This window comes from Phaseolus vulgaris, chromosome 7, assembly GCF_051622355.1.
Source record: "Phaseolus vulgaris cultivar YP4 chromosome 7, ASM5162235v1, whole genome shotgun sequence".
NCBI classification, from domain to species: domain Eukaryota; kingdom Viridiplantae; phylum Streptophyta; class Magnoliopsida; order Fabales; family Fabaceae; genus Phaseolus; species Phaseolus vulgaris.
The window spans coordinates 49,199,975-49,272,063 of NC_143504.1; the positions used below are offsets into that span (position 1 = coordinate 49,199,975).

Here is a 72,089-nt window from a genome sequence, read left to right on the forward strand (position 1 = left end):
CGGTTTTATGGGATTGAGTTAGGCTTAAAGTCCACTTCTTAATAACATAGTGTCTATACTCCTTGAATAGTTAAAAAAAACATTATTTGTTTAATACGTTAAATACAACCGAACAAGTCTATGTGATTGAAAAGAAAGCCTGAGGTTTAATTTGTACCTACAACTTAATCTAATTATATGTACATTCATTACTTGGATTGGTTTGGGTTCATTATTATAGCACAAATTAAATCAAACAAATTGCTCATTGTAATTATTTTTGAAAACAATAGTTTCACAACAATACTTTAACCAAATAATTCAAATTTTGACACAATTAGTACGTAGGACATGGAGAAATTTTTAATATTGAATCACCTCATTCTTAAACAAGTCAATGTGTTTCCTTTTCAGTAATATAAAAATGTAATTAATTATTTATAATTTACTTGTTATTTTTTTTATTTAAAACTCAAAATATTTTATTTAAAAAAAATAGAATAATTACAATTTAAACATAAAAATATTATTGCACGAGTCTCATTGTTCTCCAAATTTCAGAACATGATTTGCTTTATTGTTGAAGGTGATGTTCCTGCTGCACCAGTTGCTCCGCGTGCTGCCAATAGAAGAGATGAAAATCCTGAAATCAGAAGCAGAGTGGTAGGTGCTTCATGCTTTTGATTAAACTTGGATCTTAGACTTTTCTATTTTTCAATTTTTCAAGTTTGACTAATATATTGAAACTATACTTTAAAGCATTCTTATATTTGGAATGCTTATATTTTCATAATAAGAAGGTCCACTGAAATAACAAATCTAAATAAGGCAAGGATATTCCTATTTCATTAATTTAGAAGATTATGCATTTTTTTTCCACTGGCCTATAATATATCTTAAAACATATTTAAGATCTACATTCTTATTATATTATTTTACGTTGAATATTGATCCTTATTATAGAGTGAATATTTAGACTACAACTAATAATTATTCATACAGTTAACTATTACTTTGCTGTATTGTTAGAATTAATTCAGTTGTTTATTATAGTTTTTTGCGCAGAAAAATATTTCTGAGATTTTGGGAAAAGGTGAAGACATTAATGTAACTCGAAAAGCACCACCACCAAGGTATTTACCTCAATATTTCAGGAAGTACTTAATATATTAAAATATTAGTTTCAAGCTTTTTATTTCTTGATTACTGTATATTAATATTATTGTATATATTTTTTTTTATTAAAACTTGAAGAAGAGTTAAGCATTTTGTTCTCTTAAAGTAAAGAGACTCTGGGCCATTCGCTTGGCCCAACATTTTATTATTTGCAGCACGTTTTTCTTTACATACACTGCCATGTTCTTTTTTAAAAGCCTAAGCTCATTTGGTGGCTATTTGCCAGCATGTTTTTATATCTGCACCATATCAATTCCAACATGCATCCAACCTGGTATTGAAATGACAAAAAGACCCTTCAAAAATGACAAAAATAACCTTAAAAAAGAAGAGTGTAAATAAAAATTGCTTATGGATCCTTTTATCCAAAAATATTTTGGATTCAAATATCTGAAACACATTTTTGAATTCCCGAAATATTTATCCGAAATGCATGTTTAATTTTATGTTCTAGATTTTTTTATCCAGAATGTATTTTTTTATTATTTTTACTATTCCAGATTTAAAAATCTGGAATAAGGATAATTTTGGAAATTTGAAAAATGATAGGGTGCATGTTATAATTGATATGGTGCAGGAAAAAAATTGCCTTTTATTATTAGTCACTGCCCTTTCTATGATTTCACCATTTGTTTTAAAAATATTCTGGACCCATATGTTCGGCCCGATGTTCCTGCTATTTGTCACCCGTTTTCTATATACACAATAACAAACTAATTTTTGTAAAATAAAGAATAGAATTTGTGGCACAAGATTTTTATGCTTGTATGATTGTACACATTACCTTATACTCAATATCTTTTTTCGATAAATTAAAAATATATTTTCTCTTAAATAAAATTCACGCAAACATTTTACACTATTTTGCTAGTTACTCACATTTTTTTATACTCTTATAAACATGAACTATAAAAAAAAAACCTTCAAAAAAATAAAAATATCAACACAAACAAATAGTTGAAAGAAGGTCAATCACTGTGAGATTTAAATAAAAAGTTCAAAAGAATTTTCTTTGTTTTTTACATAGTTTTTTTAGTAAAAATAAATGTTTTAAAAAGTTCACATTCATTGTGCACATTTAATAAAAGGTATTGTTTTAGGACAAATGTTGTAAGGTGCTACCATATTCTCTACATGTAACCGACTTCCAAAATCTAAATCTAATTTTGTAGATTCTGTTTTTTAAAGGGTTTTTTCATGATTTTTCTTGATAAACTATGGTGACAACACAATAGAGTTGAAATTATAATTGTGATGATAATATCTTGAACTTACAAGTTTAAAGATGTACGAAAATCACATTAACTAACACAAGTAATACCTTCAATTACAACCTCCATAACTTTTTTTTGTTAGAAATGCAGAGAAATAACAACCTTTACTTACACCTTTATAGTAGTCAATATGACACCTACACCATGGTTAATTATCGACGAACATATTTGTTGGTAATTATTGAAGGTGGACTATATCTAGAAGTATAATTATGTGAGTGTTGGCGTATAGATATATCGATATATACATAACAAATATAATCAAATGTATATCAAATTACATAATAATCATGAACCTAAAATATCAAACATGTTAATGAAGAACTAATATTTTAAACTAAATTTAAAATGTAGGAAATACATATTATCCTGAAATAAAAATGAAATGAGTTTTAAGAAGAAAGTTTAAGCTAAAACTTATAACTTAAGAAAAAAGTGTGCAAATCATTAAAATTTTACATCTTATTTTCAATAATGTGCATAATTAGGAGATGATTGTCGTTGTTTTGGATTTTCCCCCTCCTAATCATTGTGTAGCTGAAGGTTTTGTTATTGTTGTTGATGATGAAAGTGTTTATGTTGTTAGAGGGTTTGTGAATTTTGTTGGTCTTGGTTGGACTATTGTTGTTTTAGAAGAAACTAAGGACAGAGTAATTTCACAACTAGTGATTAAAGGGTTTGAAACTAGTGAGACAATCACTCACTTGCCTTCTCATTTGTTAAACTTATTGCCTAAAGCTAGGTAAGGTCCTCATAATTGCAATAAGAATAAGATTGTTGTTGCTTAAGGCTATCATTTTTGTATGTATAATTTGCAACAAGTTTTCTGGTCCCATAAACTCTTATTTTCCTTTTTCCACCAACCCACCTCGACCCAACACTGAATCTTGATGATCTCGTTTTTGTGTAGGATCAAGAGTGTTAACCTTTTTTTGATTCATCAACACATGATACAACCTCATATCTAACTTGTGAAAGTATAGTCTCAAATTCTTTTTTTAGTAAAAAATAAAGAGTTATTAGCATGTGGTATATATATATATATATATATATATATATATATATATATATATATATAAAAGTTTGAGAGTAATAATCTTAATACTAAAAGAGGCCTATATGTGTTCCCAGATCTTTCATCTACAAAATGGTCCGCAGATATAGGTTTTTTGGAAAACCTTATCAACAAACAGACCGTCCAAGCTCCTGTGCCTGTAAAAAAATTTATAGTTATAAATTTTAACATAAAACTTAGTAAAATATAAAGATATAAACAATTAAGGTGTATACTATAAGAATGACATGTTCGTGTGTGCTAACAACATATTCCAAACATGCTCTCCAATGAGATTTCTTTTCCAATTGTAGCATCTATAAACATATAAGTAGTCATAAAGATACTTTAGTGTTAATTTTTTTTTTAATTTTTTTTTTCATGATCTGGTCTCCACTAAACTTTCATCTGTGGCAACCAGTAAATCAAATGTCCAGAATGTACCTATAAAATTGTCTGATGAACTTTAAGCGTATCAACAATATGTTGCTTTAAATAAACCTAACTAGTCAACATTTTATTTTCACGTATGTATATTCTTTTAAAAGATTTCTAACCTCTACATAACCACCAATTCCCAAATATATAAAAAAAAAATAAAAAGTTACAACCATTATAATAATACAACACTAAAAATTGACTGCAAGCCAAAATTTAACTCCAATTTTCTGGAAAGTGAGTAAAAATTATTTCAAAATCTCACGAGTTATTATCAAATTTTTTGAAGGAAGATATAAAGAAATTTGACAATATTTATGAATATTTAGATTTGTGGATCTAAAAATTGCTTCATTACATGCTAGCTACAATATATAACACACCACTCATTTATCCTTAATCCATCATTCAGTGGTATTAATATGTAAGTTATATCAAACCAATTTGGTTGTTAAAACCAACTGAAAAGAAAAAAAAAAGATAAAATATATAGATGAATTGGTAGTGAACTTAATTACTAGTACACACAAGTCAAGGTATACCAAACTAGTAGACACAATAAATATACTGCCAAATATCGATGTGCTACGAAATAAACAAAGTAAATTAGTACTTTTTACTTGAACTAATCGTGCACTGATAAAGAAAAACTTGAACTAATCTGCAACCACATAAATTGAAGGAGTGAAGCAAAATAAATAAAAAAATTAAAGACATCCAATTTAAACTACAAATTATATGTGTTTGTTACATACACTAATAAAAAAAATCTAATTTAGAAGGAATTTAAAAAAAACTCCAGTAGTCAATTATTAGCAACTATAACACGTGCATTCCAATCACCCGATTTTTAGTACCTTGTTCTTGACAAGGTTTTTATTAGTTTTTAACTTGAAAATTTTCAAAATGATTTACTTATAGGTTTATAGGTTTATGATCCAACAAGGATATATTAGAAGGTATAGTTTACTTTATTTCTCATAATCTTCTTAGTTGAAATCATATCTTTTATCCCAAATTCACTATTATGTAGTAATTTCAACCTTCTAACTTCAATCATGTTTCATTAATCAACCTGTTATTAGCATACAACAATAAATAGATTAACATCTGCCAAATATCGATTTTAAAAACTAAAAATATTATTGATTTTTAAATTAGTTTTTATTATTAATAAATAATTTCTGAATTGGTATCTAACCTACCAAGATTTTAACTACCAATTATTTAGATTTTAAATTTGGTAACAAAAATCTTAATAATTAATTAGATACCAATTTAGAGACTAATTTAAATTAAAAATCTTAATAATAAAAACTAATTTAGAAATCAATTTTTTTTAATATTTAAAATAGTATCTAATTTAGTTAATGTAACAACTAATTATTTTTTTTTTCTAAAATTAGTTTTTATTTAATGATTTTTTTTAGTGTGTTGTTTTTTAGTTGTAAGTGTTAGAGCAGATTTATCTCAATGTTTTTTTTATAAAGATTTAGAAATTCCTTAAATGTTAAAATTAATTTAATTTATTTTTGTTGATTAAAAAAATTGTGTGAAATTGATTTTTTTTTTTATTCAAGGTGATCCTTCTTCAGATAGGGTTGGACCAGACACTACCTCAAACAATTCTGGAGAAGCTGAAGTTGCTCCACTAGATGAGAGAAAGACAAAAGTATGTGATTGAATGCTTCTAATTAAAATTGAGCATTACAATATATTTTCATTACTTTGATGTTTTATATTTTCATTTTCAAATTTGGTTTATTGTATTACTTGCATGCAACAACCTTATATTTGTGTATTCTGTTTTCCAAAATAAGGAACAAGTCAATGAAAATACTGAGCTTAAGCAAAGAGAGGCCACTCCAAGTAACAAACCTGGACAATTCATAGGTCTCAATGTCTGCAAGGAATTTAATGGAAAGAAAACTCTGGGAATTTAATGAAAAAAAAGTTGTATAAGGTATGAGTTTTCTAATTTAGACAACTGAAAAATTATATTCTCAGTTGCACAGATTAATCTGTAAATTTATATTATATTTGTTAATTTATCTGCATGTAATTTTCCTAAAGATAAAAAAAATTTGTTTACAAGTCTAAATAGTTGCTCCTATGCCAAGATAGTCAATTATAAAATTTTAAAAAATAATGACATGAATTACATTTTTACAATTAATTAAATTGTTCACTAACAATTATTTGGGTGTAGATTGTGTATGACAATCTAAAGACAGGATATACAAAGTAATATTTGAGGTTCGACAACGAGGACAACAAAGGTATAACAATGGATAATATAGCTATCAAGTTCCTGAATTAACATGTATATCTTTTAAAAAATATTATTTTGATAATTACACACTAAAAATCATCAATTTATAACAGTAGATTATTATAATATAATTTTAAAATTATTTTATTTTAACAACAATTTATTTCTGTCTCTAATTGTAATCTGGTAGAACTTATATCTTCCTATATTTCTTTTAGAGTAGCTGATCTATTTTTCCTTAATTCATATATTGTGCTTTCAAAGGTTCGAAGATTAGAGTCCAACAAGAAAGAGAAGGTGGTCCTATGTTGTCTCCAAGGCTTCAAATAGCAGCAACAAATATTGTTGATGACACTAAATAAAGGATCATGATTTGCTTTTTAGTTATGATAGCTAAACTTATAACTTTTTTTACTATTATTATATTTGGACACTCCAACAATATAAACCCTAATATATATTTATCATTTTTCCTTTTCTTTATCACACCATTTTATTGTTTGCTGGTATTTTGGATATCATTTTTCTAACTTTAAACTCAAAATTAATTTGTTAACGTGACCAAATTTAAAGTTTCAGCCATAAGATTTAATTTAATTATAGTTTTATGTCACATGTATTTAGGTTTTTAACTGTGATTGAGTGTGTACACTAGTGAAAAGTAGTTAGTTTAGCGAAACCTTCTATTGTCCTTTGCTATGTTCTTATGAAATTGTATGTTTGATTTTTTTTTTCTACAAATAATAAAAAAAAAATTATGAATGAAATTCACATCCAATTTCGTCGAGATTTCATCTTTACAAAAAATATGTTTACTCCAATATTTTTTGATCCATCATTCACAAATGATCCATTAACATGTTTATGTGTTGCTACCCATACTTTTTCTCTATTAACTTTTCCACCAAGTTGTTACTCCTATAAAATTTAACAAATACACAGCAACCATGATATATGATATAATAAAAAGGATTGAAGAATCAAGTTATCATATCATATTTTATTTCTTCCATGAAATGTTTTTGGATCCATTAATGTGAGGAACTATTTGTTTCTCTTTATTATCCTGATTTTTTTGGCAATTTTGTAAGTATAAATATAATAAAAATATTAAATATAAGTAAAACAACACTTAAAAAAATAAAAATGTTAGTTTTTATTATGTTTGTTCTTAAATTTAAACCGTAGTCAACAAAAGAAGTTTATTGGTCTTCATTCATTCCTTTTAGACACATTACAATAATTTCATCTCTATTACGTTTTTCATTGTCTCTTTGTTTTCATGGTGGTTGCTTATACTCAATCTATTTTGTGTTAAGTGATTTGAAGAATATTTTACATGATCATCATATTCAACTTCAAACTTAACCTTAAAAAATCATTACACAATTAAATTTAATGACAATTGCAATATAATATGAATTAAAACATTCAAAAAAATACATAAACCAATTAGTTGAATGATTTTCTCAAGCTTTTTTTTTTAAAAAAAAGAGGTGTAACATGATTTTTTTTTAAGTATTTATTATTTGTAATTTTTGATAATCTTTCCTAAAACTTTGATAGGTGCTAAAAAAATGCATTATCATTTATTGCAACACGGCCTAAAAATCTATTCATCCATGCTCCACTAATAAAACAACGAATTTATCTTAGTTATGAGCTTGAAATAATTGTCAGTGGCAGTGGAAAATGGAGTGGAGAAGGGAGTTGTTTGAATGGAAAGTGGATGAGGTGAACAATCTAATGCACCTTATTGATGACAAAGCAATAGTAAAAGTAGCTGGAGGCTATTGGCTCTGGAAGCCCGATGAAAAACTTGAATACACTCAGCGTATAAGACACTAAAGACGGAGGAAGAAGGGGAATTGAGGTCTTTATATGAGTTTTTTTGGAGTATTAAAGCACTGCCCTCTAAGATGACGACTGCTTGGCGTTCTGGCAGACAAACTCCCAACAAGGGATAATCTGGAAAAGAAAGGGATAGATCTTGATAATAACACCTGCGTTATGTGTGGGGAAGAAGAGGAGACATGCAACCATGTCTTCTTTTAAGTGTAAAGTTGCATGGAGGGTTTGGTGTGTGTGAAACGTGTGGATAGGGGTGAGTACGACGTCTCATTGGGATGCTAGAGTCAATTTTGGGTCATTTAAGTTAGGATGGGCAACACCAAAGATAAACAGGATGAGAGGTTGTATGTGGATAGCGGTGGTAGGGGAAATATGAGAAAAAAGAATCAAGTTATCTTTAAGAATGACAAATTATATTGTGTCAAGATTTTCACGTTGGCACAACACAAGGCGTGAACATCAATATCTAGTCAAGAATATTCAGTTGCTATTACATACCCTCAATGGTGTATGGACCATAAGGAATGCTTGAGATCTATGAGTAAGTGGAGGAGAAAGGGAATGTGAGATAGATGACAAAAAGAAAGTGTGAGGTTATGAGATACTGTTTCAGGAAGACTGCAATTTTTCGGATAATGTTTATTTATAATGGTTGTTCGCTTAACAGGAGCAAGAGTGGTATTTAGTGAAGGAACCAATTAAGTATATGGTCTAATAAACTGTTTGGGTTGGTATTTTGTGTTAAGTGATTTGAAGAATAATTGCTTATACTCATTCTATTTTTTGTTAAGTGATTTGAAGAATATTTTACATATCATCATATTCAACTTCAAACTTGACCTTCAAAAATCATTACACAAATAAATTTAGTGACAATTACAATATAATATGAATTAAAACATTAAAAAAAATACATAAACCAATTAGTTGAATGATTTACTTAAGTATTTATTTTTTAAAAAGAGGTGTAACATGATTTTTTTTTAAGTATTTATTATTCGTAATATTTGATAATCTTTCCTTCAACTTTGATAGGTGCTAAAAATATGCATTAAGATTTATTGCAACACGGCCTAAAAACCTATTCATCCATGCTCCACTAATAAAACAACTCAAGGCTTGATATCTAGTCAAGAATATTCCGTTGTTCTTACATACCTTCAATGGTGTATAGACCCTAAGGAATGCTTAAGATCTATGAGTAAGTAGAGGAGAAAGGGAATGTGAAATAGATGACAAAAAGAATGTGTGAGGTTATGATATACTATTTCAGGTAGGCTGCAATTTTTCGGATAATGTTTATTTATAATGGTTGCTCGCTAAACAGGAGCAAGAGTGGTATTTAGTGAAGGAACCAATTAAGTATATGGTCTAATAAACTGTTTGGGTTGGTATTTGTGTTAAGTGATTTGAAGAATAATTGCTTATACTCATTCTATTTTGTGTTAAGTGATTTGAAGAATATTTTACATGATCATCATATTCAACTTCAAACTTAACCTTCAAAAATCATTACACAATTAAATTTAATGACAATTGCAATATAATATGAATTAAAACATTAAAAAAAATACATAAACCAATTAGTTGAATGATTTTCTTAAGTATTTTTTTTTTAAAAAAAAGAGGTGTAATATGATTTTTTTTAATTATTTATTATTTGTAATCTTTGATAATCTTTCCTTCAACTTTTATAGGTGCTAAAAAATGCATTAACATTTATTGCAACACGTCCGAAAAACCTATTCATTCATGCTCCACTAATAAAACAACTCAATGCGTGATATCTAGTCAAGAATATTCAGTTGCTATTACATATCCTAAATGGTGTATGGACCCTAAGGAATGGTTGAGATCTCTGAGTAAGTAGAGGAGAAAGGGAATGTGAAATAGATGACAAAAAGACTGTGTGAGGTTATGAGATACTGTTTCAGGTATACTGCAAATTTTTGGGTAATGTTTATTTATAATGGTTGTTCACTTAACGGGAGCAAGAGTGGTATGTAATGAAGGAACCAATTAAGTATATGGTCTAATAAAATGTTTGGGTTGGTATTTTGTGTTAAGTGATTTGAAGAATAATTGCTTATACTCGTTCTATTTTGTGTTAAGTGATTTGAAGAATATTTTACATGATCATCATATTCAACTTCCAACTTAACCTTCAAAAATCATTACACAATTAAATTTAATAACAATTGTAATATAATATGAATTAAAACATTAAAAAAAATACATAAACCAATTAGTTGAATGATTTTCTTAATTTTTTTTTTTTAAAAAAAAGAGGTGTAACATGATTTTTTTAATTATTTATTATTTGTAATCTTTGATAATCTTTCCTTCAACTTTGATAGGTGCTAAAAAATGCATTAACATTTATTGCAACACGGCCTAAAAACCTATTCATCCATGCTCCACTAATAAAACAACTCAAGGCTTGATATCTAGTCAAGAATATTCAGTTGCTATTACATACCCTCAATGGTGTATAGACCCTAAGGAATGCTTGAGATCTATGAGTAAGTAGAGGAGAAAGAGAATGTGAAATAGATGACAAAAAAACTGTGTGAAGTTATGAGATAATATTTCAGGTAGGCTGCTATTTTTTGGGTAATGTTTATTTATAATGGTTGTTCGCTTAACAAGAGCAAGAGTGGTATTTAGTGAATGAACCAATTAAGTATATGGTCTAATAAAACTGTTTGGGTTGGCATTTTGTGTTAAGTGATTTAAAGAATAATTACTTATACTCATTCTATTTTGTTTTAAGTGATTTGAATAATATTTTACATGATCATCATATTTAACTTCAAACTTAACCTTCAAAAATCCCCGGTTTCGTCCGAGCCGGGGCAACCAGATGGATGTCCTTTTTGCTGATAAAAAAAAAAAAACCTTCAAAAATCATTACACAATTAAATTTAATGAAAATTGCAATATAATATGAATTAAAACATTAAAAAAAATACATAAACCAATTAGTTGAATGATTTTCTTAAGTATTTTTTTTTTCAGTTATTTATTATTTGTAATCTTTGATAATCTTTCCTTCAACTTTGATAGGTGCTCAAAAATGAATTAACATTTATTGCAACACGTCCTAAAAACCTATTCATCCATACTCCACTATAAAACAAATTCAAGGCTTGATATCTAGTCAAGAATATTCAGTTGCTATTACATACCCTCAATGGTGTATAGACCCTAAGGAATGCTTGAGATCTATGAGTAAGTAGACGAGAAAAGGAATGTGAAATAGATGACAAAAAGACTGTGTGAGGTTATGAGATACTGTTGTTTCAGGTAGGCTGCTATTTTTTGGGTAATGTTTATTTGTAATGGTTGATCGCTTACCAGGAGCAAGAGTGGTATTTAATGAATGAACCAATTAAGTATATGGTCTAATAAACTGTTTGGGTTCGTATTTTGTGTTAAGTGATTTGAAGAATAATTGCTTATACTCATTCTATTTTGTGTTAAGTGATTTGAAGAATATTTTACATGATCATCATATTCAACTTCCAACTTAACCTTCAAAAATCATTACACAATTAAATTTAATGACAATTGTAATATAATATGAATTAAAACAGTAAAAGAAATACATAAACCAATTAGTTGAATGATTTTCTTAAGTATTTTTTTTTTAAAAAAAAAGGTGTAACATAATTTTTTTAATTATTTATTATTTGTAATCTTTGATAATCTTTCCTTCAACTTTGATAGGTGCTAAAAAATGCATTAACATTTATTGCAACACGGCCTAAAAACCTATTCATCCATACTCCACTATAAAACAAATTCAAGGCTTGATATCTAGTCAAGAATATTCAGTTGCTATTACATACCCTCAATGGTGTATAGACCCTAAGGAATGCTTGAGATCTATGAGTAAGTAGACGAGAAAAGGAATGTGAAATAGATGACAAAAAGACGGTGTGAGGTTATGAGATACTGTTGTTTCAGGTAGGCTGCTATTTTTTGGGTAATGTTTATTTGTAATGGTTGATCGCTTACCAGGAGCAAGAGTGGTATTTAATGAATGAACCAATTAAGTATATGGTCTAATAAAACTGCTTGGGTTGGCATTTTTGTGTTAAGTGATTTGAAGAATAATTGCTTATACTCATTCTATTTTGTGTTATGTGATTTGAAGAATATTTTACATGATCATCATATTTAACTTCAAACTTAACCTTCAAAAATCCCCGGCCCCGTCCGAGCCCGGGCAACCCGATGGATGTCATTTTTTCTGATAAAAAAAAAAAACCTTCAAAAATCATTACACAATTAAATTTAATGAAAATTGCAATATAATATGAATTAAAACATTAAAAAAAATACATAAACCAATTAGTTGAATTATTTTCTTATGTATTTTTTTTTTAAAAAAAAAGAGGTGTAACATGATTTTTTTAATTATTTATTATTTGTAATCTTTGATAATCTTTCCTTCAACTTTGATAGGTACTAAAAAATGCATTAACATTATTGCAACACGTCCTAAAAACCTATTCATTCATGCTCCACTAATAAAACAACTCAATGCGTGATATCTAGTCAAGAATATTCTGTTGTTATTACATATCCTAAATGGTGTATGGACCCTAAAGAATGGTTGAGATCTCTGAGTAAGTAGAGGAGAAAGGGAATGTGAAATAGATGACAAAATAACTGTGTGAGGAACCAATTAAGTATATGGTCTAATAAACTGTTTGGGTTGGTATTTTGTGTTAAGTGATTTGAAGAATAATTGCTTATACTCATTCTATTTTGTGTTAAGTGATTTGAAGAATATTTTACATGATCATCATATTCAACTTCCAACTTAACCTTCAAAAATCATTACACAATTAAATTTAATGACAATTGTAATATAATATGAATTAAAACATTAAAAGAAATACATAAACCAATTAGTTGAATGATTTTCTTAAGTATTTTTTTTTTTAAAAAAAAGGTGTAACATAATTTTTTTAATTATTTATTATTTGTAATCTTTGATAATCTTTCCTTCAACTTTGATAGGTGCTAAAAAATGCATTAACATTTATTGCAACACGGCCTAAAAACCTATTCATCCATACTCCACTATAAAACAAATTCAAGGCTTGATATCTAGTCAAGAATATTCAGTTGCTATTACATACCCTCAATGGTGTATAGACCCTAAGGAATGCTTGAGATCTATGAGTAAGTAGACGAGAAAATGAATGTGAAATAGATGACAAAACGACGGTGTGAGGTTATGAGATACTGTTGTTTCAGGTAGGCTGCTATTTTTTGGGTAATGTTTATTTGTAATGGTTGATCGCTTACCAGGAGCAAGAGTGGTATTTAATGAATGAACCAATTAAGTATATGGTCTAATAAAACTGCTTGGGTTGGCATTTTTGTGTTAAGTGATTTGAAGAATAATTGCTTATACTCATTCTATTTTGTGTTATGTGATTTGAAGAATATTTTACATGATCATCATATTTAACTTCAAACTTAACCTTCAAAAATCCCCGGCCCCGTCCGAGCCCGGGCAACCCGATGGATGTCATTTTTTCTGATAAAAAAAAAAAACCTTCAAAAATCATTACACAATTAAATTTAATGAAAATTGCAATATAATATGAATTAAAACATTAAAAAAAATACATATACCAATTAGTTGAATTATTTTCTTATGTATTTTTTTTTTTAAAAAAAAAGAGGTGTAACATGATTTTTTTAATTATTTATTATTTTTAATCTTTGATAATCTTTCCTTCAACTTTGATAGGTACTAAAAAATGCATTAACATTATTGCAACACGTCCTAAAAACCTATTCATTCATGCTCCACTAATAAAACAACTCAATGCGTGATATCTAGTCAAGAATATTCAGTTGCTATTACATATCCTAAATGGTGTATGGACCCTAAAGAATGGTTGAGATCTCTGAGTAAGTAGAGGAGAAAGGGAATGTGAAATAGATGACAAAATGACTGTGTGAGGAACCAATTAAGTATATGGTCTAATAAACTGTTTGGGTTGGTATTTTGTGTTAAGTGATTTGAAGAATAATTGTTTATACTCATTCTATTTTGTGTTAAGTGGGAATATTTTACATGATCATCATATTCAACTTCCAACTTAACCTTAAAAAATCATTACACAATTAAATTTAATGACAATTGTAATATAATATGAATTAAAACAGTAAAAAAAATACATAAACTAATTAGTTGAATGATTTTTTTAAGTATTTTTTTTTTTAAAAAGAGGTGTAACATGATTTTTTTAATTATTTATTATTTGTAATCTTTGATAATCTTTCCTTCAACTTTGATAGGTGCTAAAAAATGCATTAACATTTATTGCAACACGGCCTAAAAACCTATTCATTCATGCTCCACTAATAAAACAACTCAAGGCTTGATATCTAGTCAAGAATATTCAGTTGCTATTACATACCCTCAATGGTGTATAGACCCTAAGGAATGCTTGAGATCTATGAGTAAGTAGAGGAGAATGGGAAAGTGAAATAAATGACAAAAAGACTGTGTGAGGTTATGAGATACTGTTTCTGGTAGGCTGTTATTTTTTGGGTAATGTTTATTTATAATGGTTGTTCGCTTAACAGGAGCAAGAGTGGTATTTAGTGAATGAACCAATTAAGTATATTGTCTAATAAAACTGCTTGAGTTGACATTTTGTGTTAAGTGATTTGAAGAATAATTGCTTATACTCATTCTATTTTGTGTTAAGTGATTTGAAGAATATTTTACATGATCATCATATTTAACTTCAAACTTAACCTTCAAAAATCCCCGGCCCCTTCCGAGCCGGGGCAACCCGATGGATGTCCTTTTTGCTGATAAAAAAAAAAAACCTTCAAAAATCATTACATAATTAAATTTAATGAAAATTGCAATATAATAAAATAGAGGTGTAACATGATTTTTTTTAATTATTTATTATTTGTAATCTTTGATAATCTTTCCTTCAACTTTGATAGGTGCTAAAAAATGCATTAACATTATTGCAACACGTCCTAAAAACCTATTCATTCATGCTCCACTAATAAAACAACTCAATGCGTGATATCCAGTCAAGAATATTCAGTTGTTATTACATATCCTAAATGGTGTATGGACCCTAAGGAATGGTTGAGATCTCTGAGTAAGTAGAGGAGAAAGGGAATGTGAAATAGATGACAAAAAGACTGTGTGAGGTTATGAGATACTGTTTCAGGTATTGGGTAATGTTTATTTATAATGGTTGTTCACTTAACAGGAGCAATAGTGATATTTAATGAATGAACAAATTAAGTATATGGTCTAATAAAACTGTTTGGGTTGGCATTTTGTGTTAAGTGATTTGAAGAATAATTGCTTATACTCATTCTATTTTGTGTTAAGTGATTTGAAGAATATTTTACATGATCATCATATTTAACTTCAAACTTAACCTTCAAAAATCTCCGGCCCCGTCTGAGCCGGGGCAACCCGATGGATATCCTTTTTGCTGATAAAAAAAACCTTAAGAAATCATTACACAATTAAATTTAATGACAATTGCAATATAATATGAATTAAAACATTAAAAATAATACATAAACCAATTAGTTGAATGATTTTGTTATGTATTTTTTTTTTAAAAAAAAGAGGTGTAACATGATTTTTATTAAGTATTTATTATTTGTAATCTTTGATAATCTTTCCTTCAACTTTGATAGGGTCTAAAAAATGCATTAACATTTATTTCAACACGGCCTATAAACCTATTCATCCATGCTCCACTAATAAAACAGCTCAAGGCGTGATATCTAGTGAAGAATATTCAGTTGTTGTTACATACCCTCAATGGTGTATGGTCCCTAAGGAATGCTTGAGATCTCTGAGTAAGTAGAGGAGAAAGGGAATGTGAAATAGATGACAAAAAGACTGTGTGAGGTTATGAGATACTGTTTCAGGTAGGCTGCAATTTTTTGGATAATGTTTATTTATAATGGTTGTTCGCTTAACAGGAGCAAGAGTGATATTTAATGAAGGAACCAATTAAGTATATGGTCTAATAAACTATTTGTGTTTGTATTACTAACTTTATCTCTTTAGTGGATAATTTTTTTTTTTTGGTTTGCAGGGAGGTAAAGAGGAGCCACATGATGGAAGGAAAGTATGGATAATATTGACTCAGATGTATATTTGTATTTTATACGAATGATTAACATAAAGGAGGGTAAACTGGCTTAATAAACTATGATTATGGCTGAATGTAATAAAAAGACAACATAGATAGGAAACTATGTGACATGTATAGTAAGGACTTCATCAAAAGATGTATTTTCATTGGGATGTTGTTAGAGGGATGAACTCCTTTATGATATTTATTTTGCTGTTTAATATTGGCTTGGAGTATAGAAAACTGGTAAAGTACTTTTTAATGTAAATGGGTTAAGACACCCATAAAGTGTCTCAATTATTTAATTTATTAATTGTTGAGCAAAACAAAAATCAACGGATAAAAACATAGCGTCATTCACTATAATTCTTTTCTAACTTTTGTGACTTCATTATCTATCAAAATAAATATAAAAATTTATTGTTAATTTAAGACAAACATAAAAAAATATTGTGTGAGTAACTTATCAATGACATCAACAAGCCATGATCTTTTATCTGATACATGCCTTGATTATTCAAATTGCATCTCAATATCCAAATTGTCCTCCCCTTCACCATCAAATTGTAACATTGGTGTAGGTTCAAATGTAGTCATGGACAAATTCACTTGTAGGTTGATTATCAAATTAAAATTGAAATTCATGTGCAAAATTGGTCTTACTATAGTAGAAAGTAACATCTTCTTCAAACATCCTAGAAATTAATATAAGTCACTTAATAAATAAATATATATATATATATATGTATATATATATATATTGTCTATGCATTTGATATATAAGTACCAAAATGATATGTAAGTAAGACATCTTACTAGATTGAGATGTTGAAGGTATTGAATTAAATTCAGGTGCGTGTGGGAGTGGAGGCTTTCTATATAGGATGAGAATCCACGTGAGGTGTTACATATTAACTAGAAGAATACATATGAAAAAGAAGATATTTTTAAACATAATGCTAAATAGAAATGGAAGTATAAAAATATTGCAAGGTTGAGATGCAAATTGAGGTGTTATGCTATAGATTGTGGTGCAAATGGAAGTTGAGGTGTTATGCTAAACTATGATGCTCTTAAGAATAAACATGGAATCAATATTACTTAGGTGTTATCTTAAAGTATCATTTTCAAAATTAGTAAGGGACTAAATTTTTTTAATTCAACTTAATTGGAAAAGATGGATGAGGTGCAGATGGACATATTGTAGATGAATGTTAGATACTTTTATTTTGGAGAAGGGTTAGAACTTGGTTAAATGTGTTATTCAAGATCTCATGTTCTACTATTTTAGTCTTCCTAATGGATATTTTCTTTATCTTTAGGTATTCTTTTAATAATAACATTAATACAAGTCAAATCACAAATTCAATAAATCATAATTACCTAATATAAAACATTTATAAGTAATAAGGATGATCATTTAAACAAAAGTAATATACAAATTCTCAATTAAAAATAGGACCTTAATGATATATTCCTTTTTAAGTTTACAAATAAAGTTTTCAAATTTTGTTGTAAAAATAGTTAACATTCATTAAAAGTGACACCATTATCTTCACTCATGTCATATAAATCTTGTGGTTTTAGATGCACAAGAATGCTCCAATATTTATCTAACGCATCCACTAATAATAAATCATTTGAGCTTTTGTAGGTGGATATATTGTTTGCCATCATCATTATCACCAATGTATATCAAGCGTGTAAAGTTTACTAATGTAAATCTCATATCATTTGTCACAATCCCTCTATAAGTAGTTGTATTAATCCACATACATTTGAGCAAAGTAACAGAAAATCAACATTGTAGTTTATCTTAGTTATGTCTACCAATTTTCCGAAACAAGACACACTCCCAAATTGCATTTGATCGTCATTCATATATTTTGTGTTTTAAGTCATTCATCTCTTTCCACTGTATGCATTTAAAGTCATTAACATTGTAAGGCACCATAACGTATCATAACGTTTTGTAAAATTAATTGACCCATAGATAAGAACTTTAAAATCATTTGAGTATGGTCCATTCAGATAATTTCTTATATATAAAAAAGGAAAATATGATCAAAATAATTGCATATATTCAATATAATCAAAGCTTAACAATGGAAATTATGCATATATGACGATAAAATCATTATGTAAATTCTATATGAACCATTTTATCTATCATAGAGAATGACCGTATACAACTTCTTAACTGTCTTTGTATACTATCTCTAAATTTTCTAAATTAAATAAATAATAATTATATGGTTAGTGGTCAATTGTAGAATAATCATAATATTGTCAATTTTGACGCAATTAGTCAATACATGACAATGTGCTTGTAACTTTTCTTTTGCTTATAAAGAGAATTAAATAAAACATCAAACTAATTTTCCAACTGGTGGAAAAAAAGTGCTTACTCTGTATGAGATAATGTCTTGTTCATTATAAGATAGTGTCTTATTCATTATTAACACGTTATTCAATTAAACACAATCTTAATTTCATTTAATATATGTAGAACAAAAGGTTAAAGACTCTTCAACTATGTAACCTTCAACGGTTGACCCTTCTGGTTGTGTCTTGTTACGCACATATATAATACTTTAAAGCCTTGTTATGCACACAATATATAATACTTCAATTTTTCTAAGTATCTCAATAGGATACATCCATCCATAATGAACATGTTCTTCAAGTTTCGCGTCTTCCACCAAATGAACCATGACTGTAAAAAATGAAAGAGGAAATAACATCTTCATGTGACATAATGTGAGAACAACGTTGATCATTCATTAAAAATAATTTATCCTAAATCTTCTTAAGAGTTGTCAAGATTACATTTAGGACAAGACAACAGTACGTGTGTTCCACCCATATAAGGTTCTGAGACTATAAAAATCAGTAATGTTCCACGATATTGTTGCATGCATATTAAATACTTAATTGTTATATGAGTCAAAAGTTTTAAGTCAATTGTTCCACAACTCTTTTAATTCTTCTATTAATGGCACTAAATATACATCGGTATAATTTTCTGGTGCTTTTTATATTGGACAAACTTTAGCAGGAATTTTGTTTTGCTTTTTAGTAGTTCCATCAATAGTTTTGCTATTCTTTCTTCTCTTCTATTTAGATTCATTGATTTTTTTTTTTTACAAAATTCTCTATCTTTGTGTAACATGCAATCATTTGGGAAAGCATCAACTTTTGTGTAATGAATGTCAAACTTTTAATATTTTTTTACTTCATAAAATGAACATAAAATTTTAGCATGATCAAAGCATATGCTAACAACTTTAATATAATTGACATTGTCTTGTTAGTCATTCTACATAGACATTTGATGTGATACAATTTGAACAAGAAATAAAGTTTTAAATATTGTTACATCCTCCATACTTACTTTGTTGTCAATCATGCATAAACATTGAATCAATACGTATCTTGAATAAATTTACAATTATTATTTTATATCTAGGATAACAATAACGAATCATGGTTAAAAAACATTATAAAAAAATAAATATATTATAAAAAATAAATATAGAAAAAAATACATGTGTCTAAGTACTCCTATAATAATAAACTGAGTTTTCATTAAACTGAGTTTGACATGCAACGAAGCTAAAACTATAAATTTATGTTAAAATTAGGGAAACAACATTAAAAAGTAATAAAGTTAACATGATAGGATATGATATTTTTTTTTATTCTGAATATACTAGTAATTTTGATAATGGATTTTGTAGATTCTAAGTGTACTAATTCTTTAATAAGTTATGTGTCTTTATTCCTATATTTAAATATATTTGATAAAGATCATTGTGACAATATTAACAATTAGGAATTAATATAAGAGTGGTATTATAATTCATTTGCTATAATAACTAGATGTATTTAATATGCCATTAAGAATTTATACACTGTTACCACATCTTATTAAATCCATATACATGAGTGTGCATAAATATACATGGTATCTTCTTAAAAACATTATTGTTATTTTTAACATTTTATAAAACTAACGTCAAAATAAACATAAGTTAAACTTTATTTTTGTGAGTAAATTAAACTTGAAATAATGTTACGAATTTTGGTAGGTTTTGAGTTATTGAAAACATTGTTAGTTAAAAAAAATGGCAACTCAATCTTAACTTCGGTATTTAGCTTGAATAATATAAAAAATATTGTTTGATAAAAAATATTAGTATAACATTTTGAAGTAAAATAAATTTGGTAAATAATTTTTTGTCATTTATTATTGGTTTGAAGTAGCCTAACTTTGTTCCAAAAATTTAGTCCATTACTTTTCTAAAAACATTTATTTGTATATTGTTAAAAATATTTCAAACGTTTTTATTTCTACTAAAATATTTTAATTTTTATATTGTGAATTAAAAAATATTTTTTAAAAGGGATTTTCAATGTAAATAACATTACAACATTGATATATACTTTCAAGCAAAACATATTTTATAAAATTTTAACGCTAAATGTAGATTATTGTAATATTAATATAATTGAAAAATTAACTAATTTCTATAAAGTTTTCAAACATATTAACAGTATATTAACATAAATCATTTTATAGTATTATTTATATTCATCCACAATTAATAGTTATATATGTATCACATCTTTATGAATGCCAAATAGATTTTTTAATCATTAAATAGGAAGAAAAATATACTATGTACCTTAGTTATATTTTTTTAGTCATATTTTTTCCTAGAAAATTGACAATTTATATACAATTAATTTTAATAAATAAATATATACAATATATTAAACAGTTATTTGAAAGAACTAGAAATTAATGAAAACAATCAACCCTAATGAAAATATAATATTTAAACTATTTTTTATATTTGTATAAATTTGTATATTCATAGACTTTTTTTATTTAATAAAGAAATTAATGTTTGTATATTTACATGTGAAGAAAAAAGTTTATAATTATAGAAAAAAAACCTAATTAATTTTCAAATTTAATAAATCATTCTACAGAATAAAAAATCTATCAAATTAATAAATAATTGTGATTTTTAAGGAAGGATCCGTTGTTACTTATGGCCAAAACCTTCAATAGTTACATCTATTGAATATGCTTGAGGCGTATTTCGTATTTATATAAACTCGGTTCATTTGAAAGAAAAAAAAAATATTAAAAAGAAAGAAGCATATTATAAAAACACCAAAAATAAGCGCGCGAAGCCTACCCGCGCTTTGTTCTTATATTCCGTCTATCGCCATTCAATCCCACACTCTATCCATCCACTATGCAAGTAACCGCCGCGCTTCCACCTGTCCACGGCGGAGATGTCGCCGCCGATGGCAAGCGTGCCAAAAAGCGTGGCAGTTACAACTGTGGTCGCTGTGGCCTCCCAAAGAAAGGCCACAACTGCACCATCAAGACTCCTGTCTCGGCTTCTGTCACTCCTGCCCCTCCCGATTCCTCTCTCTCCGTGGTATCCATTCCTTCTTCTGCCTCTTCCGGCCTTCGAAATCTTCCCACGACCCTCCGTCGGGCGCTGTCTTTTGACGATCTTGATGAACGCGGTTCTGGATTCGATCGGTCCGAACTGGAAGAAAGAGCGGACGCGGATTTGTTTTCTGAAACCGATCCCGATCTGGATCTGGACGCCAATTTGTGCGGACTGCCGGGGAACCTCCTATGGGATGTGATGAAGAGGCTGCCGCCGGCAGGGCTGCTGTCCGCCGCGAGGGTGTGCCGTGGCTGGAGGGAGACCGCCAAGAGGATATGGAGAGCGGCTGAGGAGTTGAAACTTAGGGTTCCGATCAATGTTACAGTTGGGTTTGTTGCCTCGATGTTGCAGAAATGTCCTGGGATTGTGAGACTCTCCCTTAGGATGGAGAGGTAGGACTTTCATCTGCGATGTTGTTTTGATTGGCGAGTGGATATGATAAAAATTGTTCAGAGATTATTTTGGTACTTGGAAAAAGTAATAACCTAGATATATTTAAACATGGAAGCAAGTTTCTGTTGATCGAAGTCGATCTTTTTAAACTAACGTCTGAATAGAGAGATTAGTAACATGCCCTTGACTAGGGATAATGTGGACACATAAAATAAAGAGAATGGATGGATTGAATTTTGAAAATGGGATCCGGATGACAATCCCCAATTTATTAATATGCCTGATTTTTCTTTAATGAATATAACCCGTTTGTTGTTATGCTGCAGTGATTTTGATCTAACCTGTTTGTTGTTATGCTGCAGTGATTTTGATTCAACTATGTTGGCTTGCGTTGCCTTCTCGTGCCCTAATCTTGAGTATATGGAGATCTCCACGTTCGATTCTGCATCCATTCGAATCAATGGGTATCACTCGATCTTGTTTTCTTAGTTTTAAACATTTTTTTGTTTCCACGTAGAATAAGTTCTTCTGATCGTGAAATTTACACATGGTATGATCTTTATTTTATGCAAGTATATGGTGTGAAAGTTTGTTCTGATTCAATGTCTTTGTTTGCTGATCTGTTCAATCTCTTAACTGTCATTCTTTTTCATTCTAATGCTTATATGCTTCTAGACATTAACATATGCAAGTTTAACCAAATTATGCTGCCTTTTGCTCTCTAGCTTTATCTGATGTTCAATTATGAAAACACAGGGATGAACTAGGCCGGTTTGTTGCTGATAAAAAAGGCCTCAAAACCCTCAAGATGGAAGGTTGTTCTAACCTGGGGGGTTTTGTCCTCTGTTCGTATAGTCTTTCTACACTCTGGTTATCAGATTTGCACTCTCTCTCTAAGATGGTGATTATTGTCATTTCCTTTCATTTTTCTCCTGTTTTGTTTATGACACGATCACTAATTAAGTTTATGTGTTGCTGAGTTTGCATTCTGTGTGAATTCTAGTTGCTAACATGCCTGAAATTGTAGGTATTTAATTGTCCCCAATTGAGGGAGATTTCCTTGGAGTTTTCTTGCCAAGAAAATGATACTACAGATCTCACCACTATGATTGAAGGCTTGGGGAGAAGTTGCCCGAGATTGCAAAACATACATATAGCTTCAGAACGGCTTTCACATTCTGCTGTGCTTGCTCTTACAGCTGCTCTGTTGAGGTTTGTTATTTTTTTGATCTATATTTTGTTCAGTTGTAACATTGGCAATATGCCTTCATGTTGAAATTTCTCCCCTATAGATGATAGTTAGCAATCTAGAGTGCTTTTGAACTTTACATCTGTATTAGTCAGTGTTTACACTATCTGGTGGTGAATGAACCAAACATTTTACATGACCAAACAGGATCATTTCCAAATTTCTGCTGCACTCTAAAAATGATGTGCTTAAGAAAGGAAATGAAACAAATAACATGTCTACAATCTCACAAACCCACACGCATGCACACAGGACACTCACAAATTACTAGGCAACAATCAAGTTATAATTCTAATCCTGACTCTAATATGCATAACTGAATTCTGACGGGATGCAAGAATGACATTTTTATTTACTTCTATTTTTTAAGAGTTAATTATTGATTTAACGTACACTTGATTTGATGAGCTTACTGAAGTTTTGTTTCAATACAATGAAGGGGGCTGCGAATGCTTTCTCTTGTTCTTGGGTCTGAAATAACTGATGCATCTGTTGCTGCAATTTCCTCAAGCTATCCAAATCTTGAACTGCTTGATCTCAGTGGGTATGTATCCATTCTTACTGTAATCAAGTTCTATAGGAGTCTTTAAATGTAGTAAATCTATGGAAGTCAATACTGTACACAGATAATGGACAATTTAATACAACAATTTATTTCAAGAATGCATTTTTTCCTTAATTTCCTTTATCTCTTGGAAATTGTGTATAATGGAGAAAATTGTCACAGGTCTGGTGTTAGTGACAGTGGCATTAGTATGATTTGCAATGTGTTCCCTGATACTCTGACAAGACTCCTTCTTGCTCTTTGCCCCAACGTGACTTCAAGTATTTTTCTACTGCTTATTCAATTACCCCACAAAACTTTCATGCTAGCTTGAGTTTCTGCTTCCTAATCTGCTGTCGTGTGATTTAGGTGGTATTCAGTTTGCGACATTTCAGCTGCCGCTCCTTGAAATTATGGACTGTGGCATGACCATATGTGATCCTAATATGCAAAATCCAGCTGCAGACGAAGACAACTGCAAATTACAGAAGACGTCTGGCTCTAATGTACACCTTATAAACCAAAAACTAATAATCAAACACAGCCGTCTAAGGAAACTCAGTTTCTGGGGCTGCACAGGCTTAGACGTGAGTTTCATTAGACTAAAGATCTTTATGCTATATAGTCTTTCCAATTCTTCTAATCTTTGTATCTTCTTTTCAATGAATATGCAGGCCCTGTATTTAAACTGCCCACGACTTATTGATTTGAATCTGAATTCTTGTACAAATTTGCATCCAGGTAGTCATTCATGCTCTTGTTTTTCAGTAATTATCATGTGAAAATAAAATTCATCACATTAAGATTTCCTTTACAATAGTAATATTTGACTATTTTCGTTTAACTGTTTCAGGAAGACTTTTGCTCCAGTGTCCCACTTTGGAAAATGTGCATGCATCAGGTTGTCAGGATATGTTAATAGGCGCCATACAGAGTCAGGTAATTAAGTAATTCTTCAGATGATTTCTTCCATAATAGATTACTGTGTCTTAAGACGTGCATTTCATGAATTGATGTTGGATCTGAAGAACTAATGGTGCTAAAAAAGTGCAGTTTGACTAAGCATACAAAATACTTTGGACCTAATTGGATTGATATTCCATGCTTCTTCGGTTCTGATATTGAATATACTTAATTTGTATTCAGGTTCGTGATGCTTCTTTTGCTGCTATGGAAAACCATTCACCTTCTAAACGTCTACCTGATGGCTCCAAAAGGGTTCGGGTTCCACATTTACTAAGCGAGGAGGTAATGTGACATGTTCCACTGTACATATTGTCTTGGTTTGTGTGGAAAAGTTAAATGCATTGTGCATCAATAATACAAAGGATCACATGTTTCTCAAATGAATTGGTGTTTGTTTCAATCCCCCTTCAGAAAATATTTATTTATTTATTTAGAACTAGCATAGTCTTCTTAACTCGTGCTATGTTTTGCATTTTTACATGCAATGATGTTATTTATAAACTATTTTGTTTGTTTGCAGTCCCCTGAACCTGAAAAAAAACGGAGGAGGATCGAGAGACAGCATTGTAATGTGCTTCTGGGCTGATAATTGTATTCCCTTCAACTGATTCTCTAATGTATACATACATGTGCAATGCGGTATTATTTAAATTCTAGATGCATTATGCATCATTAGTTTTCAATTTTCATGTTAGCCTCTGAAGTTAGCACCTAGAACTGTCTTATCAGACAAATGTTCATGTTTATCAAATTGTTGTATGATATTTGCAAGATTGTCTCATTTTAATAAAATTAAAAACTATTTTTTAGGATGTTTTCCCAGTCATTCATTATGTACTATATGTGATGATAGCCTAGAAGTGTTAATATACACATGCTCGACTTCATCCTTTAGTCATAAATCCGGCTTTTTGCATTTTGTTACAGCTTTTTTTCCCCTAAAAGAATTATTTATTTTTTGAATAATGAGTTTAGTTTTGTATAATAATAATGTTTCGGTTTCTCATAAAATGAAACAAATCTTGGAAAAAATGAATTTTGTGATTGTAAATAACCTCCAGAAAAATAGTTAGATTATATTATATTGAAATCACATCCCCCCTCAATATCAATATAAATAATAATATAGAATTAATATTATGGCGGGGAATTTAATTATTATATGCTGTGATTTTATTTTTATTTTGAATAGCCTGTTCTCGAATTGGGTAAAAGAGAAGGCTTTGTGACTTTTGGAAACCCATTCTCAAATTTTAGGATGTAAATGTGAGATTCTGAACAAGTAGTTCCTATGAATGCTTGATTGAATTTTTACAGTCTTTGATTCACAAGGGAAGGTTGAGAATATTTTTCAAAAATTTATTGGAAGATGTTTTAAGAAATCTGAAGTTAAAAGCATGACATTCAAACAGTAAGCAAGCATTGACAAAAGAAATAAAAAAAAAAAAAGGATATATGATGTATTTCATTTTGATGCTAAAGGAAGCCAAACATGGGTAATGGGTTGAAATACTTTGACAACCAACCATCGATGGTGTGGATGATCCACTAGGTTCAAGTGCAACAGGTACACACCAATTAAGAAAAACAGGTACAATCCTTTTGACTTAACCAAAATAAATTTTAAAAATACAAACTTAAAATAAGTCTAAATTAATTTTCTATTGAAACTTGACAAAAAATAATTGTCCGTATGAACAAAACTGGCCCTCGTGTCCTTGCTTCCATGGAAAAGTTTAGTACTAGTGCTTAGCTGCTCAAAACATATGATAATGGCGAGCAGTTTCTGTTCATTATTTTCAGTCTCCACCGAATGCAGAGGAAAGGGAAAAAAATATAGCAGATTCATATAAAGTTAATTTCCTTCCATTAATAGTGAGGCAACAACTGTGGTTCACAGTAACACTGGTATTTCCTTGCAAAAGCAGACATTGCAAATAATTTTCAGGACAAATTCTCAAATAATCGATGACAATTTGCGTTTTGGTAACATATAGAAATTAGTATAAGCATATTTTCTGGCAAAGTAATTGTCAGAAGAATATATCATTGTCGTCTTAAAGAGTCATTAAGTTGGTGACAGTGACTCATTATCGTCTTAAAGAGTCATTAATTCAGTGACATTGACTCATTAGTATTACTACTGTTTAAGGTCAGAAGATCCTCTCACCCTACCCAAAAGTACCAAAAGATGTTAAATTGCATCAGGTATCTCGATACATATTTATAGGCACAGTGAAAATTAACATTCTTGTAAAAATAAATAAATTACTCCCTCGTTTATTTTATAAAACTTACATTTTTATAGTTTGTATTTATAATTTTTTTTTATTAATTTAAAATTTGAATTGAATTATTATAATTAAATCTTTTTTTGTTTGAAAGATCTAGAGATTTAGAATATCTTTAAAGCAGATGGCTTAATTCACTGTTTAAAAAAATAAATAACTTAAAAAAAAAAAGTAACTTAAAGAAAAAAACTGTATATCCTATGCTCTAAACTGATAAAAATAGTTTTAAAATTTTTCAGTGTTTTAGAGAGAAAAAAATTCCGAACCTTAATATTTATAACATGATATAGAGAAATGAACGATTATGTTTCAATCAACTGAACCAAAATAAAAGACCACTTATACGTAAAATATTAATTAATATAGAGTCTTCGTAATCAGGAAAGAAAAAAAAAATTGCTTTCATGAATGAGAAGAATTTTAGGAGAGGGGGTACGAAAATGGTGTCCTAATTCAAAAGGTAGAAAAAATCATTTTAAATTAAAGACAAATAATAATATTTTGTTACACATTTCTTCTTCAACCTATATGTTTTTATTTTTACCTTTTTAATTATTGGTTAGACATTCATAACATAACAATTTCCATATAAAAGTCTTGCCACCACATAAAATCTACAACAAAAATTAAAGACAAAAGAATTCATATGTAATTTTTAAATCCCTAAATTATTTTGTCCCCCAATATTAGTGGCAAAAAACAATTTTTGTCACTAATTTTTCTCTTTAATTCTTCAGTTTCTCTTTTTTTGCTTTAATTTTGAGTTATATTATTCATATACTATAAAATTTTAATAATATTATTTTTCTCTTGATCTAATTCTTCATACGTATATAATTTTTCTCTAATTCTTTATCTGTAATGTAAATTTCTCTTTATATTTATCCAACCAAGTACTGTTGAGTCATTACGTTAAGAAGATTGTCTTAGTAGTATTAATCATACAAAATACTCTTACAATAATTTATATAAAGAAACAAAAGTGAGATGTATAAATAGGTGATACTAAAAATGGCTTTGTCTAATTCTCTACTGATGATGAATAACTCATATATCTATATCTATATATATATATATAAATATATAAAAGAATAAGAAAGTAAACTTTTTTGAATATAGGCATGCATAAATGCTCTTTGTGCGTGCACATGATCTTGTCCCCCAATCCATGATGTTTAGGGAACATTTCAAGTACTAGCTACTCCATTCTAGACCTAAAACAAAAACTAACATCCATGCAATACATTTTAATATTATACAAAATAAAAAATTTGATTAATACAAGGAATCAATGATAGCGGAGAAGAAAAAAGGACAAATTGAAAAGTAGAAAATGAAAAATATATATAACTACAAGAGACAAGCAACTTATTAAACTTATTACGCAAGCACACAACAATTAAAGAAACAAGAAAGTCTTGGAACATAATTTAGAGCCATTAACGTTTCTGTTCATAATTTTCACTTAGACATCTCACTGCTTTGTTTGAAATATTATATAACAAACCATAATAATGATGCACAATTAATTAACTATATTTTAACACCCTGCTCTGTCCATCTGTGTCTGCTGCAGCTTAACTTTGCTTCAGTTACTAAGTCAACTGGGCACCACTAACGATGCTCGAACAGGTTATGAACTGGTGGTAACTACTGCTCTAGCTCCTGTTCTTGCATTTCTCCATGGCTCTTGGTGCTGAGACACAATAACCAACCATTTTCATTTCAGAATATGCATGTCTTTCTTTTAATCAAAACGGAACACTTATTTACTAATAAGTAGGGTTTCTTTTTTTTATATTAAAACTATACGTAAAACAAATTCAGATACTAACCCAGTCCAATAGCTTCCTTTCCTTTCATGATGCGTAGACGCTTGCATGATTCAACAAACATCCTGGTTGACACAATAAATAAATAAATTCATGTTATTTATGAATTATACAATAATTAATTACATAATAATTGAGAATTGGGAAGTAGTCTAAAGTTTACAAGATTTTCTGTTGTTTATCAATGGAAAAAAAATGACTTCCCATATTGCATATTTTAATATGAAGTTTGTGCACCAATCGGTGTAGCATAATAAGAGGATATGCTGATTCTGATGCACATGGATATACGATAAAAATATTTTAGATGATCACACATTATTTCCTTAAAACATGCATATTTTTTTACGCAATGTTTATTGGATAAGGACTTGTTTGAAATAACAATGCGATGTGCATATCAAGTTCCTATCTTCTTTTTGTGCCTTTATGTTCCCTCTTTTTTTATATTTTTTTTATTGAAACTATTAGACGGTCAAATTATTAGAAGCTAAATAATTTGGGTTGATGAAGTGGAAGATAACTTACTCCCATGGGACATCACCGACAAGCATCCAGTCGCCATCCCTGTCTTCATAGGTCGGGACACAGTCGGAGCTGTTCAAAAGATCCATCAACTTGCTCTCATTCATGAAATCCTTAAAGCCTTGGGATTCACAATTTCCTTCAATATATCAACAGCACACCAATAATTAATATCACCCAATAACATGCACGATTCAATTTTATATTCACATGCATGGATGCTTCACTTACTACAAAATTAAATTTAAGATCCATATCTTCTGTGTTCAATATAATAATAAAGAAAAAAAATATGCATCATAAATTATCATCAACAATAATATAACTGAATGATTATGTATAAGAACCTTCCTCTATAATAAATAGAGGCATGTTATTTCAGCTGGTTTAGGAAGAAAGAAACTATACATACATAGCTTTCTTACAAGCTATATAGATGATAAAATTAATGAGTGGTTAATTGATTAGTTACCAATGGTGAAGGAGCTAAACATTTTTCCTAAGGCATCTGAGAGCTCTGGGTAACTCTTGTACATCTTCAAGTCCACTTTCCGGAGATAAGGTGCTCCATCCATGCTCACCTTCACAAAGCTTGCATTAGGGCTGTTCTTCTCACTTTCCTCTACCATGCTCTTCTGTGCTGCAAACATGTTCTTCCGGAAAGACCTCACTGGTGGCCATCCCACCACTTGCTCCCTAAAATATTCATTCATATTCTCACAATCACTTCGTAATTGGAGGATTGGGATGAAATTATACAGATAATGAAACTGAAAATAAATTAATTAATTCAAATTCATCAGCTTCCTTGCTTATTAGCCATGAAATCCATAGCTTCGCAACGCCTCAAGACTTAAACTATGGCGAATTGTATGCTATTATGCAGTTCTCTATTCGTTTTGTTACATAAGCAAATAGATGAGCATCTATATAAATCGATTTGCTTAATTGTTTCATACATCACATGTTTAAACAGTCTGCAAAATAATATATGTATGAAAAAATATTATTGCTTTGTCACCTCACCTGTGTATGACTAGCTACCCAAACCATTTGAGGTGATGTAGATGTAGATCCAATTCCCTGTTCTCACTATCGAGTGAACTATTTAGTCACTGCGATTAATTTCTTCTTTATTTCTAATGATCTATCCATCCTTTTGACTTCCTTTTTCTAAATCTTATTCAGACACCTCAACATATCATTAATATAAGCACTGATATCCTTAAACTTATATGTTTTAACTCCATGGAAGATAATGAAAAAAATTAGAGATAGAAAATTAGCTAAAACAAGTCTCTCTTTTTTTTTTTCCAGTTTTTACACATGCATAAACAAGAAGGCGGTGACAAAATATAATATTTTAAAAAAAACACTAAAAAAGGTAGCTTCAAAATTAGTATTTTGAAGACTAAATTTGGTTACTTATTTGTTGTGTACCAGTATTAAAGTATTCTGAAGAAGTAGTACTTACTTAGCAGGAGGTTTGGCAGGATCAGGAATCAAAGTGTTGTCCTTAGGCGAAGTCTTTGGCATATTACGTGGATCTGGTGATGGAGCAGAAGCAGCTTCCTTGGGAGAGAGGTTAAGCATCAAATCAACAGTGGTTGTTTCAGTCTGAGTTTCAGAGAAGCCTCTCTTCCTCACTCCTTCTGATTCAGTTGGCGTGGCTCCATTTCCAGGCAGTCCAAGTCCGAGCCTGAGTTCAGTTTCCTCAAACACCATCTTCTCCTTCATAAGGCCAACTTCCATCAAGTTTCACTCTCCTTCTTTTCTTCCACTTTATCACTCTTTCTCTCTCTAAGCATTCAGGGATTTGGCTCTTTTGTGCAATAATAATAGTAGTGGGGTGAGATATAGGGGCAGGCACGTTGTTACGTTAACAGTTGTTGGAGGGAGCCCTTTAGTTTGGGTGAGGTGGGCATTAATAGAAGAACGGATGGGGTGGTTTGTCATTTTAACAAGTTCATGGAGCAATGGGCTTGTGCCACGTGGAGGAATGTGCGACCAAGACCTTTACAACCTTGTTGGGATAGGCAACGACAACGTCATGTTATCTTCCTATGATTGTTGAGTGGAAGAAGTGGAAGTGGATGCCCACTTCCTCTTGCTTATCTCCTTTTACATTTTACAATTTTCTTTTTCTTTATCTTTTTTATTATCACCACTCTAGGGTTTTCTCATTTCACCAAAACGGTAAATTTACTGTTTACTATCATTCAAGCTAGCTCATTGCTATCATGTATCTGTGTACTGTATACACAGCTTTATATATATATATATCATGTTAATGCAGATGTGGTATTTACTACCTATCAGTATCATGTATAACTTTTTCTTGGCTAAACTCTACTGCATGCACGCACTCACAGCTCACAAATTAATAAAGACATGTGAGTTAGCAACTGTAAATGTTTTTTCTTCTTTCAGGAAAACAAAAATAGAAGGGACTTTATGTTTCTTTCGTGTTGCTGACAAATGTTCAGGATTAAATGTACATTGCATTATGGTATTCTTCATCCAGCAGAGTCTTGCAGGGTGTGAACTTAGTTATTCATCTTTGGATTTAGCATCACTTCGTTGTCGGTCTGCGATCCGTGACATAACTTTGGGACCAGTTGATAACAAGATTGTAAACTCAGACTTCATTTCTGAACTAGATTTCTAATTTCACAAAATGACTTTCTACATATGTGAAATCAATTTAGAACTACATAATTGCAAGTATATATTTATGCATAGTTTTAGTTCGTTATTCTTCCACTAACAACTAACAGTAGCTATGCCTCACTACTAACAATAATCATTTTCTTTATACTATGCAGAATGGATTTCCTTAATATAGAATGCCATTGAGAGTGGCCAATAACCATGTAGACACCAAGTAAATATTAATGATCCCTGCTGAAGAGAATTTTGTTGTTGTGATTTGTTAGAAACTGTGGCACAGAAAGAAATCATGCTTTGTTGTGATAACAGCTTTTGGACAACTCACGTCATCGTAAAAAGGAAGGATTAGTGGCGTAATTTTAGAATGACGTACGTAGAATCTTTTTATTTTGGAGAAGTTAAAAAGTTTTATATTGGGACGTGCTTAGTGGTGAAGAGGGTTGAGCAACAGAAAATGTGGGATCAAAAGTAGATATATAAGAAGGACGTTACTGTTGTTGTTGTAGCGTGCATAGATGTACTGGGTTTGTGGTATATTGATATGTGAGGTGTTGCTTTAGAATTGCACGAGCACAAGTTGACCTTGCACATAGATGCTTCCTTTCAACATTGGGGCAAACAACACTGGATCGTGAGAACATAAACAACTTATTGTGTCGAAGATTTTTCTAGCCTAGGTAGTTTCTTACACCCGGTTTCACAAACAACAAATCTTGTTTGGCTATGACTTTCTTTGTGGGATGACTATACAATGCAAATTCAGAGACATATTCTCAAGGAAATTGATTTAGTAATTGCACAATCTTCCATTAACATCTTGGAAAAGAAAAAAATAAGTACTTTTGATCTGCATACTTCAGTGCTATGTATCAAGAACCTTATATCTTTTATCTCTAGTGCTGCAAGTCTGAGTTTTCTGTTCTCTCTTTCAAATGAATTAAATAAGTTCTTACATAAAAGCTCTTTTAAGGTTAATGAAATTATTGGGTAAAATAATATATAATAAATTGTAATTATTTTTATTCTTTAAATTGATAAATTTGAATATATATGTCATGAAAATAATTATTATAAAAGAATGGTAGTCCTAAAACCATCTAATAATTTCTTTAAGAACTCTCTTTTGTGTTAGTTTCCTAGAAAAAAAAAATGAACTATATATAGCTCCAAATCCTTTATTTCCCCATCCCATAGGCTATTGCATTTTGTACTACCATACTTTTCGGGATCCTCATAAAAAATAAAATTTCAAATTTACCCTTTTTAAAATAAATTATTAGTGAATTTTTGTTTTTTCATTTTCAGGTCAAAATTGTAGAATACAGTGACCTTCTATATTATAAATTCAATAATACTAAAAAGTAATATTTTAAAATATACAATTCAAAATATAAAATATATATTTTGAAATTCAAAATATAATTTTTATTTTAATTTTTTATTGATAAAAAATTAAATAAATATAGAACGGGGTGTTTCAATTTTAAATATTTTTTTTATTTTTTATTTCATAATATATATATTTAAAAATGTATATTCTAGAATATATTTGTGTATTGTGTATTTTAAAAGATATCTTTAGATTCAGAAAATACATTTTAAATTTCACATTTTAAAAAATATTTACAGATCTAGAAAATGCATTTTTTCAAGTAAAATTGTCTTTATTGGGGGTGCAGCTTGAAAAGTATGGGGGGTGCAGAATGAAATAACCCATCCCATATTTACTTGTACCAAAACTACAAACATTTATATGTTAGGAGATGTATATATATTCTAAACTCAGAAACTTAAGTGAATCCATGAGTGGACTTTTGTGCTTCATAACATGTTTAAGGATAATAATTGATCTAATTTTATTGGCTTAGTTGGATAATTTTGTCTTAGAGCAGGAGAATTTTGTAGAAGAGTTTTTGGGGTACCTTGTTAGAGTTTTAATAGGGTTTGGATGATGCAATAATGGGGTGGTCCTGGAGTAGAAGAGTAAAAGGAAAAGGTTGAAAATGGTTTGTGTGAAGGAAAATGAATAAAGTGTAGATGGTAATGAAGAGAATAACAATGAAGCATTGAAAGGTAGGAAAAATGGTGAAGCAAGGAGGTTATTTCCCTCTTCCCCTTTTGCTGTATCCCTCCTTATGAGGTAATGAGATGAGAGGGAAGGGTGGAGGAAGGTGGGACCCATGGGTAACAGAGGCATGTGGTAAGATTCATTGGGTAGAGGTGGATGAAGTGTGAGGGCCCACAAAAACGCCCATGTGACTTTGTTGGCCGTATGTACCCTTAAGGGTCAAACCCTATGCCATGTGCGCCGCTGCAGGGCACCCCACTTACCTCCCTTCAATCCCCACTCAATATCCTCTCTTCTCATTTCATTTTTTCATCATCAAACCCTAACATTCTATCTTAATCTCTTCTCTTTTCCACTCATTCAATTCACAATACTCCTTTTTCTCTATTATTTAGATATATTCTTTTGTTATTATGACCTAATGGTGAACTCCAACCATATGTTAAAGGTGCAACATATATCACAAAGGTTATTTGTTATAGGTTTTACATTACTGTTTAGATATCAGTGACGCCCTTGCTTCAACCGTAACAAGAACATGATTCCTACAAATGGGGCAAATATAAATCATACTTTTTGTGAAACCTTCCCTGCATTTCTCTCCCTCACATATAGTTTGAGTATATGTATGCCTTCAGCACTGAGCCTGGTTAATTGGAGAGGGAGGTGGAAAGACAGAAAATGTTTTATTGTGCCCTTTGGTGTGGATGAAAATAATTGCTCAATGATTATTAATGATTTTAGATATTGGTAGTTTATTCACAGGGCGGTGGTTTAGACATTATAAACACTAAAAAATAGAGGTGAGAGACTCTTGGATAAAGTCTCAGACTCTAAGATCTAACTATTGGTATCGTGGAGCAGAAAAACCAAAGAACAGAAAGTGATTAAAAAGTTAGATGTAGCAGATAGTTGTGGTGGCAGAGAGAGACCTCGTGAGCTTTCTAAGCTAAGAAACATATATAACAAGATCTGGTTATATAGAACTAAGTTGCTTTTGGAAACGTAAAAAAGTTTGGTTCCTTTACTCATTCTGAATGATATGTATCCAATATTGTGGTTTGGTTGAGCTCCGTGACAAAGTTAAAATTCGGTTCCATGGTTACTAAAATTGTACACACAGCTATAAAGGTTCCCCTCTCTTGATTACACCATCCACCGAATCTAAATAACCATGTTACTTAGAATTCCATGGAGTGGTTTTTGTCAATGTTTCAGAAACTATTTGTGTCAGTACTGCACATGTCACTGGTTTCGGTACTAGCTATCCAGGGTCGACTTTAATTTGCTAAACACAACACAGAATATAGGCACTGCAACGAGAAATTAATTGAGTTCTGTTGTATACCAGCTAGCTGGGCTCATTATTTCACATGCATAACTCTCATATTTGGCTATGCAATCCTTAGATCCAGCATGTTACATATTCTCTTTCATGAACAAAGTCTTAGTCCTAAACCTTACCATTGTCTCTTTGCTGACTTGTTCGACATGCATGTTTCTTTTTATGAATAAAGGGTAACAAAATAACTTTTTCATTTTCGTATAAGAGGAGCTTTGTTCCACATGTTTTGTCTCTCACTCTTTGTTTTTGTTATTCATAAGAAAACCAAAAAGAACAAAACAAGACTAAGCCTTATGTTGAAATCAACTTTATGCTAAGACTTGTACATACTAAGGTCGGGAAGTGGGTGCAGAATAACCTCCAACCAGAATAACTTCTCCCCTTTCTTAGCCATAAATGTCATTTAACTTGAGTTCCCGTAACCATACACACATATTAGAAATTCAGTTGTGATTTAATATAAGACGTGCAAAATTGCAGATGTTGCTGCATAAGTAAATAAAACTCGGATTCTCTTGTAGTTTGAGCTTTCTTACGAAATTCTAGACATACCCGACATTTTTGTTTTTGGTATAAACGACAAGAGGAAGATTTAAAACATTATAATTTGCGGAGGAGTTTTTAAGATACCCTCTATGCAAGAGCAAAAGGAGTAAAGCTCCTTCCATCGTTCCAAATTTCTCCACCATTTCTACACTAATATTAGCAGATATGAATGAAAGGAAATCATCAAATACTGAAAAAGTTTCGTATCTTTCATCCTTTTTCGCCTTTGCTCGTCAATCACATTATAGGGAAAAGAGACATGATCATTATAGAGTATATGATTTTACGACCATGTCTTATCCTTCTAAAATTTTTTATACAGTCAAACAACTAAAATACCACAAGCAACTTTAATTATTTTAAAAAAATCATTCTAAGGATTATTTATGATTAATTGATGTGCAAAAATGTTTATCTTCAAATTATACGCTTAATGTAATATAAACTTTTATAATCTATTTTATTTCGTCATTTATTTTTATTACGATGAATCTTTATTTTATCAAAAAATTAAGATTCCGGTTAGAATATATTGATGGTGTAAGAATTCTTTTTTTCGTTTTCAAACGGCTAGAAATATTATGTACCTAACACCTTAAAAAAATCAACTTAGTTTACTTAAAATAAGTATGAGTGTTCCTGTATATATATGTAGGTTAATAATTGTTTGAATTAATTTCGATTAGAAATGGAATTAATTTTCCTATTATATTTTGTTATAACTATTTTATGAAAAATTAGGATTTAATAAAAAAAAGTGATGAATTTATAAAATCAATCACATAATTGTGGTTCTACAATGAGTTAAATAGCATAAAATTTTACAATGTAACCAATTACATAGCTAATTCAACTTTTACAGAGTTCTAGTTTTTAATATCTGGAAGAATTAGTAGCATATTTACCTCTTTTGGTAAAAGAAACCTTTCCATTTTTATTCTATATGTCCAACCAGTTTTAAGAAAGAAATGCAAAAGCCAAAATAACCAAAACTTGATAAACTTGTTAGTCATAAAAATTTAGGAAAATTTTTATGAAACTTGATAAACTTGATAAACCAGATTTCATTATAACTATTTTATGAAAATTTAGGATTTAATAAAAAAGTAATGAATTTATAAAATCAATCACATAATTGTGGTTCTACAATGAATTAAATAGCATAAAATTAATGTAACAAATTACATTTGTGTGTATAGCTAATTCAAATCTGGAAGAATTAGTAGCATATTTACCACTTTTGGTAAAAGAAACCTTTTCATTTATATCCTATATGTCCAACCAGTTTTAAGAACGAAATGTAAAAGCCAAAATAACCAAAACTTGTTAGTTAAAATTAGATCCCATCATTTCCAGAAAATCTGATTCAAATTGTAAGAACTAAAAAAAATAAAATTAAGAATACTAATTTATAAACTGACTATTAATACAATAATAACAATAAAATAATTTAAAAATAATAAAATCAGAATTAATAATCACACAAATTAGCTTTTATTTTTTGTTGATGGTTAAAAAGGGATTTGTTGGCACCAAAAGACCAACGTGTGAGTCGGGCATTGTTCTTCTGATATTTGTATCCTTGAAACCATTTCCAGATAAGTGAAGGTATGGATGAGTTTCCTTTAAATCACATGATGCATAAATACAAAATATTATTAAAAGGCTAAATTAGGATGTTATTAGCGGATTTTAAAGTGATGTAAAATGTTAATTTTTTAAAAAAGTTAAAAAGTGTAAAATAATCTTAAAATGAAGAAAATATTAAATTAGCTTCTAAATGCAGTTAAGTTGTGACGTTAATAGAGTTAATTATGATTTTAACGTGGGATAAAAAGTTATTTTTTTCTTTTTAAAAAAATTAAAATAATTAGTTGCTCAGTTTAATAAATTTTAAGTTGATGTTAATTATTTTTAACTTTTTCAATAAATAAATATTTGTGTTTACGTGGGTTTAACTAGTACTAATAATAAATAATAAAGTTAATTATTGTTAAAAGTGAAGACGACACCATTATTTTTAATTAATAAATAAGTAAAAATATTATGCTCGTGTAATTGAAACAAATATTAGACATGAACAAAAGTTAACATTAGTTTAATTGATGTTAATTTTATTTATTTTTAATATTTATATTTTTTTAATATAATATTAGCTAATTCTATATTAATTTTATTTAATTTATTATTTACTTAAGTTAGCATAATTAAGTTGATGCTAATATAATATAATTTTAATATTATTTAAATTAATCTCAATTAAGTCGATGTTAATTTATATGTTATAAACTTGTGTGTTTTGGTGACAAAAGAATAAGAATTATGGATTATTTTTAATCTAAATTTAAAAGAAACAAATCTTTTCATTTGTAATTTTTTTTCTATATAAATTTTCTTACTCATCTCCTTCATCCATACTCTTCTTTTTTATTTATTCACATCTCCTTCATCCACTCACATCTCCATAACTCCTTCATTCACTCATGTCTCTCACTACAAGAAAATCATGAAATAAAAACCAATTTTTAGAGACCAAAATAATTAGTTGCAATAGTAATTAAATTAGAGATCATTTTAGAAACTAAAAAGAAAATGGTTTCTATCATTGTTAAATAGTTTTTAAATTGGTATCTAATTAGCAACCAAGGTTTTAGAGACCAAATTTAGAAACTAAATAATTGGTAGTTAAAACCTTCGTTGTTAATTAGATACCAATTTAAAAACTATTTAACAATAATAGAAACTAATTTAGAAATTAATTTTTCTTTTAGTTTCTAAAATGGTCTCTAATTTAGTTACTATTGCAACTAATTATTTTAATTTCTAAAAATTTGTTTCTATTTCATGATTTTCTTGTAGTGTTCTTTCAATCACATTCATTTCCTTCATCCACTACTATTTTTTACTATTTTTTTCTTTGTATTTGTTGAAGGTAGTAACATAGTACAATAAACTTTTTTTAAAATTACTATCATTAGTTTCTTAAACTGACAGAAATTAAATTAGTATTAAAAGTTTATCTTATTTAGCGTTGACTTCACCAACACTAATTTTTTTTAATTAAAAATAAATTTAAAAACTACTAATAAATTAGCATCGGATAAATCGACTCTATCATCTTTCATTCTAAAAGCCAACACTACCAACTTAACTTCACACTTTAGCATCCTTGTTTATGCGACACAAAACTCACTAATTTTTATTTGTATTAGATTTTGACACATTATAATTTATGTTTTTAATGGATGTCTTTATGTATTAAGGAATGTTGAGTAATATATTTTTAATTGTGTTTGAATAAATCTTTGAGAAAAATATTGATAAAGAACATAAAATATAGATAATAAATCATTTAGTGCTTTTGAGATAAAATATATATATATATATATATATATATGTGTGAGATTGGCCTAAACATAAAGTTGAATTAGCCCTTACTTTGGACTCCCTTCTCAAAAAATATATGCTATTCGTATTTTTTATTTTTTTGAAGGTCTCTAATATTTGTTTTTATTGTCTCACTTTAAATCAATTAATTATTAGTTTTACTTAAAGAGATTGTTCCCTAATATATCAATTTTCATCAAATTAAAAAAATTAATCATTGTTTTAATTAATACATAATTATATTCCCCCCTAATATGCCGATTCTCACAAAAATTAATCAATTACTCATTAATTAACTTTATTTGCAGTCAAACTAAGAATTATAATAAAGATGTTTTTAATTATTTAATAATTAAATACTTACTATTATAAAAAAATTATTAAATAATAAGATAAAAAATAATTAATCATTAAATACTATTTGGTATCTAAAGTAGTTTCTATTATTAATACAAATTTATAAAATTATTTTTAAATTGATATCTAAATTAGCTATTACTAATATTTTAGATTTTAAATTAATTTCTAAAAGTCCAATAAAAACTAATTTAAAAATATAAAATATTAAATAACTAAAACTTTGGTAACTAATTATGATTAGATACTAATTTAAAAATTATTTTATAAAATTTTATTAATAATAAAAATTATTTAAATATTAAAAGAAAGTTTTAATTTATAAAATAGTCTTTAATTTAATTAAATAATAATTAAATTATTTTATTCTTTAAAATTATTTTTTATTTAAAATTTTTATTGTAGTATATATTTTTGACCATATACTAAAGTTTAATTGGCGTACTTCCTTATTAAATAAAAATTACATTATTAATCAATCACCAAAATATTTAAGGCAATTGTTATTAAATTTAAAAAATTAATATACATTGTAACACTTAAAAATAAAATTGATAACTAGAATTATATAATATTTAAATACAAAATTTGATTGTTGTAATATTTTCTTTAATTAATCATCATTAAAAAACTTTCACATATTACACATATTATACTCAAATCAGAGTAATTCATCATACTAAATATAAACTGAAAATAGATTACACAGGTTTCAACTTATGTAAATTTTTACAACTTTTAAAATAAATATTAGAATAACTAAAAATAAAATAACCAATTATATATAACATTTCTAAATTATAAATCTATCCAAACCAAATACAAAAGAAGGAAAAGACGAAGACTTAGACTACTCATCTACACTTATTTATACATACCACAACTAATAATAAATGTAAGAGAATCTCGACAATATTTATTATATATAATAAATTAAATAAAGTTACATAACAAATTTAAACATTATCCATTTACTTAGTGATCAAATAATCAAATATTCTAAACATAATATTTTTGAGCATCAGTTAATCAATTAGTTAAATAAATAATCAATTAAATGCATATATATAAAATTAGAGTCATTCAATTTAGTTGGATATTAAATTATGTATTCAAAAGAATCAATTATCTTTTAGGACAGTAGGTTATACACTCATGATAATCAATTATCTTTTGGATGATTAGTTATTTATTCAAGATAATCAATTATTATAAGATAATCAGTTATCTCTTAGGATAATTTATTATTTGTGGGTTCATGACTTAAAATAAATCTCAAAAGCACTAAATGATTTATTATCTATATTTTATGTTCTTTATCAATATTTTTCTCAAAGATTTATTCAAACACAATTAAAAATATATTACTCAACATTCCTTAATACATAAAGACATCCATTAAAAACATAAATTATAATGTGTCAAAATCTAATACAAATAAAAATTAGTGAGTTTTGTGTCACATAAACAAGGATGCTAAAGTGTGAAGTTAAGTTGGTAGTATTGGCTTTTAGAATGAAAAATGATAGAGTCGATTTATCGATGCTAATTTATTAGTAGTTTTTAAATTTATTTTTAATTAAAAAAAATTAGTGTTGGTGAAGTCAACGCTAAATAAGATAAACTTTTAATACTAATTTAATTTCTGTCAGTTTAATAAGAAAGGTTTTTAAATTTTTTATAAAAATAAATAAATTATATAAATGAATCATTTGAGATGTTTTAATTCATATAAAAAACATTGTATAAATTATATCTATAAATATGACATTTCATTAATATGTATAAATTACAGTTCTCTTAACTTATTATTATTTTTTACTTTTATTTAACTATATGTTATTAGCACAATTTTCATCTAGTGTCATATTTTCTATTGATGGTTACAAGTGTATTTCTCCCCTCTATTTGTTAGTTCAATTATAATTTTGCTTTGTATATTCATTAACTTTTTTTTATGCATACTAGTATACTCGCATACAAGTCCTAAAGAAAAAAAAAAACTCTGTAAAAAAATATTATTATTATTTTTTATTTGGATATGACGATGTACAATTATTATCTTGATTCTTCAGCATTATTATCTTGAAATAATTAAACGAAGAAAAATAATTAGACATCTATTCATTCTTTGCAATATTATTATTCATTCTAAATGACTTGTGTGATTGGGAATGTGCATGAAGGCCCTTTGACCCTTAATTGTGTCTATATTGTTATCATTTAATAATTGCTATATTCTTTTTATACTGTTATCATGTCATAATTGTTATTGTTTCATTTTATAGTAGTATTGTTTAATTATATTTCATTACAATACCTTATCGGACATATTTGTTTGTTATAATTTACACTAATTATTATTGAATTGTTATCATTGCATCTTAATAATCAATAAGATAATTCATATGATTGTCAATTAATTGCTACTATAAATTATGATTGCGATTTTATTAATCATGAGCATCTATAAGTAGTTGTTAATGTAGGACTACTTATTAAAAATTATACTTTGGTATGTAAGTTTATCTTGAACTTATTATATTTATTGTTATCTTTAATAAATTTTTACTTAGATCTTGATTACATGTTTCAATTGTTTTGTCTTTATCAATTGATTAGTATTCTAATTATGATATTAATGATTAAATATAATTATGTTATTCATTGAGATGTTATTTTTTTCATATAAAAAAATGAATGAATAAATTGAGTATTTTAGAGATATTCTAATTTTAATACAAAAAGTTTGAAACATTTCTACCTTATTGAACATTAAAAAAGAGAGTCGTATATCATCAAACATAATAAAAAATCTTACTAACATGATCTATAAAACAATGATAAAAACGTAGACTGGTTAGCCAATTTTAACCAATAAACCTTATCTTAATGTTATGAAGCAAGGTGTTCAAAGTCCTAACATCACTATACAAATATAACTGCAAAAGTCTTATGAACCTATAATAATAATTACATTAAATATAATTTTTTTTAGAATATTTAAAATATATGACGTGTCCTATTTAATTTTTTTATATTGTGAAAAAAGATATTAAAAAAAATATGTTTTGTTATTAATAGTAAGATTAGTGATATAACTCACATAATTATATTAAATATTCACGTTAAAAATTTTAGCATTTGATTAGATTTTTGTGTTGATGGCGTTTAAATCTATGTAGTATTTATAATGGTATAATGCTTAAGAGAGACTAAATAATATATTTGTGAGTTAAACAACTTCTTAATAAAAGTTGTCATTGATCAAAGTGATAGGTATCTCACACAATGTAACTAAATAATTATAGATATTTTTATAGTCCCAAAACTAAATGTTGTGGTTCCAAATGCTGTAACTATAGATTTCTTTAGTGGTCATCTAAAAACTAGTCAACATCTTTTAGATTCATTGGTGTTTGGTATACAAACATTATAAAAAAACCATTAAATAGAAATTAATTTTGGATGATAAAATAATTAGTAACTATATTGACTAAATTAGAGATTATTTTATAAATTAAAAAATTATTGATATCTAAAATAATTTTTATTATTAATAAAAATTTATAAAGTAGTTTTTAAATTGATATCTAACTATTAAATACCAAGGTTTTAGTTACTAACTACTTATGTTATAAATTAGTCTCTATTAACCTTTTAAAGACTAATTTAGAATCTAAAATATTAGTAGCTAAAACTTTTATAGCTAATTTATATACCAATTTAGAAATCATTTTATAATATTTTATTAATAATAAAAACCACATTAAATATCAATAATTTTTTAGTATTTAAATTATTATCTAATTTAGTCAATATAGCAACTAATTATTTTTGTCTCTAAGGTTATCATTTAATGATTTTTTTGTAGTGAAAGTTACAATAATTAAACAATTAATTTTTTAATATAATTCTTATTGTAGCTAAGCAACTCTACTTGTATTCTTATTGTCTCATCTACAAACTAGTTAATACCCTTCTTAACATGGATTGAATGCTAGTTTCCATACAAAATTTCGAGGAATAATTAATTTAAAATGGAAAAAGTATTAAGTAAAATTTATTTACTTTTATATATATATATATATATATATGATACATATTTTATTTTTTATTAATGTTCTCCCGTTACTAAATCCCGTTAAACACATCCAAGTGTTTAAACATCAAATATTTAATTAAATTAACTACCTAGTCATGTTATAAATATAACTCCTCATTTAATCATATTACTATTTCTTACATTGAATATATATATATATATATATATATATATATATTTATAACTCTTATTCATTATAATTTTTTTTGACATATGATATGCAATTTCTTAATTTCAATAATTTATCTTCATGATTTTTAAAATTTTAGAAGTCTTGTTTCTTTTAATGTATTTACATTTAATATACTAAAATGCTGGTTGTTGCTAACAAAAAATGTTTATTATTCTATTTTATATGTTTTCCTTATAAATGTATTCACATTTAAAAACACACTAGTTACCAATAAATTATGGATAAAAACTGATTTATAGTAACACTATAAAAATAATCCAAAATGCGTTCAAATTTTGGTTTTTGTTCTCAGCGGAACAAACGGATCAACACAATGGGCCCATTTCAAATAATTAATATCAATAATTTATACTTTATTTATAACCATTTTTTTAAGTGTTTTTTCAATAAGTTGTACAAAAAATACTTATATTACTTACTTACCATATATGCATGCATTTAATATATAATTAATTAACTTATTATTCCAAACAATCGTATTTTATATATGTACTTAAAATTCAGAATATATTATGTTAAAATACAATCTTGACTTACTCTCTTCAATCCGTAATTTGGATCATTCTATTTTAAAATATAAATATTTAGTCTTTCAATTTTTAAAGTCAGTTATTTTAATCTAATTGTATAGAAACTAACATGTTGATGGTTAAGACATTAAAATTAGCTTGCATGTGCTACATTTTAACTACTATTCTGTTTGTCTAGAAATAAAAAAAATAAAAAAAAAAGTATTCAACCACGTAGAAGTCAATAATATTAAAAAAAATCATAACCTTAATTTAAACAAACAATCTTATGCCACATTAATATCTTAATCATCAATATTCTAATTTTTGGACGGTTTAACTAGAATAACTAATTTTAAAATTTGGGTCGATAAAATGATAAATATATATAAATAAAATAGAGGACCACATTGATAATTTATAGAAAATTTGCATTTAATCTGAGATATATAAAAAAAACCAGTTGAAGGAGGAAGCATCCCAAGTTATGTTTTGTTGTCGCCCATGAACGAGGGCAATGCTCCGCAGAATAAGGTATTTTGGGGAACAACACATGAACTCATTCATACTAAACCCCTTCAACAAATTGGGTTTGGGCCAAATATAAAACCTTCTGAGTGCTAAGAATTTTCTTCTTGTCTCAAGGAAATAATGTGCCACATAACTGTCAACACATCATGTAACAAAGATTTATGTGATCATTATTTAATACATAAAATGATAATGCTCTTATTTTTTATTACTTCACTCTATACACATACAAATGTTTTTCTATACTTGACCAGTAGGTATGACGCAGAACTCGAGTTCAACCCGACAAAAACGTGGTAGTAGTCAAACAAAACATTCAACAAACACAGTTCCTCAACACCTGTTTCTTTACACTTCACAACACTGTGTTCCACTGCAATAATAATATGGAGAGTAAAAGTAAAAAAATAATGAACCTGTTAATGAAAAATAGAGGAATTGGTCACAATGTGATATGGTGAAGTTGTGTGTTTTTAAGTTGGTGTCATTTAAGTTGGTGAACTAAGTATATTTTATTTTGATCAATTGAGAGAATGACTAATTCGTAATCTTTTGTGGTTGAAGTATTTTTTTTTTCTTCTGTTGTTATTTATATTTAATGAAAATTGTTTACGTCATGTTAATTAGTAGACGATGATAAAGAAATGTTATCTAAGTTATATATAGACATGTGTTTTGTTGATATTGATATTTTTTGAGATTATGCACATATATAATAATTTCTCAAATATTTTATATTATTTTATTCTTTTGTTGATAAATAGAAAAGAAAGATAGAGAAATTAGAGGAGAAACATGTTATGTTATGCAAATAAGGTTATTTAATTATATATTATTGCAATAGCTCATGTTATCTTATCCTTTTATTAGCTAGGTTGTTTTGTTTTTTGTTATTTCATTACTTCTAATTTTTCTGTTATCTTTTTATATTATAATAAAATTAATAATTGAAATGAAAATAATAATAATAATAATAATATAATAATAAAAAAATTAAATTTTGATATTTTATGAAATAATTTTAATTTGTTGTTCTAAAATATATTTTTTATTAAGATTTTATAGAGATTTTTCTTATTTTAATTTGAATTTTATTTGTTCTAATTTATATTTTTAAACATTATTATTTAACATTCAATTATTACGAAATTATCGATACCGAAATTGTATGAAATAATTGGAAATTATTTTATAAGTGGGTATTCGATTTATAATGGGAAAGATTTTTAACTTGAAGGTGAGTGATAGATATATTTAAATATTTCTTAATATTTTATTATATTTTATTTTTAACGTAAAGACATTTTTTTATTTTCTAAATATATCAATTTATATTTTTTTGATTTTATCATATTAATCCAATTAGTTATAAACTTTTTACTAAGTTTTTCTTTTTCTACTCTTGTCTCATTATTCCAACATTTCCGCTTATTAAAATTTGATGTATGTTAGGTCATAAGATAAGACTCTTCTAAATAGCATTGACTTGTTTCTATGATTGCACAGAAGGAAGGAAGAAAGACGATGAGGGTGGTCGTCCTTTAGACTTTTTAAAACGTGTCAAGGATAATTTAGTAAATGCAGATTAATTAGGGGGTGCAAATTCCTATTCGTCGCACCAATCCAAGATTGTTAGTGGTTGAATATTGGGCTGGTTATCATATGGGCTTCATCAGGAGGGTAGTTTCCATGACATGGTTTTAGTTTTGGCAATTGCTTCCTGCACCCAATCAATTTTTACTCGCACCCAACAAAAAATTTAAAACTCCATTATGCCATTTTCACATATTTGCTTACGGATTTTAATATCTGGAAGTCATTTTTATACATTCTGGATTTCGAAATCCGGAAGGTTATTTTCATATTTCATTTAAGCTTCCGGATGATCATATCTAGAAGTGAATAATGAGTTATGGATTTTCATATCCAGAATGGTGTATTATAAATGATATTGAGGATTGAGATCCGAAACTCATTTATGTTTGCTTACGGATCTTGACATCCGGAAAATCATTTATACTGTCCAAATAAGCTTCTGGATGGTAAAATCCAGAAGTGACATATTAGTTTCGATTTTTGTATATTCATAACTCTGTAATTTCATTTACGAATATGAATATTCGAAAGACAAAAATTTAAAATGATTAAGAATAAAATGTACATATTTTACTTGAGTTTGTTGAGTGCTAAGTCATAAATGATATGCTGGAGGGAGAATCAGCATTTAATTTATAAACATGAAAATTTGGGTGAATTTTGGAATGTGAAGGCAAGGCTAACTTCAAAGCCACGTCACCTATACGTCTATTAATAGTGAAAGGCCCATAATATAGGAATTAAGTAAAGGATCCCTTATCTTAAACCCTTTTCATATTAAATGAGTTGTAAAATAAATTTAGAACCATCATTTCGATATATCAGTATTTTGATAATTATTGTTTAAGTTTATATTATAAGTATTGTTACCATCTTACAACATTTTTAAAACATTAAAAAATTATCATTTTTAAGGTTTTTTTTTAAGAGTTAAAGTATGACAATAACTTTTTTTCATTACTCAACTTAATGATCTAACTTAATTTAACTATAGTTGGACTATATTGCTAAATAAATAGATATATTTACATTAAACAAATTATTAAATAACAACTAAATTTAGAGATAAAAAATAATTAGTCATTATATTAATTAAATTATATATTATTTTAGAGACTAAAAAATTATTCGTATTTAAAAATAATTTTTATTATTAATAAAAATTATAAAATAGTTTCTAAATTAGTATCTAAATTAGCTACTAATGTTTTAAATTAGTCTCCGAAAAACTTACAAAGATTAATTTAAAATATAAAATAGTAAGTAGCTAAAATTTTGGTGGGTAATAATTAGATATTATTTTATAAATTTTTATTAATAATAGAAAATATTTTAGATACCAAACAAAATTTTAGTTTATAAAATGATATCTAATTTAGTTAAATAGTAACTAATTATTTTAGTTTATAAAATTAGTTTTTATTTAAAAAATTTATTGTAAGTATTAATCCGATTCAATCCAAATAAAGTTTAACTAATTTAAGTTGAAAATTATGATAAATCCAAACTAATCCAACACTTATGCCCCTAGTACTAGAGTATTCACTCTAGAAGAAAGAAAACTTACATGTATTTCATACTTTTATAAATATTTTTCTGTCGTCTCATCATGTGGTGATTTTCATTGACAATTACGACATTACTTTTTTACATTTATACATTTTAAAACAATTTTAGAGTATGTTATTATCATCAAATTTAATTTAAGTTTATTTAAATTATAAAAATGACTTCATGATAATACTTTTTTTATAAAGAGTATATGTTATTATCTCCCAAATTCAAATTAAGTCATATTTTATTTTAATTCTGGCATATTTTATTTTGAAAAATATATTATGGTTAATTTTACTATTTTGTATATATTCAAATTTCAAATTAATTAAATTATATTTTTATATTAATTTCGTTGATTGGTAAAGAAAATATTTTTTTATAGCTTAAAAAATTAAAAGCAGTTGTCTATTCTTTATAGTAAAATAGCGACATCGAATACTATATCAGGTTCATCCCATTTCTTTTTTATTTTTTATGCTTTGTCCTTCTTCTTACTCTTTTGGGAGTATTGTCCCTGTTATGCATTTCCAAACCTTTTATTTTTTTTATTGTAAGACTATAATATTATTGAATTTGGAGATTATACTCCCAATAATACATTTTTGCTGTATAATTAAAAGTGGTTTTAGTATTTTATTTTTGGGAGTGAAGGAAAGGAAAAGTATGATTATGACTTGGGGTGTTATAGTGATTAATTAGGTGTGAAATGAAAAGAAGTTGAGAAAGTTAGGTGTGGAGAAAAGTTGAGGTGCAGTAGTCAAAGATGAAGTTGTATTTATGAATGATGATGAAGTTGTATTTTGATGGCATGGCCCCAATGAGTCACATGGAATACTAGGGCATAAAGCCAAACAAGACCATCCACATTATGCACCCCACACGTGTGCAGCTGCAAATATTTTTGAATCTTTTTAACCAAAAATGGAGCACCTAGCACAAAAACCAGAATAGTTATTCACGTTCCATGCACAAACTGCTAAGGACACTTTCATCTAACCCTAAACACTATACTTTATGTCAGACAGAATTTTTTATTCAACTTAATTGGATGTTAGAAAAAGTGTGTCTGGGTTCAATTCAAGTGGATCGAAGAGAAGTTCAGATGAATCCAGAAACGAAGAACGCTCTTATATTGGTTTTATTATCAGATATGGTGCTTCAGTTAACGTGACACGTTGGCCTTCTTTCTCTTTTAAGTGAACATAAATTGGCATCTTTCTTTGTTCATGAGTTGTTTTCTTTAATTCCTATTAATTAGGGTTCTATGTGGTCCAAACCTACCTGAATAACTAGGTTATTTGATTCTGTGTGTGTCTTGCGTTTTGGTGATTCATAATGTATTCTTAATGACCTGATTAATTTTTGTGGTCCAAATTATTATTTTTTTATATCAGTAAAAAGAAGAATGATATATGATTAAATTGTAAGTTGGAAGACACACGTACTCAATTAAATAATGTCTTAAAATTTTAGATCTAATGTCCGTTATTATAGTTTCTCCTAACTTCTTATCTACAAATAAACAAGTATTTCTTGTAGAGCAATTTTACTAAACAATTTAGATTAATATATTGTGTCATTTCATTTATATAATTCTGATAAAAAAATGTCTTGTATTAGACGTTGTTTTTAATTTAAGTAGAAATATATAACTAACTGATAATGTGTTATATATTTTTCCTTTTCCTCTTTAGGTGGTGATTGGATTAGCTTTTGCATGTCTCCGCAAGTCAAGTCAAAGAAAAACCTTCCATTTTGGATTTGATGTATTTTTGTTTCATAATTAATTTAACAGAATATGTTATAATTTATTAACGTGCCAGTACCTATCCACTTATATGCATGATAAAAAAAAAACTATCCACTTATCTATCTTATGATCAATAATTATCACGATCAGTGCGATAATGAGATATGTCAAATTAAATTAGTGGAACAGGTATCAAATAAATTATATATTTTTTTATAGGTAAAAAAATGTATGTTTAGAATTATCTTTAGATTCTGAACCTCAAAGTAAAAGCAAGTAAATGTTTATCTTCGAACCCATTTATAACCAAATTTAATTAGCTGATTAAACATATAAAGTAATCAGATAAGATTTTCCAACTATTTTGTATATTTGAGATTAGGACATACTAAAGAGATAAGAGTATTTAAATTCTACATTTCTTTTAAATCACTGGCATTTACATATTACATGGACATTTTAATTTGCTAAAAATGTATAGTTGCTAAAAACTATTAATAGTCGAAAGAAATTAAGTTAATTTATTTAACAATATATATGCGCTTTATAAAATAATCTATCAAAAAAACTAGAAATAAAACTATATTTGTGGTAATTATAATATTAATTTTGAATTTTGAACTTCCATAATTTTTTGAAAGATCAATTATTTTAATTATATTTTTTTGTTTTTTTCACATTTTATTATATTTTAAAATGCTCCTAACCAAGTTTAAATAAGAAAACAAAGGGTTAAACTACAAGTAACATTAAAATTATTGAACTTATGTTTAAGAGAAAAAAAAAGTTAATAAATTTTAAAAAAATAAATATGAGAAATTAGTTGTTAAAACATTGCTTACCGAATGCTATATACAAACTATTAATAATGCGTTTGGAGTATAATTCTGTTACTGGTTTGGGGTGCTGTCACAGACATATTATATTCTGAGATGTTTTTTGAAAGCTGCATCTGGGTTGCTTTTTGGGAACTACACTATGTTGATCTAGTTATATGCTGTATTTTATATAGGATGGTAAGGGTGAAGGTTATGATGGTGCTCATGAAACTAGATTTAACTTTTTGAGGTTGTTTTGTTGTAATATAATTCATATTTGGTTCCTGTTTTAAGAGCACGGAGGAATACCCTTCGGGTTTATGTATATGGGTTGGGATACCCCTGAAATATCCCTTTTAATTCAATTTATTCATTGCCGATAAAAAAATACAAACTATTAATAAACTTATTTATTGAACACTAGTAACAGGTTTAAGTAAAAAAAGTTGAAAAAAGATAACCTAAAAGTTGTCAAATTAAAGACTCGGGTAATAAGTATTAGTAGGATTATTTATAAAAAAAATAAAAAATAAAAATTAACGCTACTGTATTTGTAAGAACTTAAACTTGGACTATCTAATTAAAACAATTAACTTATTTTAAACCCACCTCTTAAACTTTGCTAATTCTATTTTTGACAATACAAATTTGTCATAATTGTTACTTAAATTTCACACAATCATGAATAATCCATTCCATTGAATTGGGGTTATAACTTAGTATTATTTAGTAGTGATTCACTAATTTTTATTTTAAAAGTAGTTCAAGAGTTTTTATTTGAATAATTATTTCCATAAATACTTATAATAAAAAATTAAAATAGACGAGATGATAAACTAAAATTAGATTATATAATAATTTATAAGAAAATGTCTTACATTGATTTTGAAAAGATTATTTAAAGAAATTGAGGGTAGAAAGAAAGAGAAAATGGTGGATGTTGTTGTGTTTGATATGTGAAAGGAAGGACAATGAACAGGGATGGTTGGGAAGTGAAGGGGGGTGGTGGCGGTGATGGTGAGAGATGATGGGTGGTTGGTTGTAAGAGAGGTGTAATGCTAACATTGCTTGTCGGCAATAATGGAGGCCAGGCTCAACCATTACTGTGCCTGCTTCCTTCCAAACACTCTGCAATTTCCATTTTTCACCCTCTCTGTGTTTTCTTCTTTTTCATTTTTCATATGTCACTTATATACTCTTTTACAAATTCAACATTTTGACCTCCATATATTAATATTTCAAACATTTTTTATATTATTATATATTTTTAAAGTTACAAGTGTTCTTACAATTTTACTTTTAAACGGGTAAGATTACTATAAATAAATGATAAAAAAAATCTGAATATTTAAATAAGGGTTGAATATATATTTTTTCCTATATTATAATATAAATTTATTTTTTATTTTTAGTTCAAACTTTAGATCATTTAGGTATACGTAGGATGAAAATGATTAAAATTGATCATTTTATGTGTAAGATGATTGTTAATTTTTATCAAAATTCGTTGTTATTTTTATTGCAAATGGATGTCTAATACTCTCAATGAATTGATGAAATGAAACCTTAAATTAAACAAATTTTATATATAGAATGACTCATTTCAACCATTTTTATTTTATAAATACTTGGATCGTTTAAAGTTTACACCAGAAACGAAAATCAATTTTGTGTTATGGTATAATAACGAAAAATATATTCAACTCTTTAAATAATTATATATATATATATATATATATATTAATGATATAAACTTCAAATCATATGTATCCTTATATTTTGGGAGGGTGAGTGGTTTAAATTAATTTGTGAACTATTTTTTGGTTTTGCTTTACTAGACCTTTCAAGTTTATAAAACTATTCATTTCATTGATCTAAAATTTTTGGGATTTAAGTGTGTTCTAAATCATATTTTAAAATCGTTAGACAAAACATCGTTCACCTTCTATTAACGTATTTTAATAAAATTAAAGATAGAATGACTTTCTTCAAAGAAAATAAAAAGTAAATCTTGATCAAATTCTTATAAAATTTGATCTAAACGTCTCGTGAGAAATTTAAAAATAATAATTGGAGCAAACCTTAATTTTGAATCGAATTATATAAAAATTCTAGTGCAACTAATTTACATAGTTTTGTATAAAATATGTTGTATATAACATTCACATTCTACACACTTCAATTAAGAGAAATGATGTATGGGTCAAAGATTGACATAAAAGAGGAAAAGCGTCGACTTAACGTACCAGGGCATATGGACGCTAAAGATATGAAAGTTAATGGTTTAACATTGACTAGTTCAGAAGACGCAACTAACGTGAGCTAAACTAGCATAAAACTTATGCAAGGTAGAATTTTAGCGTCGACCAAGCCAACACTAATATTTTTTATTTTAAAATTTATAGTATTGGTTAAGTCAATGTTAAATAAAATCTACTTTTAATATTAATTTAAATTGCATCGATTTGGTCGACGTTAATGTACAAAAAAATCTTATAAAACACTTAATTTTAAACAAAATAATAAAAAAATTGTAATAGATGAAGGAGATAAATATTGACGAAAGAGATGGGTATTGATGAAAGATGAATGTTGAAGTAGATGAATGTGAATGAAAGAATCAGGAGAAGAGTATGGATGAAGGAAATGTATGTAAATGAAGATGAACGTGAATGAAGGGAATGAGCGTGGATGAAAGTCATGATTGTGAATGAAGGAGATGAATGTGGGTGAAAGAGATAGGTGTGAGGAGATTTGTGAGTGTGAGAATGTTATATATAAAGTAAAAGAGGAAAATTGTAAGTGAGGAGGTTAATCATCTTTAAATCTAAGTCTTTAGATTAAAAATAATCAATAGTTCTTATTCGTTCTCTCAAAAATGCACAAATTCATAGTATATAAATTAGCATAGGCTAAACTGACGCTAACTTAAATAAATAAATATATTATAAATAAATAAAATTAATTTTCGCTAGACCAAGACTAACCTTATTTATTTCAAATATTATTTGTAGTCAGTGTAGGTTTAACCACCACTAATATAACAATATTTATTTTTAATACTTTTTTAGTTAGTGTAGATTTAGTCAATGCTGATATGATTAAATAAGACTAGTGTTAATTTTTCACTAACACCAATATTTATTTAATTAAAAAAATAAAATAATTTTATGTTTTTTGAAGTTAATTTTGTGTGTTGCATTAGAGTTGACTTAGTCAAAAACAAGTTGGTTGACTAATATTTAATGTTTTCTTGTAGTGGTATTAATCAATTTAAAATATTTGAAAAATGTTTTTATGATAGGATTTTGAATCACATTAATGATGTGGAAGAGAATAAAAAATTATGTAAGAGAATCAAAAGTTATGCAATTTGGTGAGGAATTTAGGATATTATTAGAAAATTGGAAAAGTGAGAAGAAGAAAGATAATAATGTGGTTTACATAGATTTTTTTTTTCAAAGAGGATTTGGGAAGTTGAAATGAAAGAGAGTTTAAGTTTGGTGAGAAATCAAGGAATTGAACATTTATATTTTTAAGAAATTAAGAGAAAGCTTGTTGCTTTAGGGTGATAAAAAAGTTATTTTGATGTATGAAATCGACAAATAATATGTCGTTGGGGAATCTTATGCATTTTAGAAAGGTGAGAAATTTGTGGGAATTGAAAGAACATAATAAAAAGTAGTTAGGAGGATAATGTTACCAATGTTTATGCTTCCTATGATATGGAAAAAGAGAAAGAAAATGTGGGACAACTTAATTACCAAAAGGAACAACCCTAACACTATAACATGATGTAGTTTGTAATCTTAGTTGTACTCCGTGTTTTCATAGGGCAAAAAGTAAACCTTGTACACATCTTTTTGGTGGAAAACAATTCATATGGATTGAGACAAACAAGAAATGGATTGATAGGATTAACTATAAAACAATTGAAAAGATGACATTTCAACACTAAAAACACAAACAACAAAGCTTAGATATATAAAAGTTTTCTAGATTTTGGTAATAACAATTTTTTATTTAATACTAATTGAATGAGTTAAATATGTTATTTTTTTTACTATGAAATTGAATTTTGTTTTTGTTTCAAATTTTAAATCATATAAGTACCTATAATAGAAAAATAATTGAAACGAGAATGAGTCATTCTGTATGTCAAATAATTCTTAATTTTTTTTTAAAGATTGTTATTTTTTTTTCAAAACTCGTTATTATTTTGATTGTAGGCCGATGCTTAGTATAACTACTTCCTATAAGTTGATGAAATAAAACATCAAATTGAATCAATTACACATATTTTAATCATTTTCATACTACAAACACAAAAATGATTTAAGGTTTGAAACTAAACAAAAACTTAATTTAATATTTATTATAATAAATTGATCCTAACTAAATTAAAAAGTAAAAAAAATTAGATGAGAAGAAGTAGCAGAAAAAAGAAAAAAGGTGAATGAGAAGAGGAAATGGTAAAGGGTATGAGTATGTTGTTACTTAGAAGCTAAGAAGGGAAGAAGGTATAAATTAAAGAGGTGGGTGAGTGATGAGATGCAGTGCATCCAGTGCCCACGGGATTTGAATTGAATCCCGTCACAAAATTCCAACGGCCTTTTCTTTTCTCCCCCATAATAATAATAATAATAGGATGCAGTCACATGGTTATGAGCATCCAATGAAGGACACCCACGTGGGACCCCTATCATTATAACGTGTAGCAACGCCTCGTGATCCAACGCTCCAGGATTCGCTCCTCACATCCGAGTGTCCCAATCACGCCAGCCCCACCGTGGTCCCCGCTGTAGAGTACTAGTGCCCCTGCCTGTTCCCCCCTTGTCCCCCTCTCACCCTCACACACCTGTTCTTTCATGTCCCTCCTGTCACCGCCAATCATATCTCTCCTTTCCAACCCCACCTCACGCGCTCCTTCAACCGTGTGCTCCGGGCCCCACTCTCCCCTCCTCCCATTCGTCATTAACAAGCGCGTGTCCACACCCGACCCTCGCTTCTCTCTTCATCATTCTGTCCAAAATTCATGCACCATATGAGAATAAGTCACCTAGATATTGTCCCACACTAATGTTGCTATAAAATTAATGATCTCACCCACTACCCTTCCACCACAACTTGCATCTCATTGAGAACATCTCCTTCTCTCTCTCCCTCTCTCTCAAGAAACCAGATTCAACAGAGTTTTGGATTTTATTTGCAACTGTTCTTGTTATCTTATATTGTAATCAGCTAGCTTATACATCAAGAAATGGAGAATTCACTGGGAAGCTATGAAAAGGAGCTTAATCTGGAGGCCACAGAGCTGAGACTGGGGTTGCCCGGTACCGATGAGCCTGAGAAACGTGCTATTGCTGCTAGAACCAACAAAAGATCTTCACCTGAAGCAAGTGAAGAAGAGTGCATAAGCAATGTTTCTGATGTCACAAGTGATCACCAAGACAACGTTGTGCCACCTGCAAAGTAAGTGATGTACTATATAGTTTTTGTTTTGTGTTAATTTCTGAAGGAAATGTTTAGATTAATGAATAATGAAAATATTGGGATGTAGGGCACAAGTAGTGGGATGGCCACCGATTCGATCTTACAGGAAGAATAGTCTACAGCAAAAGAAAGAAGAACAAAGTGAAGGGAATGGGATGTACGTGAAAGTTAGCATGGCGGGTGCACCTTATTTGAGGAAGATAGATCTCAGGGTTTACCAAAGCTACCCTCAACTTCTCAAGGCCTTGGAAAATATGTTCAAGTGCATATTTGGTAAGAACCCTAACAAGATTAAAACTATCTTTCTTTTTTGGCTGGTTATAAGATTTGTCTGGCTTATGTATATATAGAAAAGAGGAATAAAATGGTACTTGTTGTGATCCAGGAGAATATTCAGAAAGGGAAGGGTACAATGGATCTGAACACGCTCCTACTTATGAAGACAAAGATGGTGACTGGATGCTGGTTGGAGACGTGCCATGGCAGTAAGTTTCATCTCCTGAATCTGCTCTTTGAAGTAGTAACTCTTTGTTGTTTGTTTACATCCTTCTTATATGGTTGTGTGTTTTGGTATTATTGCAGCATGTTCGTTTCATCCTGCAAGAGGTTGAGAATTATGAAGGGATCAGAAGCACAGGGGTTGGGTTGTTTTTGACCCAAAAAACAAATCAGGACCATGCACATCCATAGCCAAAACATGGAGTAAAGCAAGATAAAGTGACTTGATCCAAGGGAACTTCTTCTGTTTGGATTATGCAAGCATGCAATGGCCTCTGTGAATGGTCATATTTGGCTGATTCAAAGCAGAGATGCACATACACAAATTTGCTTTATTTGTTTATTTCAAAACTGTGACTTTTATACCTGCTTAATTAAACTACACTGTTCCAAATTCTCATAGCCATAACCCGAATGGAAAACAGTGATTAAATGAGAAGAGAATAAAAGCAAAGCAAATGCTATTTAATTGTATAGAGGACATCAATACATATATAATTTTTCCTTCTGTTTGTTTAAGTACAATTATTATATATACGAAGGTGGAATTTCTTCCCCTTTTGCATTTTGTTTCATCTAATTTATCTTTCTTCTCGATGGCAAATTTTACTTGATTGTCTCCTAAGAAGGATAATTCAGAATTCACTTCTTATAAAGTCAAATAAGGGGTGAGGAGAAAAAGCACAGCTGTAATAACCCTTTATTAAAATTAAAATACTTTTCATATATTAACTCATTTAAAATATAAGCAAAGCAAGTATCCATTTTTTAATTCCACTTTAGGCCCTTTATTTCAGAAGAACGAAGTAGGAATTCATGCCTTGTCTGCTTATATTAGTTTAAAAACTTCCTTGTAAATTTTTCAACCAAATTTTTAAGTTCATTTACAGTATTTTAAGTTTTGTGAGATTTGAAGAATTTTGAGGATGGATAAGGTTAAGAGTTCTGTAATAAACATCTGAATGATTATCCATACAAGGGTTTTAATGCGTAAAAAAGCTTAAATTATTATTATGATGGCAATGCAAAAGGTTGCTGAGCCATGATGAGATGAATATATTGTTCTTTAAAATGAAGATATCTACGCAAAGCTTTATTTCACAAATAATTAGTATGGGGAACCTGTCGGTAGGGTAACCTTTCCAAACACAATTACTACATGGATTCATATACTTTGTTTCAGGGAATCATTGATGTGCACTCAATTTCAGAGCTTCTACTTCACTTTTCACACAACTTTTGATAAAGTGAAACATTTAAATACACTGCAAAATCAAATGTCTTCTACTCCAGAAAGAAAACATTAACAGTGAGTAGAAATATACTTTCTTTATACAGGAGTTTTACTATTAGCTAGTAATGAAATAGTAATATATATATATATATATATATTCTTTTTTTATTTTTTTTTGTGTGATGTTTTAATTACTACAGTTACCTGTGCATGTTCCATAATATAAATTATTATTTTCTTAGATATACATTTATAAAACTGTGTAAAAAATCAACTGAAATAAAATAATCTTTATACATAAATATTTCTATTTAATATCACATTTCCAACTTACACTTAAATTTCTAAGCATTATATACTCTTATCATCTTTAAGATATACATGAAAAATAAATTTTATTTTCAGTGGTTGATTATGTGCTAATTTTGCCTCATATCTGTAATTCAAAAGTAGGAAGTTCGAATCCTTAGTCTTAAACTTTAGATTATTTAGAGTTAATACTACATTTTCAAACTTATAAGTAAATCTTTCTTTTCAAGTGAATTCGGGACTTTATAATTCAAATTTTCTTAACAAAAAACAGTAATCTTTCCATTTTTACTTAAGGGGAAAAAACCAGCATTGTAATATCAGACTGACAATAGTTTTTAGCAAGTAATTAGCATTACAAGTACATTTTGAATGAGAATTTAGAACTCAGTGATCATTTTACAGTGTGTGAGAAGCAATATTGCAGAAGTGAAGTGGTAAATGAAAAGTTGGGGAGACAAAGAAAGGAAAAATTCTTTATAGACATGATGATATATATGTAGTTTGGGTGTGTAGGTGATATGAGATAATTGATGAAAAGTCCAAAAGTGAGTGAGTTGTTTGTGGTGGGGGCAGTGTCCATGCCAGTGCAATATTAACAGGAGCTACTTGGCTACCATGGTTACGTCATAAGCTCATCAAGCTAAAAGCAAACAAGACACAGAAAGAAACCCTTATCAGATAAACTTGCTTTTATTGCTTGTGTGGTGCCATAGGATTCTTCCATTTTTGCCACTTCCATGACGTAGACTCTTGATTTAATTTCATCAACCATCTTAGCTGGTGTGTGCACTGTGCACAAATTCAGAGTGCTTCCCATGCCTAACTGTCACTCATCGATTACCTTCACAATTCCAATACACTGACATGTATCAGCTACATTCACCAATAATATATATATGCTTAGAAATTTGTCACTTTCTCTTCTCATACACGTCTTAATTTCTTCTGCTTCATAATTATTAGAAAGCCTTCTCGCCAAATAATCATGATCACAACAGAAATGCTAAAATGTTCCAAACCCTTCTCCTAACATTGCCACCAATTGTGTTTTCTGTAGAAAACATTTTATATATTTTGGGAGGAAAACTGTAGTGATGGTCGGAGATATCACATTAATCTTGTGAATTTTATTAGTTAAATTTGAGATACACTTAAAATCTATTTATTTTAGAGTGATCTAAAAAAGCTATAATCAGAATTTTGTCTTTAAATTTACAGTATTTCTCTTCCTTTGTATATGGTGGAATACAAAATTTATCCCTAGAATTAAAAATAGAAACAATTAGCTGTCGAAAATTTGGAGAAGCAAAACACAACTTTGCCTAAAAAGAACTGTTTTTGGTTTCTGAATAATTGTGTTGGTTTATAAAAAATGAGTCCCGTGGTTTGTTTTTGTTGTTAAATTCCATGAGTAATCAACATCACCGAATGAGAAAACATAACTACAAGTGCGGAATCGTCTAAACTTTCTGTCTAATCACTGTCTACACATCCCACCATCAATTTCGCTTTAATCTAATCATCAAAACTGAGTACTGTTTTGTAAATTCAGTTAAGACCAATCATCTTCTTAGGACTTGGTCTGGTCTATCTACACCTTGTCATCTGCATACCTACTCTCCAACCTTCAATTTCAGTCGCTTCAATATACCTTGTACACTCCAATGTACCTACAGTTCATACACCATTCATTTCTTTCACTTCATTCTTTCTATTTTACCCTCTGCCACCCCTAAAATCAATGTCATTATCATCATTTTATTTTCTCAATCATCTTTAAAACTTTTCTTGCAAACTATTTCCTCTAGACAGCCCTTTACTTGAGCCTTCTGCTTAGAATTGTATAATAATTAACCTGCTAATTAAACTATATAATAATAATAATAATAACAAATATGTTAAATCTATATATTTTTTATTGGTTTCTGAAATTCAAACTAATAAGTTAAATTGAATTGTTCTTGGATCAAATCAAGATTGAGCTGTAATAAATGGTTCTTTTCAAACTCGATTCCATTTTAAGATGAACCAGTTTTCATTTGATCAAGTCGAACCAAATCATGTTGTACTGACTTACTTCCAAACACCAAAATATGATTTGGATAAAAACGTCTTTGCCGGCTGTTTTTCAAGTCCAGGCTTGAAGATCAAGCATATTTTTTCATTGCTGATTCCTTTATATCCATAGTAGAATGCTGTGTCATGTGTCGAATATGTCACTTTATCTGAACAAGATTAAAGCTTGTCTACAATGTTGACCTTGTTATGGCTCATTAAGACAGAATACTTTTTAGATAATGATTGAATGGGTGGTAGAGTAGAAATTAAGTGAAAGAAAACTGTTTCATTCCCCCATTAGTAAAAGTAGAGATGAAACATTAGAATGGATACTTTATTTAATGATTTTCTTGTCCTAGAAAATAATTAAAAAATTATAACTCATTCAAACTCTTTTCCTTATTCCGTTTCTATACAAAAATCCAAAAAAAAATTGATTTTATCCCATCATAGTCCAATTCATTTAATTCTCTACCATCAATGAAGCATATATTAGTGCATTCTCCAACACAGAATATAAATTATAATTGGAGAACAGGAACAGGGAATGCATAATGCGAAACAGATAATTGATTGCTAACTAAATAGATCCCAAAGACAGACTAACCATGATCAGTGCCGCCACGTAGAGTTTAAAATTACGGGCAAAATGCAAAACTGTACAAAGGAGTTTCACTGTTGAAATTGAATATCACGTGGGCAACAGTTAGCATGAGCTCTTAGAACGACAAGATTTCATCTGCAGCCATCATATGTACAGGCATCCTAGCGTTGTGACCAGCATTAGACCCCATTCTTGCATCCAGTATTTCCAGTTGGGAGTTGACCCATTGCGGAGTGTATCTGCCTTCGATCCATAGAGCTTCCCCTGTATCTTTGTGTTTGAAATCAGGGGCTTTTGGGTTCCTCTGCAAATTTTCCAAAAATATTTGAAGATATAAGGAATAGAAAATTCACAAGGGCTTTAAAAAGAACATGGATGCAATTTGAGGGCGAAATTCTCATTCATTGCTAGACAAAATGGCAGAGGCGGCAATAACATTGAATGAAAATGAGGTAAACATCACATTATTTTATTTGAATAATAATCTAACTATTGCCTCAATATAGATCAATCAAGATCCATAAACATAAATAGTTGACGGAAAATCATGCAAGCTGCATGCATTGTGATCGGATTGTTCCATTCATGCCAGGAGCAGGCAACTAATGCTCTATACCATGGCAAACAAACCAACGGGTACAGAAAAATTGTGTTATAGTCATGTTAACACAGAATGTGTGAAGCATTAGTCTGGTTTATTATTATTTGTAGGATGAAAGTTTAGGAAAAGGTATGGTTGATGTCATATTGATCTTAGAGATAAATAACTCCAAATACAAAACAACAAATCAGAAATAATAATAATAGCCACACAATACTTGAAACCAAGGTTTAAAACTTCAGTAAAAAATCTAGATCACCGTGATATTGCAGAAAAATGCAGACAGATTCAGACACGATTCATGCCGGTAGTAGTTGCGGACAAATTTTTAAAACCTTTGAAACAATCACTGAATACCACAACAAAAGAAGATAGCATAACAACCGAGTAGGCAACTTTTCTAAATTCACAAGTTGAATCAACAATTCACCTTTGTCATCCTATTGTCCCACCACTCCCCTGGATTAGCAAAGAACGCCTGCCATAATTCCACCACAGAACCAGAACCACTGATTACTTTCCTACCTGAAACAACAACAAAAATTATTTAGTAAAAACACACAAAACCGAGCCAAGATGACATGAATTCCACAGAACACTTGCCACTGCCATCAGACTCTAGATCCGGCAAAGGCACCTTTGAGAGATTTCTTTCAACAAAGTTCAGCTGTTGAGCAACAACCTGGCCACATCCAAAATGAGCAAAATCAAGTCATAAATGCTTCATAAGAAACGCCACAATTTACAGTAACTAATAAGTTATTTTGACTAGTTCACAAAGACCATAATAAGCTTATTTTCACTTTTATCTTCACTAGTTTATTTGACATGTTCCCTTACATCACTTTCTATTTATCACCAAGATCATTCACTAACGTTAGGAAACATTTTCAATTCCCTCAGCACGTCCTAGCTTATAACGAATAACTTCTAAACTTCAAATTTTTAACCAGCTAATATGATTTCAACTAGCTTACCAAACACACATTCTTTAAGATTTGATTACGCATAATCTTAAGTATACAAAGTTACAATTTAGCCCTTATATTTCTTTTTATTAAAACTCATGCTAAGCATCAATCTTAGCTAGGGTGAATTATATTTAAAAACTATATATTTTAGTACTTCAAAGTATAGTTTCAATACATTTTGCCTTTATATACCATCTAGTTATTGTTACTTTATCCCCTACTATCTAAACTCCTAAGGACTAACCAAATTAAAAATACTACGTATTTTGGATTAAAAGAGATAAATTTTAAATATAAATACTAATGAATAAAATTAGTAATTAAACACTTTTAAATAAGCATTTTTCTAACTTCAACTTAAACCCTAGACCCAATCAATTGGGGTTAAGAAAAACCTTATAGTAGGTGTTGGTTTTGCCTTCCTCGCTTTCGACGGTGTCGGTTATGAGGCGACCGGAAACGTGAATTTGGTGACCTTTCTGGAGATGCTGAGAAGCGACAAGAGCGAGATCGTCCCAGAAAGTAAGGCTTATCAACGAAGTTTGCGTGACGCTTTTCTTGACGGAGAGGCAGGTCCAGGCGACGACCTTGCCAGAGGGGAGGTGCTTGATTTCGACGGGTACGGCGACGATGCCGATGAGGTTGACGGAATTGCAGAGCTCCTTCTGCCACGGAATCTCGGAGGGCTTAGGGTACGACATCGCTGTCATGGAGCACTTGAAGGTTCCCAACCCTTTCCAGCGCCGCGTTCTCCACGAGGGAGAAGAAGCGACTGAGAAGTGGGGTTTCGATACGAGGGTTTTGGGGAAGATGAGCACGTTTGTCGAGGTGGTGGACGATGATACTGCTCGCTCTAACGCCATGTCTGTTCTCTGTGTGCTCGCTCACTCCACGCGCGGATAGATAAGGGAAGTTGAAATTTGTAATCATTCCGACACAACGGATTGGGCTTCGGCCCATTTTAAAACTTTAGTAAATGGCAATTTCTCCCTCCACCAAATCAATTCCAGCATGCACCCAATCAGTTATAGAAAATGATAAAAGTACCCCTTCTAAATGATGAAAATAACCTTACACAAAAATGGGAAGAATATTTTTGAAACTTTTATCTGAAATATTTTGGATTTCAATTTTTGGAACATATTTTTGAATTCTGAAAATTTTTATCCAGAATGTATTTTTAGTTTTGTGTTCAGAATTTTTTTTCTATGTACTTTTTTATTTCTCAATTATAATTATTATTTTGGATTTTTTAATTTAAAATAAGGGTAGTTTTGGAAATTTAAAAAATTGATATGGTGGAGGTTAAAATTGATATGGTGCAGGAAGAATTTGCCTTAGTAAATTGATAATTTGCCTTAGTAAATTGATAATTCTTCTTGGAGTGTTTCTTCCGGTACCTTCGTATGTTCTTCACTTACTTTCATAAATTTTCATATCTCTAAAAATGTCCCTATTAATTTCTATTGAGAAGTGAATTTTTAAGCTTAACTATATTAAAAAATGCACCCACTTATATATTATGAAATTTCTTAATCTCTAGTTAATGTGGGATCTCCAACAATTTCAGATTACGTAATTCGGAAGTCATTTTCCAAATTTGTAGTTAGCTTCCAGATTACATAATTCAAAAATATTTTTTCAGATGCATGATTAGTTTATGAATTACATAATCCGAAAATCTTTTCTAATATGATATTAGCTTTCGGATTATATAATCCATAAGCCTTTTTTCAAATGTGTCTAGAGTACATAATCTGGAAGCTACTCTCAAATTCAAACTTTTAGATTATATAATCTGAAATATCATTTTGGATTATATAATCTAGAATATGGGGGTAACACAAGAAGGATAGAAAAGTATTTTCATGTTTTATATGAAGTGACGTTTTCTTCTTACACTAGATCAATTTTCACTTGCACCCAACAATTTTTTTAAAATTCCAAATTTGATGTCACTTTTATTTCAAAAAGAAAGAGCAAAGGAGCTCGTTTGATGTGGTGGAGGCATTTTGAGTGAAGTTGGTGGTGATTTAGTTGTTTCTTGTGGTTGTAGAGAGCGATGCATTGCTATTAAGTGTGGTGGAGTTGTGTTTTAGTAAGCATTTTTATTTTTGTGTGGTGGATGCAGTAACAATGGTGTAGGTAATTTTCGATTTTATGAAAGTGGCTTATGGATGTAGATATTCAGAAACATTCAGTATAGATTCGAGATATTCACATTTGGAAGGTAAAAGAAGACCTCCAAATCTCGGCGTTTGAAAGTCATTATTAGATGTCTTGATAAGATTACAAATGGTAGTATCCGGAAGTCACTTATCAGTTATGGAACAATAAATCTATAAATACATTATTTATATTGTGGACATATATCTAAAATATTAAAAATAAAATAGTCAAATTCCTTTATAGATATTAGATACAGGTCGGAAGTGATACGGTGAAGAGGGAATTAACTTTAGTAAATTTTACCTAAATCTTAAAATCCTATATGTGTCATTCCAATCTTTTGAAATAATAAGATAAGAAAAATAAGTAATAAAAAAATAATGTTTCGAATTTCTTTTAACTTTTTAATATCATAATTGTTTTAGACATTTAACGGATCTGTAAAAATTGAAATTTTTGGTAGTGAAAAATACGAAAAAATAATTTAAAATTTTATCATTTTAAGCCATATTATAAGTGAAAGTAGCTGCAAATTATTAATTAATATCAAACGCTATATTTGCGGAATATGATATATAATTATCCTAATTAATAATATTAAAGGTTATAGTCAATAATTACAATATTTTTATTGAATTTAATAGATGCTTGTTTTTCATATTAATAAGTTTATTAAAATTAACATTACACAAAAATTTATTACTACAAAGTTTAATAACTAAAAACATAATATACTAAAAATTATTAATTTATATATCTAATTTTTTAATATATATTTGATAAATATATAATAATTTATCTCTAAATTTCTATACTTCATTGTTATGTCAAGTATTATGAATAATTTTTAATTTAAATATATATTAAAATTTATTAAAATATACTCAAATATGGATATTGATAATAAAGTGCTTACTAACTAATTGGGTTCAAATAAAAATGGGGAAAGTAATATTGTTTACTATAGATGTTTGAATGAAACGACAAACAAAATATTGATCACATGAAAATTTTAATAATACTAAATAATTCGCAATTAATCTAATTTAAAAACTAAAATCTGTATTATTTATATTTTTTAAGTAAAATAATATTTACATTTCTTTAATTTTTAAATAGATATTCAACTTCCTTATTTTTTTAATAAATATTTTTAAAAACATTACCTTTGTTATTATATTAAGTTCATAAAAAAATTATTTATAAAAAATTATTTATCTTTTATATTTCAAACTTTATTTATTTTTTTGTAAAATTGGTATTTAAATTTTAGTTAGTATGATATTTTTAAATAAAATAGCAAAGATAAATATCATGTTACTAGAAGCATAGTAAATGTGACATATGGAAGGCTGAAAATATCACTTAATATAATTTTGTATGACTAAGTATAATTTTTTTTATGATATAATGAAAAGAAAAAAAGTAATATTATATAAAGTAATATAACTAATTATTTAGTTTCTTACGGCCACTAGTGCAGGCATGGTCTAAGAAATGAAAGAAATATGGAACATAAAAATATTTCAGAGACGGCTAATTTAGATTTTTATGTAAAAATATAAATCATTCACGCTAATTAAAATTTAATAATCTTATTAACTTTAATTTAGACTCCAGAAGTTATAAATTATTATATAATAATAATATTCAATTACTTATACGGTACTTTATTTTTCATAATTTTTCATATTTTTTACGTCACATTATTTATTATATCTATACATTTTTTTTCCTTCTTTGTCTCTCTTTTGCTTGATATCACTAAATATGTCAGTTGATAATTAAAGACCTGTTTCTTTCCAAATTTAGAAAGCATCAACTCAAGTTGACAATAAAGAATTATGTGCACAAGTATGTTCTACATTATTTTTTGAAATAGAAAGATATTTTTCATGACTCGTTTAAAATGATTTTTTATACAATAAATTTGGATTTTTAGAAAATTAATGTATTTTTCTTTTTTAAAATTGTATTAGAACCGTACTAAAATTGTCAGAAATACAATAAATACTTTTTGAATTGAACACTTTACGGATACGTGTCATACGAGTGTTTGAGCTTCATAGTAATGAAGCTCAAATATTTACCAAAGATGTTAGACTTTGTTGGTACTTGTCATCTCCTTCACATCCAAAAATAAAGTGTAGAAAGAATGGTGCTCCTAATTTCAATATCATTGTACCAGAAGCAGTTGCACAGAAGCACAAGGACAGTTTTTAAACGAATAATAGTCATTAAGCAGGTCATAGTCATTGACAAAATTTAACAAGCACAAGAAAACCTTGGTCTCTCATTTTTCTATTCATATTCACACGCACACGAGTTGAGCAACAGTTTCCATCACTTCACTAGAGATTTGAACATGGTCTCACTGATTGATATAAGTTGGATTAAGATGGCACCAAACTTTCCATTTCTCCCTCCATTCGGAAAATGGAGTCCAATTACCTCTAAACAAATAATTCAAGCACACGGCAAAGAAACAAAAGCACCATCATTTTCTACTGGACTAGCAACACCCACCATTCTTAATTAAAGCAACCATTATCCATTTCACCTCTGCATTTCAAATTCTCTAAGAGTTACATCACTAATAAAAATATACACACCACCCTAACCTTTTAGAAGGTCCCACTGCCCACTACAAAAACTTTAAGCCCCACTATAAAAGCTCTTCCATCACGTTCCACTAACCCCCGCCAATTGATACAAAAAGGAAGAGCATATTAAGTGAACTTCGACAATTTCTTTCCCTTTACATGAAATTTATCAAGATGGACTTTGCTTATATTTTGAAGGGCACTGACATCAAACCCTGTCTAGACAAAAGTTGAAAGAACGGCAAAAAGGAAAAGACTATGGCATCCTACTTTTAATGCAAATTGATACGGACCAATGACTAAGACTAAAGGGGGTTTGGAACAGACAAATAACGTGTGGGTCCTAGCAGTATAGGTCAGTCCTTGAGGGAACCACTGGATGGTGCACCTGTGCCTGAGGTCTGTCTATGAAGGAGGATTAGTTTCAGGTTTAACTATACTAGAGGTGTCTGATGGTTGTGACTGGTATATTGCTGATGCCAGTGAGATAGGCATGATGCAGAGTGCTTTTGATTGAAGAAATTGCATAGCAGCCCCAACATTTTCTTCCATAAGTTTAGCTACCTGTCTTTCTGTGCCATCATTTGACCACTTCTCCCAAGCTGGCTGGTTTCTTCCCTCACTGCCTTCTTCCTGATAGATACTGAATTTGATAAATTGGAGAGAAACAAATTTGTGCCAACTAACATTAGTATGAATAATTACCTCGACCGATGATAATGGGATGTCAGTTACTAGTGGTGCCACAGCACCAGCTCCACCCAATCTACTCATGCTCAAAACCTGAAAGCAAGATGAATAGCAATTATTGAAAGTCTACTAGTTCGGATCCTACGAAATGCCTTGTTGTCACTTTCATATTCAAACAGTAAAATGTACTCCCACACATTTTAAGAGAAATCAATGAAATTGGTTACTGTGCTTGTAGAAATTGGCTTTATTATTCATAATCACTAACACTGAAACTCAGATTTTCCACAGGTGGAGAAAAATCCAGTCCACAGTTGACCTGGGCGTTATAGGTAGTTAAAGAAACAATATCACAAAATAGTGTGAAAATCCTGTCAGTTGATCGTATTAATATATTCACTACTCAAATGGAACACAATCCAGGGGCTAATGAGTACTAATCCAGAGTGGCACTTAGGGTTCATAAGCCAGGGTTGAAGGGGAAAGTGGTAAAAAAGGCAAAGCTCAACAGGTTTAACAAAATAAACAACGGATCAAACTAAAAGCTGAGGTTAATTATAAATTGAGACTATTAAGGATAAACATCAAATGAAACAAAAACGTGAAATCCACGCAGATCACAGGAGTTTTAACCTTCACTTGAAGCCTTAAGAACTTGACATAATCTACAATTTCGTCCAGCATGGCAGCTCTATCTGTCTGAACGGATACACAATAATATCAGAAAAAATGGAAAAAAACTAAACTGTAGAGGGTTATGAGAAATAAGGCAGATCACAAGTCAGTAATGAAATCTCTATCATGAAATACCGTATAGTTTAATACTTTAAAAACTCTAGATTTCGAGCACACCTACCTAAACAGAAAAAACACAACTGTTCTCTTTTCTAATCCCTTTGATAGAAGAGTTTGCCTTGATGAATTATATTATAATAAACAAATAAATAGGAACTGTTAAACAGAAAACACGTCAGACATGGCTATCAGGAGATTTTATTTAAAAGCACAGACTCAATGCAAATTGATTTGAGCATTATAAAGGCCAATGTATAGATACCACTTTCTAAACTCAACCCAATAGGTTAGCATTAAATAATTCTTTAAGGAAGATATTAAATATATAACCCAGTGTTTCATATCTATGACTTACTAAAGTAGCTAAACATACATTGATAAGGAAAATAAAAGCAAAATAAAAAGGCATTAATTAAGCATCAATTAAAAATCAACCATCTTTTAATCTATATTCTAGACATTTTTTCTAAAACAAGGAAGAACAAAAACATCCAAAATTAACACTTCATTGCATTCATAAACCACTGAATAATGCACTGTCCAGAGGTCCCTTCAGACTAAATGTAATTCATAGTCTCTTTAGGGAATCACCTTTGAAGGAGGGGGAACAAAGTTCCTAGATATACCAAGAGTAATCACATTTCAATGGATTCAACCATTATATCTCCATAATTATTTTCGTGTAAAAACACCCTATTCTGTAATAGTGTAGAACTGAAAATGGTTTGTGTTCCCAAGTTCTAACATCTAACCAAGTAAATAATGAAAACATCTAACAAGACAAATCACAGAATCAGTCAAACACACTCCTTGAAAATCTCTATTTTTAGCACTCTTTATTTCTTCTAGTAATTGACAGTAAGTATCAAATTTTGCTAACGTTGTACATTTATCCACAAATTAATGGAGTGTGTCATTATAGAGTCTGGTAATGAAACAAAATCCATTACTTATACAAGGACAAAATTTCACAAGTCCTATAGATAAGTATCAAACTACATTCAGATATAAAACTGCATATCCAAGAATACCTTGTTGACACTGGGAACCAGTTCTTGTAAAGCCCTGATTCTTTCAGCTATTCTCTCTCTGCGCAACTGTCATTGAGTGGCAACATGAACAAAAATTAGCAAGTCGTGAAAATAACAAATTTACTTTGTCATTATTTTGAATAATAAGCTCTACTGTATTCTTCAAAATATTCAGTGCCCCCACCCTTTCAGCTATACTGTGTGGATCTGTAGCCTGTCCTCTTCTAGCCCGCACTCTAGGTCGCACTGCTGGTGGATGTGGAGCAATCGGAACAGTAGTTGGCATGGGTTGCCCATGAAAAACCTGCAAAATGGTTATCTATCAGAGAAAAGAAAAGGTACTTGATAACAGTTTTCACCCTAGCACTCCTAAAATCAGAAAAAAAGATATTGAAATTTGGAAGAAGCCAACATTTATACACAATATTAATTGAAACCAAATAAAGCACATCTTATATGATCTAGGTCCAGTTTTCAAAAAAATTCTCCACAAGCATTCATAAGAAAAAGAAGTTTAACCTATAAAAAGCTTATTTTATTTAGCTTCTGCAAAAGCTGACTTCCACTTATGCATAAGCTAATTTAGTTTATGGGAGAAGTTTACTTCAGTTTGGCTTCCTGTCTGTTTCTCTTACAAGTGCTTATATGGAGATGTTTATGAAAGCCTTAAGATGTCAAAAGAATTCAGGAGAAGATGACCCTAAGTACTAATGCCAAGGCCTAAGTAGCCTAATTTCCAGTATGTAATAACCTGAAATGTACAAAAAATTTCAATAATGTTTTCTTTGGTACAGCGGAAAAAATAAGAGGTAGTAGAAGGGGAAAAAAAAAGAGAAAGAGGTCAGAAATTTGTGGAAACAGAGGTGGTTTAGTTAGAAAGAGAATGAAAATGAAGAATTTTTTTTTGTAGTAAAAGCAGCAACAATCAATTGTGCCTTTATTTTTAAACACAATCTCTTCATTTCTGAGAACATAATCAATTATGTTGTCATGAATACAAGGACTGTGTTTGAAAATTTTCTCATTCTTGCGCAGAAACTCATTCTCTTCTATCCAATTTGGATTTTGGAACTTTTCTCTCATTTCCACCCAACCAAACCACCATCATTCCTTCCTTCCTTCCTTTCTCTTTCTTTCCTCACTCCTCCTCTTCTTTCTCATCCAAACTCAGCCTTAAAAGACTTTCAACCGGCGATCACTGATATCACCTAACATTAGACCCTTATCTCACAGTCCATAATTTCTAGCCACAATTCATTCATCTTCAACTTAATTTATTATGTACAAGTCATACCCCAAGCCAAGTATTACCAAGGTTATCCACTCACGAAATAGAGAATTTCAATAAGAGAAGGAAGCCAAAGTTTGTTACCACAATACACTATTTTTTTTTCTCTCACTAAAACCACCCTGCGCAATTTAGTTTCAACTTATGATCATAATATCCCAAAAGAGCGAGAAACTAAAACACACACACATATGTATTAATTCGTAAAATTATAATTTAGGAAAGTTTTACGGCGGAGAAAACAGAAAACAGAAAACGAAAAGATTGTGTTACGTTCTTAGGCCTGGTATCAACGACGTCGTCGCGGAAGCGGTTGCCGCTTCCAGAAGCATCCTCGGGCGAAAGGAAGCCTCCCTTACCTTGGTCCAAGCTGAGGCCCAGCTGGTAGGGCGGCGCGTGGAAGGCAGCGCCGGCAGCGAGGTGGGTGGCGGCGTCGCCGGAGTTGAGCTGGAGCATCATCGGAGAAGCGTCGGCGGGGTCGGCGGAGGCGAAGGTGGGGAGGCCGAGGATTTGGTCGAGGAAGTCGTCGGTGGGAGGTTCGGAAGGGTGATTGGCCATGATGATGAGTTGAGAGGAAGCTAACACGTGAAAGAGAAGAGAGGAATGATGATTTTGTGTCTACATGAGATGCCAGAAGCCAAGGGAATTTTATTTTGGTTTCTTAGTTTGGGCTTTCTCTTTTTCTACTCACTCCTCCGAGTTTGCACCAGAAGTGAGAGAGTTTTGGCTTTATGCGGTTGAACAAATGAATAGATAGATTATGCTCCTGCTTCTTATAAAAGCCACTCACTGTTTTCATTATTTACACTTCTCACACTCCTCTTGTCTTT

General features: G+C 29.1%; 5 protein-coding genes across 7 annotated transcripts; 2 read left to right on the plus strand and 3 right to left on the minus strand.

Annotated features, from left to right (window-relative positions):
* The first annotated feature begins 21,378 nt into the window (after window positions 1–21,378).
* On the plus strand, window positions 21,379–25,645 carry LOC137829777 (F-box/LRR-repeat protein 17). Its single transcript, XM_068636681.2, has 11 exons — window positions 21,379–22,072; window positions 22,436–22,537; window positions 22,830–22,974; window positions 23,101–23,285; window positions 23,762–23,866; window positions 24,050–24,147; window positions 24,236–24,453; window positions 24,541–24,607; window positions 24,720–24,805; window positions 25,013–25,114; window positions 25,353–25,645. Exons 1-11 carry the CDS (start codon window positions 21,474–21,476, stop codon window positions 25,416–25,418), a joined length of 1,773 nt encoding a protein of 590 aa, XP_068492782.2. The 5' UTR covers window positions 21,379–21,473; the 3' UTR covers window positions 25,419–25,645.
* Window positions 25,646–28,522: 2,877 nt separating this feature from the next.
* LOC137829778 (auxin-induced protein AUX28) lies at window positions 28,523–31,535 on the minus strand. The gene is made up of 5 exons (XM_068636682.2): window positions 30,955–31,535; window positions 29,953–30,176; window positions 29,484–29,619; window positions 28,959–29,020; window positions 28,523–28,819 (listed from the first exon to the last, which is right to left on the minus strand). The coding sequence occupies exons 1-5, from the start codon at window positions 31,230–31,232 to the stop codon at window positions 28,782–28,784; spliced, it is 738 nt and encodes a 245-aa protein (XP_068492783.2). The 5' UTR covers window positions 31,233–31,535; the 3' UTR covers window positions 28,523–28,781.
* Window positions 31,536–55,985: 24,450 nt separating this feature from the next.
* Window positions 55,986–57,472, plus strand: LOC137829789 (auxin-induced protein 22D). The gene is made up of 4 exons (XM_068636702.2): window positions 55,986–56,384; window positions 56,473–56,678; window positions 56,791–56,890; window positions 56,988–57,472. Exons 1-4 carry the CDS (start codon window positions 56,173–56,175, stop codon window positions 57,058–57,060), a joined length of 591 nt encoding a protein of 196 aa, XP_068492803.1. The 5' UTR covers window positions 55,986–56,172; the 3' UTR covers window positions 57,061–57,472.
* Window positions 57,473–61,059: 3,587 nt separating this feature from the next.
* LOC137829790 (protein OSB1, mitochondrial) lies at window positions 61,060–63,627 on the minus strand. Its single transcript, XM_068636703.2, has 4 exons — window positions 63,079–63,627; window positions 62,316–62,394; window positions 62,143–62,237; window positions 61,060–61,415 (listed from the first exon to the last, which is right to left on the minus strand). The coding sequence occupies exons 1-4, from the start codon at window positions 63,544–63,546 to the stop codon at window positions 61,227–61,229; spliced, it is 831 nt and encodes a 276-aa protein (XP_068492804.2). The 5' UTR covers window positions 63,547–63,627; the 3' UTR covers window positions 61,060–61,226.
* Window positions 63,628–67,383: 3,756 nt separating this feature from the next.
* LOC137829791 (transcription factor UNE12) lies at window positions 67,384–72,083 on the minus strand. 3 transcript variants are annotated; one of them, XM_068636706.2, is made up of 6 exons: window positions 71,533–72,083; window positions 70,156–70,275; window positions 69,972–70,037; window positions 68,779–68,844; window positions 68,161–68,238; window positions 67,384–68,088 (listed from the first exon to the last, which is right to left on the minus strand). In XM_068636706.2, the coding sequence occupies exons 1-6, from the start codon at window positions 71,815–71,817 to the stop codon at window positions 67,861–67,863; spliced, it is 843 nt and encodes a 280-aa protein (XP_068492807.1). In that variant the 5' UTR covers window positions 71,818–72,083; the 3' UTR covers window positions 67,384–67,860. The 3 variants fall into 3 exon arrangements, with proteins under 3 accessions (XP_068492807.1, XP_090160391.1, XP_090160390.1); XM_090304265.1 differs by having other exon boundaries at window positions 67,384–68,098; window positions 71,533–72,074; XM_090304264.1 differs by having other exon boundaries at window positions 67,384–68,238; window positions 71,533–72,074.
* Window positions 72,084–72,089: the final 6 nt, after the last annotated feature.

Bases quoted from the DNA above. Each gene is read 5' to 3' on its own strand.
- LOC137829777 (XM_068636681.2), top strand. From the start codon at position 21,474: ATGCAAGTAACCGCCGCGCTTCCACCTGTCCACGGCGGAGATGTCGCC. The intron at 22,073-22,435 runs GTAGGACTTTCA...GTTATGCTGCAG, and splicing joins CTCTCCCTTAGGATGGAGAG to TGATTTTGATTCAACTATGT. The intron at 22,975-23,100 runs GTGATTATTGTC...CTGAAATTGTAG, and splicing joins TGCACTCTCTCTCTAAGATG to GTATTTAATTGTCCCCAATT.
- LOC137829778 (XM_068636682.2), bottom strand. From the start codon at position 31,232: ATGGAAGTTGGCCTTATGAAGGAGAAGATGGTGTTTGAGGAAACTGAA. The intron at 30,177-30,954 runs GTAAGTACTACT...TGAATATTTTAG, and splicing joins CCTGCCAAACCTCCTGCTAA to GGAGCAAGTGGTGGGATGGC. The intron at 28,820-28,958 runs GTTAGTATCTGA...ATTGTGTCTCAG, and splicing joins AAAGGAAGCTATTGGACTGG to CACCAAGAGCCATGGAGAAA.
- LOC137829789 (XM_068636702.2), top strand. From the start codon at position 56,173: ATGGAGAATTCACTGGGAAGCTATGAAAAGGAGCTTAATCTGGAGGCC. The intron at 56,679-56,790 runs GTAAGAACCCTA...GTTGTGATCCAG, and splicing joins TATGTTCAAGTGCATATTTG to GAGAATATTCAGAAAGGGAA. The intron at 56,891-56,987 runs GTAAGTTTCATC...GTATTATTGCAG, and splicing joins GTTGGAGACGTGCCATGGCA to CATGTTCGTTTCATCCTGCA.
- LOC137829790 (XM_068636703.2), bottom strand. From the start codon at position 63,546: ATGGCGTTAGAGCGAGCAGTATCATCGTCCACCACCTCGACAAACGTG. The intron at 62,395-63,078 runs GTTTTTCTTAAC...GGATGTGGCCAG, and splicing joins AAACCAACACCTACTATAAG to GTTGTTGCTCAACAGCTGAA. The intron at 61,416-62,142 runs GTGAATTGTTGA...GAAAATTTGCAG, and splicing joins GGGACAATAGGATGACAAAG to AGGAACCCAAAAGCCCCTGA.
- LOC137829791 (XM_090304264.1), bottom strand. From the start codon at position 71,817: ATGGCCAATCACCCTTCCGAACCTCCCACCGACGACTTCCTCGACCAA. The intron at 70,276-71,532 runs GTAACACAATCT...ACCATTTTGCAG, and splicing joins TTGATACCAGGCCTAAGAAC to GTTTTTCATGGGCAACCCAT. The intron at 68,239-68,778 runs GTTAAAACTCCT...TCTTGCTTTCAG, and splicing joins TCTTAAGGCTTCAAGTGAAG to GTTTTGAGCATGAGTAGATT.